General features: G+C 42.0%; 1 protein-coding gene across 2 annotated transcripts; it reads left to right on the top strand.

Moving 5' to 3' along the window:
- Positions 1–24,673: 24,673 nt before the first annotated feature.
- FXYD2 (FXYD domain containing ion transport regulator 2) lies at positions 24,674–50,967 on the top strand. Of its 2 annotated transcripts, XM_043997797.1 has the most exons (7): positions 24,674–24,727; positions 37,941–37,976; positions 42,222–42,260; positions 42,555–42,629; positions 45,709–45,745; positions 46,051–46,081; positions 50,761–50,967. In XM_043997797.1, exons 1-6 carry the CDS (start codon positions 24,679–24,681, stop codon positions 46,073–46,075), a joined length of 261 nt encoding a protein of 86 aa, XP_043853732.1. In that variant the 5' UTR covers positions 24,674–24,678; the 3' UTR covers positions 46,076–46,081; positions 50,761–50,967. The 2 variants fall into 2 exon arrangements, with proteins under 2 accessions (XP_043853732.1, XP_043853733.1); XM_043997798.1 differs by lacking the exons at positions 24,674–24,727; positions 37,941–37,976 and adding an exon at positions 39,762–39,870.
- Positions 50,968–72,089: the final 21,122 nt, after the last annotated feature.

Below are 72,089 nucleotides of genomic sequence, written 5' to 3'. Positions count from 1 at the left end.
TGGACACAACAGTTGCTCTGAAAGTGCTCACCAAATTGAATGTCATAGCTGGAGTTGAAATTTTCTCAGGTCCCTCCAAAAGGCAAAACAAACAAACAAAAAAACCCCCAAAACCCAGAGTGCCAGGCATTCCTAGAACAATCCTGACCTCCAGTGGCTGCTGGAGGAACTGGAGCATGGCTGCTACCTCTGGATGCACTAAGGACTTTGCAAAGTTTCTGGATATTGGATAACCTCTCCAAAGCTGGCTTGGGGATGTTCCAGGGCCTTCTGGCCATTAGACAGGAAGAGCACTTAGGTCCTCAGGTCACTACCAGCCTCAATCCACTTTGAAAACTGTATAGGATTCCCCACAGGTCCCTGAGTGACAAGAAGTGTCACCATCTTGGGGTAAAGGAAAAAAGAATTCTGCTCTTTTTTTGTGTGTTCTCCTTTCTTGTTCCTTTTTACTTTCCCAATAAAGCTTCTTTTTGAGCCAGGGGATTGTGCAGAGAGTCCTATGGTTCCAGAGTTAAGGTCCCTTTGGAGGTTATCCACTCTAACCTACTTCTGGACTCTGATTTTTAAATTTTTTTTTTTTGTGAGGCAATTGGGGTTAAGTGTCTTAAGTGACTTGTCCAGGGTCACACAGATGGACTCTATGATTTTTGAATCATCTCAGAGAAATGAGATGATTTCCCTCAGTAGATTTCCATCAAGCATCAATCTTTTTTGAAAAAAAAATGTTCAGGCATGGAGAGTCTGTATCTTTACTGGGGATCCTGCTCTTGACAGTGAGGAATTTGTTGCATAGGTTGCTCTCTTAAAAAGAAATAGAGGGAGGGGCAGCTAGGTGGCACAGTGGGTAGAGCACCGGCCTTGGATTCAGGAGGACCTGAGTTCAAATCCGGCCTCAGACACTTAGCACTTACTAGCTGTGTGACCCTGGGCAAGTCACTTAACCCCAACTGCCTCACTAAAAAAAAAAAAAAAGAAATAGAGGGGCAGCTAGGTGGTGCAGTGGATAGAGCACCAGCCCTGGAGTCAGGAGGACCTGAGTTCAGATGTAGCCTCAGACACTTGACACTAGCTGTGTGACCCTGGACAAGTCACTTAACACCAATTGCCTCACCAAAATAATAATAATAATAATAATAAAAAATTGGTGAAGTTCTGGGAAATTTATAAGAAAAAAAGTATAGTGGAGAAACAGTTGAAATTCTCTTCATCCTTTAATATTAAACTCAAACAGCACCTCAATGCTTTCACTTCCCTCACCAATCAAAAGTGAGCTTTCTTCTCAGTCTTCACATAACTAACTTGTCTATCTGTGCTTTAAACTGTAATTAACAGGCAGGCAAGCAAGCACAAAACAGTGGAATTCCCCTTTCCTTTATCACAAGATGGTGGCACTTCTTGTCACTCAGGGACCTGTGGAGAGGCTTATACAGTTTTCAAAGTGGATTGAGTCTGGTAATGACCTGAGGACCTAAGTGCTCTTCCTGTCTAATGGCCAGAAGGCCCTGGAACATCCCAAAGTCAGCTTTGGAGAGGTTATCCAATATCCAGAAACTTTGCAAAGTCCTTGGTGCATCCCGAGGCAGCAGCCACTGGAGGTCAGGATTGTTCTAGGAATGCCTGGCACTCTGGATTTTTTGTGATTGCAGTTTGGAGGGACCTGAGAAATTATCCAATCCAGAAAGGAAGGGAGGGAGAGAGGGAAGGAAGAAAGAAAACAAGCAAGTATTAAGCTCAAGCGCATGTGTGTGTGACTGCATTGGTGATATAGTTGCTTTCTAGATTGGAAGCTCTCTGAGAGAGGGTCTTGTGTGTTCTTCATCTTTCTATGTCCCTCAGCACCTAGGACCGTGCTTCAAACAGCAGGTGTTTGGTATGAGTTGGTGAAATTTTATTTAGTTCAAACCTCACAGCTTCATGTAAAGCATGTAAAACAGGAGGATTCTGACCTGTGAATATCATCAGAACACTTGAGTCCTATAATGGTCCAATCAACAAGCATTTATTAAGTGCCTAGTATTGTTCTATTCCCTGGCTTATTATAAGGCAAAGACCCCTTCTTTGAGAACTGACTACACTAATGTCAAATGCCTCTTAGAGAAGTATGCTATCAAAGAAAGTGTGTTAGACTCTGGGTCAAGAGAGACTGAAGTTTCTTCCTACAGACCCTTACTAGCTTTGTGACCATAGGCAAGTCATTTGACCGTCTAAGCCTCAGTATTTCTCATCTGTAAAAATTTGGTATAATAATGTTCCTATGACCTATTTCACAGGGCTGGTGGGATCAAATGAAATGACATTTGTCAAGCACTTTGCAGCCCTTAAAATGCTATAAAAGTTTCAGCTATTATTATGCTATCTAGCATTTATATAGCCCTTTAAGATTTGCAAAGAGCTTTTTATATATTATCTCACTTGATCATTACTACAACCCTGAGATAGGTACTATTATTATCCCCATATTACAGATGAGTTTGAGAGACATTAAGTGACTTGCCCAGGGCCACATAGCTAGCTGGTGTCTTAGTTAATTCTTCCGGACTCTAAGTCTAGTACTCTGTGCCACTGAACTGCTTATTATCATTATCATCATTATTACTATTTTCCCCACCTCTCAATGCTGACTTCTCCCATGGTTCACACCTTCCATTCTTCTCTTTGTTGAAATTCTACTGATCTTCCAAGACCCAGCTCAAATTTGATTCACTCTTGTGAAGCCTTTCCCAATCATGCCAGCCCACAGGGTTTTCTCCCTCTTCTGAACTCCTAGTTTTAAGTGTCTAGGTCTTTTTGACATTTTTTTTTAAGTCATGTATTCCTCAAGTGAAAATAATTGCTGTACATTGAAAAAACACAAAATGGCAAAAAGTTGTTATGAATTCAGTAACATTTTAAAGTGAAATCAATCATATTAACCAACTAAATTAATTGAATTAATTAAGTAATTAATCATTATTTAATGTATCAACCATAGCAGCATCTGGATATATATGAAAAATAGAATGCCTATATGTATGATATAGTTAGTTTCCAAAGTATATATTTCTTTATTCATTTATTTTGGATTGAGAAGCAGCTTGGCGTAATAGAGAGTTGACCTCCAAGCCAGAAAAAAATGGATACAAATCTTGACTTTGATATTTGATATTAGCTGTGTAGTCCTGAGCAAGTCATTTAACTTGTCACTGTTCCAAGACAGAGAAATCTGGAAGTATGACCTGGGGACCCTTTTGGACCCCAATACCCTTCCCAGGGTTCCTAGAGAACAGAATTTCTTTCATAAAAATACTAAAGCCTTATTTGTGTTTTTTCACTCTCATTCTCTCACAAACATATATTGGAGTTTTCCAGAGGCTACAAAGATGTTACTAATTAAAGATATTTTATTCTATAAAATTTTTTCAAATCGCATTATGGTACCAGTTAATTTATGGCATTATTCTGAGACAACTCATTCAGAATTTAAAGAAAAAGGAATTGATAATTTTATTTCTCAACTACATTTTTTTTTTCTTTCCAGGGGGAGGCAGTTGGGGTTAAGTGATTTGTCTGGGGTCAAATCTGAACTCAGGTCCTTCTGACTCCAGAGCAGGTCCTCTATTCACTGTGCCACCTAGCTGCCCTAGACTTGAATATTTTATTTGTTTTGTGGGGGGTTTTTTGGGGGGCAGGGCAATGAGAGTTAAGTGATTTGCCCAAGGTCACACAGCTAGTAAGTGTCAAGTGTCTGAGACTGGATTTGAACTCAGGTCCTCCTGAATCCAGGGCCAGTGCTTTATCCACTGCACTACCTAGCTGCCCATACTTGAATATTTTAAACACTGACATGATGGGCTTTTTAAAAGCCAAAAATTGTTCATTGCAGCTTCTTAAACTAGAAATGAAAAAGTCATTGAAGTATCTTACAAGGTTATTTTTATTGCATTAGTTGGAGAAATGCATACAATAGCTGAAAGACTAATAAAGCTTTGAACAGTTGAAGTTGCTGAATACCTGCTGGATGAAAGGCCTGTAAAAGAAATCGTGTCAGTGCCACTTTCCAGTTAGACAGAAATTCATCGAATTAAAGATTTAGCTCAAGTACAAAGGCAGGTTAATTTCATCTTCTGAATTGTACTTTTTTTTTTTTTTTTGCAGGGCAATGAGGGTTAAGTGATTTGCCCAGGGTCACACAGCTAGTTAAGTGTCAAGTGTCTGAGGCTGGATTTGAACTCAGGTTCTCCTGAATCCAAGGCCAGTGCTTTATCCACTGTGCCACCTAGCTGCCCCCTGAATTGTACTTTTGCTCGACAAATGAATAGATTTACAGACATGACTGGAGTTGCTGTTTTGCTTTGTCTAGTATCAGCACCAACAAAGCATTGAAGAAAGTCTTTTATGTTCCTGGCATATAGTAGGCACTTAATAAATGTAAATTGATATAGATCTGTTGATTATGCAAATGCTTGGCAACAAACACAAGAGGTGCTGAAATATTCAACGTGTTAAATACCCTTTTTGAATCTCAGGGTTTATCCTGGTGCAACTGCCTTGGTATTTGTGTGAATGATATAAAAATCATAGTGGGAAAGGCTGCTGCTGCTTTAGTGAGAAGCAAGACAGTAGAATCAAATCGTACTAGTCATCACTGGATTCTTCGCTGCCAGGCACTCACTGTAAAAAATTAAAATGAAATGAAAATAAAATGCCAGTTTCACTTAAGAATGTCCTTGGTGAAGCAATAAAAGTGATTAATTTTAATACAGCTTGGCCTTTGAGTATACTTTTTAAAATATTCAGTGTGACAAAGTGGGAAGTGTGTGCACATAGGACTCCAGCTCCCAATGTAGGATGGTTGTCTCAAAGAAAAACCCTTGGTTTTGTTGTTGTTTATTTTTCTTTTTGCTCTTAAATGAAAATAGAATGAAAAGTTTGGAAATAAAATACTATTATAAATGACCAGTTATGGCAACCTACATGCAGGGGTCAGAGTTTGCTTTTTTTTTTCTTCGAACAGTAAGTTTTAAAAAATTGAGTATAATTTAGACATTGGCCCTTTTATAGAAAACTGTGGAAATGTGGTTTTTTTTTTCAAGTAGCCTAACCTTTTTCTTTCCTTTTATGTGATTTCTTTTTTTGGTAAATAATATTTTATTTATTCCAATTATATGTAAAGATAATTTTCAACATTCATTTTTTAAATAAGATTTTGAGTTCTAAATTTTTCTCCCTCCACCATCCCCAAGACAGCAAGCAATCTGATATACATCATACACATGCAATTGTGTTAAATATATGAAGGAAAAGCCATTGCACAGTAGTTTAACTCATGAGCTGAACTAGCACTTTCTTCATGCAATGACATTTTTACTTGAAAGAATGACTGGCAAACTATGGTTACTCAGACTTGAATATCTGGCAGACGTTTTCTAGAAAATGAACAAAGTGAGCCTGTCACTTCAAGGAAAAATGACTGACAGTATTTTTGCTAATGGTAAAATATGAGCTTTCAAGTGAAAATTAGAATTTTAGAAAACTTATAGCTGTGATCTTGACATCTTCCCAATACTGACTTTTCTAATGAGATTGGTAGTAATAGTGATGAATGTGATTTTTTCTTATACTGTACAACGGAATGTGCCAACTGTTTTAAAGATCTGTATAACTCAGTGAAGTAATATTTTTGAAATGACCAATGCATGAAAAATCCATAGGAAAAATATGCATTCACAGTGTACGATCAACCAGTAGATTTTAATGTAACAGAGTATGGAAAGTGTGTTGATATGATCTCAGATTCTATGCTGCAACTAACCTTTAAGAACTTACCACTTGTGGAGTTTTGGTATGGTATCAAAGAACAGTATTCACAATTATTTAAAAAGATTAATTTTATTTAGTCAACTATATATCTGTGAAGTTGAATTGCCTTCATATATTTCAACCAAAACAACATATTACAACATATTTGATGTGGAAGCAGATATGAGAAGCCATATCTACTCCCATCTTTTATTAAGTTGGACATTAAAAATATTTGCAGGGGGCAGCTAGGTGGCGCAGTAGACAAAGCACCAGCCTTGTATTCAGGAAGACCCGAGTTCAAATCCGGCCTCAGACACTTGACACTTACTAGCTGTGTGACCCTGGGCAAGTTACTTAACCCCCATTGCCCTGCAAAAACCCAAAAACCAACCAAACAAAAAACCAAAAAAATAAATATTTGCAAAAGATGTAAAATAATGCTACTTTCCTTGCTAAATTGTTTTTGGAAAATATGGTCATTTTTCATAAAAATTTGTTATCTATGTTCACTTTATAATGGGTCTATTGTTATATTTAAATGAGTTTTGTTTCAATTTTTAATATGGTAAATATCCATGGATACAACCCACATAAACAAAAGTTCTTTGAGGTCCTCAATAATTTTTTTTTTTTTGGTGAGGCAATTGGGGTTAAGTGACTTGCCTAAGGTCACACAGCTAGTAAATGTAAAGTGTCTGAGGCCGGATTTGAACTCAGGTCCTCCTGAATCCAGGGCTGGTGCTCTATCCACTGAGCCACCTAACTTCCTTGGTCCTCAATACTTTTTAAGAGTGTAAAAGGAAAATGATAGAAGGGAAAAATGACAACTGTTGGAAGGGATGTAGAAAAACTAGGGACACTAATGCATTGTTGATGGAACTGTGAACCAATTGAACCATTTTGGATAGCAACCTGGAAGTATGCCCAAAGATTTATAAAACTGTGTTTATCCTTTGACCTAGCAATGCCACTCTTAGGTCTGTTTCCCAAGGTGATCAGAAAAAAATAGAAAAGAACTTATATGTTCTAAAATTTTTATAGCAGCTTTCTTTGTGATGGCAAAGAACAGGAAATTCAGAGGATGCCTATCAATTGGGAAATGGCTAAACAAGTTGTAGTATATGATTGTGATGAGCAGTTTGACTTTAGAAAAACATGGAAAGTCTTGCATGAAATAACAAAGAGTGAAATGAGCAGAACCAAGAGAATGATGTATACAGTAACCACAATGTGATTTGAAGAATAACTGTGAACAACTAAGCTATTTTGAGTATCATAAATATTCAAAACAACTACAAAGGACTAATGAAAGAAGATACTATCTACCTCCAGAGACAGAACTAATAAATATAAGTATGCAAAAAAGAAGTATTCGTAGTATGGTCTTATATTTGTATGTGTAATGTATATGTGTATGTGTATACACATGTATATATACACACATGCATATATACATACGTTTATATGTACATGCATATACATAAGTACATATACATATATATCTCAAGTGGCAGCCTTCTGTAGTGTAGGATGGAGAGGGAGGGAGGGAAACAGTTAAGGGCAGCTAGGTGGTGCAGTGAATAAAGCACTGGCCCTGGATTCAGGAGGACCTGAGTTCAAGTTCAGCCTCAGATACTTGACACTCTAGCTGTGTGACTTAACCCTCATTGCCCTGAAAAAAAAAAAACAACCTTTAAACGTAACCAAAATAATTAAATTAAAAAAAATGTTTTAAGTGTGGAAAGTCTGCCCTCAGACACTAAAACGAGAAATTTGAGAACCAATACAATGAGCTGGAGAGGAAATGGCAAACCACTTCTGTATCTTTGCCAAGAAAATCTCAAAATAGCATCACAAAGAGTCGGACATGATTGAAAACAAATGTACAACAAAATATTAATAATTCTCAAATGTGTCTATCCCGGCCCAAACTTTCTGCTGACCTCCAATCTCACGCCTCCAATTGCCTTTCAGACATCTCAAACTGGATGTCCAGGAGACATCTTAAACTCAATATGTCCAAAACGAAACTCTTTATTTTCCCCCCTAAACTCTCTCCCCTCCTATTTTCCCTATGATTGCCGAGGGCAACACCATCGTTCCGATCCCTCAGACTCTCAACAAAGGAGTTACCCTGGATTCCTCACCATCTCTCACCCGCCATATCCAAGCCATTGACAAGTTCTATAGATTTCACCTTCGCAACATCTTCTCTCCTCTGACACTGCCATCACTCTGGTTCATTCCTTTATCACTTCACACCTGGACTGTTTCGATAGACTACTGGCAGGTTTGCCAGCCTCAGATCTCTCCCCATACGAATCTATATTCCATTCAGCCAAAGTGATTTTCCTAAGGAATACCTTCAACATTTCGCCCTGCCCCTACCCCCACTCATTAAGTTCCAGTGGATCACTATTACCTCCAGGATCAGAGACAAAATACTCTGTTTTGGATTGAAAGCACTTCATAACCTAGCTCCCTCCTACCTTTGTAGACATTTTACACCTAGGGGCAGCTACTTGGCGTAGTGGATAAAGCACCAGCCCTGGATTCAGGAGGACCTGGGCAAGTCACTTAACCCTCATTGCTCCACAAAAAACAAACAAACAAACAAACAAAAACCAGACATTTTACACTTTACTCCCTGACACTTACTCTTCAAGCCAATGATAGCTGTTCCATGAACAAGACACTCCATTTCTCAGCTCTGGGCACTTTCTCTGGCTGTCTCCTGTGCCTAGAACACTCTCCCTCCTCTGTTCCAACTACTTACCTCCCTGGCTTCCTTTAAGTCACAACTGAAATCTCACTTTCTACAGGAATCCTTTTTAATTTTATAGAATTGAAACGATCTATTTTATATCTTCCCTAAGCCTTCTTAATTCCAATGCTTTCCCTCATTAATTATTTCTTATTTATTTTTTTTTATAGCTTGCTTTCTATATATTTGTTTGCATGTTGTCTCCCTCATTAAATCATAAGTTCCTTGAAGGCAGAGACTGTCTTTCGTCTCTTTTTGTATTCCCAGTGCTTAGCACGGGGCCTCGCACATTTATTGTTCAGTCATATCTGACTCTTCTTGATCCCACTTGGGGTTTTCTTGGCAAAGATACTGGAGAGGTTTGCCATTTCCTTCTCCAGCTCATTTTACAGATGAGGGAACTGAGGCAAACAGGGTTAAGTGATTTGCACAGGGTCACACAGAAAGTGTCTGAGGTCAGATTTGAACTTAGGAAGTTGAGTCTTCCTGACTCTAGGCCCTGCACTCTGTCCTCTGAGCCACCTAGCTGCCCTACCATAATTGGTACTAAATAAATGCTTATTTACTAACTGATCTGGAAGGTTTTTGGTTGAAGGTTTTCTCAGGGTGAGTATATTTCCATAAAAGAGTGCTTGTTTTCCCCTCTCTTCTTTGATCCCAGAGGCTGTGGGAGGCCTAAATCCATCTATTAGAGCTGTCCAAAAGTACTATGGGGGCATCTAGATGGCACAGTGGATAGAGCACCGGCCCTGGATTCAGGAGTACTTGAGTTCAAATCCGACCTCAGACACTTAACACTTACTAGCTGTGTGACCCTGGGCAAGTCACTTAACCCCAATTGCCTCACCAAAAAAAAATTAAAAAAAAAAAATTGCGTCAGGCCCAAAGTACTACGGGCAGCCTTGTGAGGGAGAGGTGTCTGTGTCCGAGCCACAGTCAGATGAGCATTTTGTGGGGACGTGGCAGAAGGAATCCCCATCCATCTCTGCTTTGCATGGCTTCTGAGGCTGCAAGCTGGGGCTACTGTCTCTGACTATTTTTAGCTAGTGTCACATGAAAGAAGGAGAAGAGAAGTCTTTCTGTCCAAGGAAGGCAGATTTCAGCTCCAGCTAAGGCAGGAGGAGTGAGGGACAGCTAACAAATGAATGGGTTGTAGCTTGTGCTTCTCACTGCAGTGCTCAAAGAGACACCAGATGACCATCTGTCATGGATGTTGTGGCATGAATCCTATCAGGACAGGAAGGAATTCAAACTCGATGATCTGAATCCTGTGTAACTCTAACGATTCTCTCCCCCGCCCCCCACCCCCCACCCCTCAACTAGACCTTCCCAGGGAATTCCCAGACAGGAATTCTCTCCACCAAGGCAGATTGGCACTTTCTTTTCTACTTAAAGCTCCTAGAGAGCTACCTGGGGCACCTAAGAGGTTAAGTGACTTGTCCCTGGATCACACAGCAGTACCTGTCAGAAGCAGGATGTGAACCCAAATCTTTCTGACTCTGAAGCCAGTCCCTTATTTATTTACACCACACTGCCTTTAGAATTCTAGATACTCTAAAAGCCTACTGAGAAAACATCATTGCTGTCTAGTTTGCCAGCCTCAATCCCTAGACCAAGGCAGGGATGCAAGCTCAAGGCAGCTCCCTGACTCTCCAAACTGGCTTCCCTTTCTCCAGGGTCCTTCCCCCTAATTAGAAGCCTTCCCGAAGACTCAGAGATAGGAGGGACTTCACAGGTCACTTACTCTTTTGCAAGTGTCCAGTCTGTCTTAATTTCCTAACCTGTCCAGGAGATCCTGACCTTTAAATCAGTGCTTAAGTTCTTTCTCCCTCTCTGACTCATCCTGACATTTCTTTCCTTGACATTTTTGCTCCCTGATCCCATTCCTACCCCCCACCCCCAAACACGAATGCACTCATGCACGCACACACACCTAATCTCCATAGCAACTTGCCCTCGTTCTCCTTTCTGTCACACATTAACAGTTAGTTACAAGCACCCAGAACTTATTAAACATGCAATACCACAGAATGTCAGAGCTGGGAAGGACCTTAGAAGTCACCCAGGTGAGCCCCCTCTTTTTTTTTTTTTTTTTAGGTGACAAAACTGGAGAGCAGATCTGAAGGAGGCAGGGGCTTGGTCAAGATGACAGAGAAGACTCTTGACCACAGAAAGATGGGAGTCAGAAGCCTAAGTTCTAGTGTCAGCTTGGCTACTTAATGTGTGACCTTTGGCAAGTTGTTTTCCTTCTCCAAAGTTCAGTTTCCTCACTTATAAAATGAGGGGTTTCAATTCTATGAAATTCGACTTCTCTTACAGTAGTATCATGAGGAGGATCAACTGGGAAAGGCTGAGCTACTCTGATCAATACAATGATCCAGGAGGGCAACAAGACTCAGGATGAACGCATGCTATCCAACTTCAGAGAGAGAACTGATGGACTCTGAGTGCAAATTGAAGTCTATATTTTTTTGTTTTTTTTGTTTTGTTTTTTGTTTTGTGGGGCAATGGGGGTTATTATATTTTTTCATTTTCTTTATTTTTCTTGCTTTCTTGCAATATGGGTGATATGAAAATATATTTTGCATGATTTCATATGTAAAATTTATCTATCTATCTTGCTTTCTCAATGGCTGGGGGAGGGGCTAGAGGAAGAGAATTTGGAACTCCAAATTTTATTAAAAAAAGAATGTTAAAAAACAAATGGAGGGGGCAGCTAGGTGGTGCAGTGGATAAAGCACCGGCCCTGGATTCAGGAGGACCTGAGTTCAAATCCGGCCTCAGACACTTGACACTTACTGGCTGTGTGACCCTGGGCAAGTCACTTAACCCTCATTGTCCCACCCCGCAAAAAAAAGGGAAAAAAAAGGAATGAATAATAAATTTGTAAAAATTAAGAAAAAACAACTACCTGACCTCTGAGGGCCATTTCACTAATCTTAGATTCAGAACTAGAAAGGACCTTAGAAACTATCCAGAGAGGAAACCAAGTCCCCTGGAGGTTAAGTGACTTTTCTTTTTTTCTTTTTTTGTTTTGTTTTGTTTTGTTTTGTTTTGTTTTTGCAGGGCAATGGGGGTTAAGTGACTTGCCCAGGGTCACACAGCTAGTAAATGTCAAGTGTCTGAGGCCGGATTTGAACTCAGGTACTCCTGAATCCAGGGCCGGTGCTTTATCCACTGCACCACCTAGCCGCCCCCTTTTTTTTTTTTTTAGTGAGGCAATTGGGGTTAAGTGACTTGCCCAGGGTCACACAGCTAGTAAGTGTTAAGTGTCTGAGGCCGGATTTGAACTCAGGTACTCCTGACTCCAGGGCTGGTGCTCTATCCACTGTGCCATCTAGCTGCCCCTAAGTGACTTTTCCAAGTTCATAACAGGTAGCAGGCGTAGGAGTCAAAGCCAGGTAGTGCATTTACAAAGGAAGTGAGAATATCCATTAAACAACCTCACAGCGAAGGAAAAGGAACTTAGTTGGCTCTCTCTGGACCATCCTCTACAGATTTCTCCCTCCTAAGTCATAGTAAAAAAGGTCCAAGTACAGCTGTAAGATTCAGGGGCTTGGGGAGCTGAGGCATGTATCCAGGAGGCTGTGGCCAAAGATTTCCCTTTCTTGTCTCTGTAACCTGAGATATTCATGGATGGTTGCACCTAATTCTTCCACACAGGTCAAAAGGGAGGCAAATTTTCATTCTTAATCTTTTTTAATCTTCATTGTTCTTCTTCTCGATGGCCTGATGGTTGTGACTGTGTTAAGAATCTGGAAATGGGGCAGCTAGGTGGTACAGTGGATAGAGCACCGGCCCTGGAGTCAGGAGTACCTGAGTTCAAATCCGGCCTCAGACACTTAGACTTACTAGCTGTGTGACCCTGGGCAAGTCACTTAACCCCAATTGCCTCACTAAAAAAAAAAAAAAGAATCTGGAAATGAAAATGTTTGGGGTGTTTTTGGGGGGTAGCAGTGAGAGTTAAGTGACTTGTCCAGGGTCACAGAGCTAGTAAGTGTCAAGTATCTGAGGCTGGATTTGAACTCAGGTTCTCCTGAATTCAGGGCCGGTGCTTTTTGCACTGTGCCACCTAGCTGCCCCTGAAAATGTATTCTTGTAGCATATTGCTACAAGCCCAATCTCGAGCTGGGGCTTTGAGCTCCAGATGACCTAGACTGACATAGGATCACATAGACCATTATTCCAGAGTTGAGGAGGGGACCTAGCTTTTATGTTCTTCCAGCTGTCCTCCTGAAAATCTCTCTCTCTCTCTCTCTCTCTCTTTCTCTTTCTCTGTCTCTCTCCATCTTTCTGTCTCTCTCCAAACGTGTGATCCTGTGGTCTAATCTAAGGGAACAGTTATTATTATTCCTATTTCACAGATGAAGAAACTGAGGTTCAGATGCCTAAGGTCACTTAATGATAGGTCTGAATTTGAACCCAAGGCTTCTGTCCTCAAAATTCACATACCAGCAATAGGAAGAGTAGCAGAGGGTAAGGCCTAGGATAACACATATCTCCAAGGTCGGCAGGATCACTGCTCTCCCTTATCCTAGGGTAGGAGGAAGGGAAAGCATTCATCCCAGGACCATGAGATGGCACCGCTGTTTTCTCTAAAGCAAGTCAGAGGAGCTCATGTGACAGCTGGCAGAGGAGGGGAGAGGATTCATTGAGGTGTGCTCTAGATCTGTCTGGCTCGGCCCACCCTGTGTCAGCGTCCTCTGAGCCCAGATCTGGGCTGGGGCTGGGGCTGGGGCCAGAAAGAAAAGGTCAAGCTTCATTGAGAACGAATAGGGGAGGAACTGTAGAAATATTTGTCTCCAGGCCACACGTAGGTGCTAGGGCCTCTTTTCACCATTAGCCTGATTTATTGCTGCCTGGGCAGAGCTCCAGGGGAGTAGAATAAGCCAGATCGAGCCAAATGTCTGTTGGTTTTCTAGACCCAGCCTCTCGGCTTGCTACACAATGACAGGACTTGTGCCAAGGTGGGGGAGGGGGGAACAAAGCTGTGCAAATGGAGCAGGTGATGAGGGCCCCAATATTCTTTATTTTATTTTATTTTTTGTTTGTTTGTTTTGTGTTGGCAGGGCAATGAGGGTTAAATGACTTGCCCAGGGTCACACAGCTAGTTAAGTGTCAAGTGTCTGAGGCTGGATTTGAACCCAGGTCCTCCTGAATCCAAGGCCAGTACTTTATCCACTGCACCACCTAGCTGCCCTAGAAGAGAAAGTATGAAAGAGAAACAGGTCTAATAGAAATATAAGGGGAAAGAGAAAAGAGGGAAAGACTAAGACCCAGGTCTCTCAACTCCCGTGGAGAAAACAAATCACAGACACGAATCTTGAATGGTCCATGGCAGCCAGAGACAGTATAAAATAGTTAATAGAGGATGCTGGCTTACTCTCTGCATCGCCCCAAGCAAGTCACATAATCTTTCTGTGCCTCAGTTTCCTCATTTGTAAATTGAGGAGATTGGTCTCTAAGGTCTCTTCTATCTCTAATTCCATGATCCTATGGCTGAGCTAGAAGTGTGGTTACTGGAGAAAATACTAGCTTGGAAGGCAGAAGATTTGAATTCTAGTCTCAACTCAGCTGCTAGCTGAGAGACCTTGGGTAAATCATTTATCTTTATGGGTCTCAGTTTCCTCATGCATGGTCTCAAGTTGATCGCTAAGCTGTCTTCCAGCTTTGGCTCTATAGCTCTATGTTCTTAAGAGGTGGACTTTTTGTACCTTGTCTTGCAAGGATAACAGGTTTCTCGAGGCATCCGCCACTGGTTAATGTTGGGAGTGTGTGCTAGGAAAAGTGTATAGATGAAGATGGGAGATGGCTATAGCAAGTGAAGGTGAACCCATTTAGGAGATGTAGATCAAGATAGAAGAGCATGGCAATTGTTTCAGTTACTCTTATTCCTTTAGTTGGGCCCAGGTGTGGCTGCCATCTTTGGGAGCCACATTGCTGGTTAGCCTCTTCTGGATTTCCTCTTTAATGTTTCTCTTTTCCACAAAAAGTGGAGAACTGAACTGTAGCTATCAGGTAAGAAGGTGAGCTACTGAACTGCTCCACCATCCCTACCAGTTCTCCATCCCATCCAGGGCTATGGTGGGTTTAAGGCAAGTCTTGTCAGCCAGGAAGGAAGTTCTGTTACCTCTACCACCCCCTCCCACTAGGGAGAGTATAGACTTATCCTATTAGCTGGGAATGAATACAGAGTGTCTACTCTAAGAGAGACTCAAGTCTCTGCAAGATGGAAGCAGACCCATAAAAATATTAAGACGGGCAAACGCCATAAGCTTTTCTAAGAAAATGAAAGGCAGAAATCATGGCATCATGGATTCATAGCTAGAAGGGACCTTTGAGAATATCTTAAAGGCCAACCCCCTCATTTTACAAACAAGGAAACCGAGGTCCAAAGAGGGAAATGTAGTAACAGAAGAATGACCGCTTGTAAGAAGCAGAGCTGAGTCTTCCAGGTGATACAACATTCTTGTCAATAGAGAATTGCCAGGCAGCTAGGTGGTGCAGTAGATAAAGCACCGACCCTGGATTCAGGAGGATCTGAGTTCAAATGTGGCTTCAGACACTTGACACTTACTAGTTGTATGACCCTGGGCAAGTCACTTAACCCTAATTGCCTCACCAAGATGATGATTATGATGATCCCAAAGGACTCATCATGAAAAATGCTGCCTCCAGAGAAAGAACTGACAGCTTCTTAATACAGATTGAAGCATACTATTTTTCACTCTTCTTCTTCTCCTTCTCCTCCTCCTCCTCTTCTTCTTTTTTTTTTTTTGGTGAGGCATTTGGCGTTAAGTGACTTGCCCAGGGTCACACAGCTAGTAAGTGTCAAGTATCTGAGGTTGGATTTGAACTCAGGTCCTCCTGAATCCAGGGTCAGTGTTCTATCCACTGTGCCACCTAGCTGCCCCCCTCCTCTTCTTCTTCCTCCACAAAGTGACTAACATGGAAATATGTTTTACATGATTGCACATGTATAACCAATATCAGATTGCTTACTGTCTGGGGTGCAGGGGAGGGAGGAAAGTATAGAATTTGAAACTCAAAAGTTAAAAAAAAGAATGTTAAAAATTGTTGTTACATGTAATTGGGGAAGAAATAAAATATTATTTAAAAATAAAATAAAGTCTAAATATACTGGTTTCTTGGTCATTGATGAAGAAAATAATAAATATAACAATAAAATCTATAAAGATCTCATTTGGATTTTTTTCCATCTATTTGTTTGTTGTCCTCCTTAAATGTCACAGGGATGGTTTCATTAACATTATTTAAAAACATTTAAAAAGGGACTTATCCCACTCAGGGCCACTACTTCCAGAAAGTCCCTTCATACTAAAACAATCCATTCTTTACTGTATCAGCACAAGAATAGTAGAGTAGAAAGACCCCAGAAGCCTACAAATAAGGAGCTTCACACCTTGTCAGACTTCACACCTTGTCAAGAAGACCAAAAGGGAAGAGGAGTCCTTTTCCCAGGGTCCCCAGGAGCATGCCCAGGCAGCCTGCTATGGTGCTAATAAAAACTGGTTTATTCACCGCTGCCAATTAAAAGTCTCCAGTGACCAGCTCTGTAAGCATAAGTTATGCAACTGTATTTTCTGTACTCTAGGCAAAAAAACCAAACTGTTACCTGGGATTGTTTTTTTCAAAGTAACCTCAAAGGGTCAGGACAAATGCCATACCCCCTTCTGCATTTATAGTATGGGTACAATGAAAAGTGAAATGATTGGTTTTGGTGATAGCATTGATTGACATTGGTATTTGTAATTACATTCATATAGACCTTTCAGCAGTTTTACAGACGAGGCAAGAAGTTAGATGACCCGTCCTCTTTTTCTTACACTACACTATAGTTGCCTCCCTGGTGACCCTGAAGGTCCCTGCTGGATTCTTAAATGTCTTCTGAATCATCAAAGATTTTTTTTTCTTCAGTAGAGCATGGAGGGAAATGCATTGTTGGGGATTCACGAGTGATGCCAGGAGAAAACCACCTGCAATGCCTTCAATCACCCCTAGCACCCTGAGAGAACAAGTCGTAGCCACCTTCTGAGGACCCAACCTGTCAATCTGAGTCAAGATCTGGGACAAGAAGTCCAGAGCTTATACTAGAGTTATGAGCATGCACATGTACGTGCGCGTGCACACACATGATTATTTACAGAAAATATACAAAATTAATTTTGTTCTAGAGTTGTTTTTTAGTCATGTAAGACTCTTTGTGACTCCATTTGGGGTTTTCTTGGAAAAGACACTGGAATGGTTTACTATTTCTTCCTCTAGCTCATTTTACAGATGATAAAACTGAGAGAAACAGGGTTAAGTGACTTTCCCAGGATCACATAGCTAGTAAGTATCCGAGGCCACATTTGAACTCAGAACGAGTGTTCCTGATTCTAGGTCCAGCACTCCATCTACTCTACCGCTTAGCTGTCTTAATTACTAGGAAATTAAATACAAAATAGTTAAGGAGGGGGCAACTAGTTGGTGCAGTGGATAAAGCACTGGCCCTGGATTCAGGAAGACCTGAGTTCAAATCCGGCCTCAGACACTTGACACTAGCTGTGTGACCCTGGGTAAGTCACTTAACCCTGATTGCCCCGCAAAACCAAAACAAAACAAAAAAAGTAGTTAAGGAAGGAGAGAAGGCACTAGATGTTGGTGAGACCAGGAGAATCTTCTCATTGAAAGTAGCATTTAGGCTGTCTTTAAGGTGAAGGTAGGAGGGAGTAAGTACATTTAGATCTTGAGGACAATCTGAACACAGTTAGGTAGATGAGAAATGGAGTGTCAGAAGGCTGATTTGGCTAGACTGAAGAATGCAGGATGGGGAGCAATGTATGAGGCAGAAAGGTTGGGGTGAATGGCTTTAAAAATGAAAACAAAGGAGCTTATATTTTATCCTACAGTCAACAGGGAACCACTGAAGTTGACTGAATAGGGGAGTGACATGGTCAGACTGTCACTTGAAGAACATCATTTTGGCAACTGTATGGAGAGTTGATTAGAGCAGGGAGAGACCTGAGGCAGGTAGACCTCCGAATTAGGGTTAGAAGAAGATTGAATCACTCTAGGGAAGAGATAATAAGGACCTGAAATAAGGTGGAAGTTCCATGAGCAGTAGGAGAGATTTTGCAAAGATAGGAATAGCAACTTTGACAACTATCTGGATATGTGGTGTAGGAGAGAGTGAGAAATCAAGGATAATGCTGAAGTTATGGACTTGGGAGACTCTAAGGACAGTAGTACCCTTGGAAGGAATAGGGCAGTTTAGTGGAAGTGTGGGTTTGGGGAGAAATATGAGGAGATGATGAGTTCTCTTTTAGATGTATTGAATTTGAGATTTCTAAGATTGAAAGTGATTCAGGACTGCCAGGTATGGCCATGTTACCAAAGAGACTGAGTAAATCATTTGAGTTTAGGAGTTCTGAGCTACAGGGGGCTAAGTTGATGAGGTGTCTATATTAAGTCTTGACATCAATGTGGTGAGCCCCTGGAAATGGAGAGCCACCAGGTTGCCTAAGGAGGGATGAACTGGCCCAGGTAAGAAACAGCAGGTCAAAGCTTCCATGCCCATCAGTAGTGGGACGGGACTTTTGAGTAACCCTTGTACTTCTAACCTCCTCTCCAAAACCCCTCCACCTCTTATTATTATTATTATTATCATTTTTTTTTGTGAGGCAATTGGGGTTAAGTGACTTGCCCAGGATCACACAGCTAGTGTTAAGTGTCTGAGGCCAGATTTTGAACTCAGGTTCTCCTGAATCCAGGGCTGGTGCTCTATCCACTGCGCGCGCCACCTAGCTGCCCCCGCCCCTCCACCTCTTAAAAAAAAAAAAGATGACACAGGACTTGAGTTCAGGAGAGAGAATGAGATGAGATATATAGATCTGGGAGCCTACTACATAGAGTTGATAGTTAAACCCATGGGAATTTGGGCTTCATCTACATAGAGCCAATAGTTTAACCCATGAGAACTTGGGCATTATTTACATAGAGCTGATAGTTAAATCCATGGAAACTTGGAAGTCATCTACATAGAGCTGAAGGTTAAACCCATGAGAACCTAGACATCTACATAGAGCTAATAGTTAAACCCTTGGGAACTTGGGAGTCATTTACCTAGAACTGATAGTTAAATCTATGGGAATCGATAAGATGAGAGAGAGAGAGAGAGAGAGAGAGAGAGAGAGAGAACAAACGTAAAGAGAGAAGAGAAAAGGGTCATGACAGAGACTCAGGGTATACTTACAGTTAGGGGGTGCAATAGGATGATGATTCAGCAAAGGTGATTGAGACTGATTGGTCAGAGAGATAGAAGGGTTGTGGAGAGAGTAATGTCATGATGAAAATGCAAAGAAATGAGAGTATGGAGGAGAACACAGTCAACAATATCAAACCCTGATGGCATAATAATAATAATAACAACAATAATAGTCACAACAAGCATTCGTGTAGCCCTTTAAGGTTTGCACAAAAGTTTATATATGTCATCTCATTTGGTCTTCACAACAACCCTTTGAAGGAGGCAAGTCAACAGGTCTTTATTAAGCACCTGCTAGATATCAGACACTATGCTAAGTTTTGGGGATGAAAAAGAAGGCTGTCAAGGATCACACAGATTAATGGGGGAGATGGCACACAAACAACTATTTTTTTTTGGTGGGGCAATGAGGGTTAAGTGACTTGCCCAGGGTCACACAGCTAGTAAGTGTCAAGTGTCTGAGGCCAGATTTGAACTCAGGTCCTTCTGAATCCAGGGCCGGGGCTCCATCCAGTACAAACATCTATTTACAAGCGAGGTATAAACAGGAGAAATTTGTGATCGTCTCAGGAGGGCACTAAGATTAAGGGAAGGGCTTCATGCAGAAAGTAGGACTTTAGTTGAGACTTGAAGGAAGCCAGGGTGGCCTGGAGGTAGAGATGAAGAGGGAGGGAGTTACAGACATGGGGAACAACCAGTGAAAAAGCTCAGTGCAGGCAGTGGATTGTCATATTTAAGAAACAGCCTGGAGGCCCATGCCATTTAATGTTCAGTTATTTTAGTCATATCTGACTCTTTGTGACCCCATTTGGGGTTTTCTTGGCAAAGATACTAGAGTGGTTTGTTATTTCCTTCTCCAGTTCATTTTATAGATGAGGAAACTGAGGCAGACATAGTGAAGTGACTTGCCCAGGGTCACACAGCTAAGTATCTGAGGCCAAATTTGAATTCAGGTCTTTCTGACTCAGTGCATTATCCACTATGCGACCTGGCTGCCCCATTATACTAAGGGTTATTATTATTTAAGGTACAGACTGTGTAAGTGACTTGGCCAGGGTAATAAGGCAAGTATTTAAAGCAGGATTTGAATTTGGCTCTTCCTGATCCCAAATTCAGTGTTTGTCCACTATCTACCTTGCTGCTTTTCTAGGTCAAGAAGGATGAGCAGAGAGAAAAGATAATTAGATTTTTTTTTTTTTTTGCAGGCAATGGGGGTTAAGTGACTTGCCCAGGGTTACACAGCTAGTAAGGGTCAAGTGTCTGAGGTTGGATTTGAACTCAGGTACTCCTGAATCCAGGGCCGGTGCTTTAACCACTGCGCCATCTAGCTGCCCTCAAGATCATTAGATTTTACAATTAAGAGATAATTGGTAATTTTGGAGATAGCATCTTCAATTGAGTTATCTTTCCCCCAAACCCATCTTTCCATCAAAATTTCCTTTTCTTTCAAGAGGACCTCCATTCTAACAGTCTTCCAAGTTCATAACCTTGGCATTAAATTGTAATCGACCTGAATTTTTTGGGTCACTGAAATCAGAGATACACAGAAGTACTGAAGAAATTGCAGTCATAAGAATCCCATGTGGGAAACGGGGTATCTATATTATGAACTTGAGGGGTGAATTGTGTATCTCATTTCCTTTTTCTGAGCTATAGGACAATGGGAATAGTATCTTTTATGAGTTTGTTGTCTGCCAAAATCCCTTGTTTTTGTCCAAGAGAAGTTAGAAAGTGGTCAAATAGGATTATTGTAGATCTCAAACACTGCCAACAATTTGGAAGCTTCCTGAATGCCAAACAGGGATTAAAACCAATGAATAAACTCAGTCAAGAGCTCCCCCAGGAGAAGCATTTGGGGGTGCATATAGTCTAAGAGTGCTCTAAAACAAAATATGCTTTTCTCAATTGTATATTCTGGTCTGTCACCACTAACACCACCATCACCATGTATTAAGCACCTGTTGTGTACAGAGCCACGTGCTAGGCACTGGAAATATGGCCTTTAGTTAAGACAAGGTCCCTGTCCTTACATGGAATCAATAGATGAATTAAATGTAAGCACAGATACCTAATATACTGTATTACATTAAAAGTTCATTTTTAAAAATTAAGAAATATAAGAGGTCTAAAGGGAAAGATCATTACTAACCCAAGGAAGCAGGTAAGGCTTCATGGAGAAAATTTTCTACTTTCTAGAATAAAGGAAATCACTTTTTTTTTTCCAGGGCAATGAGGGTTAAGTGACTTGCCCAGGGTCACATAGCTAGTAAGTGTCAAGTGTCTGAGACCGGATTTGAACTCAGGTCCTCCTGAATCTAGGGCTGGTGCTCTATACACTGTGCCATCTAGCTGCCCCCTTAATTTTGGAGGAGAAGGGGCAGGGCAGTGGGGGTTAAGTGACTTGCCCAGGGTCACACAGCTAGTAAGTGTTAAGTGTCTGAGGCCAGATTTGAACTCAGGTACTCCTGACTCCAGGGTCGGTGCTCTATCCACTGTACCAACTAGCTGCCCCCCCTTCATTTGTTTTTTTTTTTTTTGGTTTTGTGAGGCAATTGGGGTTAAGTGACTTGACCAGGGTCACACAGCTAGTAAGTGTCTGAGGCCAGATTTGAACTCAGGTCCTCCTGAATCCAGGGCCAGTGCTCTATCCACTGCGCCACCTAGCTGCCCCCTTCATTTGTTTTTAACATTCTTTTTTTATAAAATTTGGAGTTCCAAATTTTCTTCCTCTAGCCCCTCCTGCACTCATTGAGAAAGCAAGCAATATATATCAATTATACATATGAAATCATGCAAAACATACTTTCATATTACCCATATTGCAAAAAAAGCAAGAAAAATAAAGAAAATGAAAAAAAAATAGACTTTATCCACTGTGCCACCAACTGCCCCCAGGAAATCACTTCTTTCCAAAATTCCCTAATTTTCAAAACCCAATGCAAGACTCCCCAAAGTGAGTAGATTCAGAGATCTGCCACACCTAAATCCCTAATTAACCCTTTCTTCTGCTAGTACTTCAGAAGGTGGATACCTGATTTTGGCATTTATTCCCTCTTTACCTACTCACTGTACATTGCACACCTTCCCTCTCTACCTCCTCTCCCATCCCCATCCCCCACATCCTGAGTCCACACCACAAGATTCCACTTAGAATGATTTACCAAGGAAAAGAGAATTCATCAATCAACTAATGAATATTTGTTAAGTGCCCCGCATTGGTCTGGGGAGGCTACAAATTTAAAAAATGAAATAATTCCTGCTTGAAAATAGCTTATATTATAATGGAAAAAACAACAAATACACACAGGGTGGGCCAAAAAGTCATGATGTTTTAATAACTTAAAAAAAAATAAGCTTTTGAAAATTGTTTTTTCTTTATCTTTTGTCATTAATGAGTATTTTTCACACATAATGTAAATTCATTTCCTATATATACCACATATGATGCTATGGTATTATAAATTAAAAACAAAAAATAAAGGAGTTATTAAATATTAAAACCCCTTCATGACTTTTGGCCAAACCTGTATATAAATTATGTGTGTGTGTGTGTGTATATATATATATCACAGTAATGATAACAATATATATAGTAATATATGGTATATATATACATACTATTAGTATATACAGTAACGACAACAATATATATAGTAATATATAGTATATATACATACTATTAGTATATACAGTAATGATAACAATATATAGAGCTTTAAGTTTGTAAAGCTATTTACAAATATGTTCTCATTTTATAAACATAAATTAACAAAATACAAATATATGCATAAACATAAAATTAATAAATACAAATATATACGAAGTAGTCAAATACAAGGTAGTCTGGGACATACGATGCGAGCAGTTGAGGGGAATCCTGAGAGGCTTCACGCAAAAGAAGTCACTTGAGCTGGATCTTAAAGGAAGAGGACTCTAAGAGGGAGCATTAAGGAGTGAATGCATTCCAAAGGTGAGAGAGGGATTGTCAATTGAGGAAAGGGAGAAAAAGCCAGTTTGGCTGGGCCATAAAATATGGGAGATGGAATAATGTCTAATGAGGTTAGAGAGATAGATTGGGACCTCACAGCAGAGAGGGAGATGTGTTAGGGCTTCAAAAGCTAAACAGCAGGAGGAATTCAGAGAAACCTGGAAGCTCTTGCATGGACTGATGATGAGTGAGATGAGCAGAACCGGAAGAATGTTGTACACAGTATCATCAACATTGTGTGTTGATCTATTGTGATGGACTAGATTCTTCTCACCAATGCAATGGTACAGAAGGGTTCCAGGGAACTCATGATGGAAGAGGATCTCCAAATCCAGGGGAAAAAAAAAAAAGAACTGTGGAGTATAGATGCTGATTGTTTTTTGTTTTTGTTGTTGTTGTTGTAGTTGCTATTGGGTTTTTTTTGCTTTTTTGTGCAGGGCAATGAAGGTTAAGTGACTTGCCCAGGATCACACAGCTAGTAAGTGTCAAGTGTCTGAGGTCGGATTTGAACTCAGGTCCTTCTGAATCCAGGGCTGATGCCTTATTCACTGTGCCACCTAGTTGCCCCCTATAGATGCTGATTGAACCATACTATTTCTTTTGTTTTTGGTGCTGTTGTTTTTCTATTTTGAGGTTTTTCCTCATTGCTCTGATTTTTCTCTTGTAACATGACTAATGCAGAAATATGTTTAATATTTTATACATATATATATATATTAAATCTATATCAGATTACCTGCTGTCTAGGGGAAAGGGGAGGGAGGGGAAGGAGGGAGAAAAATCTGAAATTGGAAAGCTTGTATAAACAAAAGTTGAGAACTATCTTTACATGTAACTGGAAAAATAACTTTATTAAAAAAAAAAGCTAAACAGGAATTTATAGTTGGTCTTATAGACAATAGGAAGCCCCTTCAGTTACTTGAATAGGGGAGTCATATGGTCATATCTGCATTTAAGGAAAATTATTTGGGCAGCATTGTGTAGAATGGACTGGAGTGGAGAGAGTGGTGAGGGAGGGAGACCAATCCAGGGGCTGTTGCAGTAATGTAGGTGAGAGGTGATAAGAGCTGAACCAGGGTTGTTGCTGTGAGAATGGGGAGAAGAGGTTCGATTAGAGAAATATAAAGGTAAAAATGGTCATGTTTGGCAATGGATTCAATATGGAGAGAGAGAGAGAGAGAGAGAGAGAGAGAGAGAGAGAGAGAGAGAGAGAGAGAGAGAGAGTGAGAGAGAGAGAGAGAGAGAGAGAGAGAGAAAGAGGCAGAGACAGAAAGAGACAGAGGCAGAGAGAAACGGAAGGAGAAGACAGCCTAGGACAAAATTTGAGGGAACACTCACAGTTAGGGGGCAGACACAGTAGGTAAGTTGGGTCAGCACAGGAGTTTGATGAGTGGTCAACAACCATGGTTCCAGAGGATTGATGATGAAGACCATTACCCCATATCCTGACAGAGTGGTGATAGATTAAAGATGCAGAATGAGACACCTATTTTTAAATTTGTTTTGCTCGATTGCACATTTGTTAGATGGATTTGGTTTTTTTTTTTGGGGGGGAGAAAGTAGAAGGGTGGAGAAAAGCATGCTATTTTTCACTTTCATTCTTTTTTTTTTTTAACAGAAAAAGACTTTTAAATTAATTTTTTAAAGCGTAGGAAGGGTCACACAGGTAGGAGGAGAACCAGAAAAGAGGACTGTCATAAAAATCTAAAAAGGAAAGATCTTCCAAAAGGAGAGAATGTTCCAAGTCAGAAAAACAGTAATTAGAGGTTTGTTTAAAAAGGAACTTTACCGCTGAAGACTAGAACTTCTGCTTGTTAAACAATTTTATATTTACCTGCATTCCAGCCTGGCCATTATCATCTCTTGTCCTAGAACCCTATGTTGGCCCCAAAAGTGAGCTGCACTGATTTAGGATACAGAACAGAGGGTAAATTAAATTCTTAATTCTTTATTAATATTCTTAATTATTATAAGGTCAGTGAAAAATTAATTAATCTATCCACTAACCCCAAAATGAATTAACTGATTTATTGCTTAATTTAATTAATTTGGTAATGATTATAATTCAAATAAATACATATATTATTTTAATTAATTCAAATGGAATTGCCTAGCTTTGCTGCTAACTAGGCCTATGATCTTAAAGCAATACACCTTTTGTGTGTGTGTGTGTGTGTGTGTGTGTGTGTGTGTGTGTGTGTGTGTGTGTGTGAGAGGCAATTGGGGTTAAGTGACTTGCCCAGGGTCACACAGCTAGTAAGTGTCAAGTGTCTGAGGCTAGATTTGAACTCAGGTCCTCCTGAATCCAGGGTCAGTGCTTTATCCACTTCACCACCTAGCTGCCCCCAAGCAATACACTTTTTAAAAAAAGCTCTTTAGGGAACAGCTGGTGGCACTTGTGAGTACTCAACCTTGTGAGATATCACAAGCACTATGTAAAAGTGAATTAGAGGGGGCAGCTAGGTGGCACAGTGGATAAAGCACCAGCCCTGGATTCAGGAGGACCTGAGTTCAAATCTAGCCTCAGACACTTGACAGTTACTAGCTGTGTGACCCTGGGCAAGTCACTTAATCCCTATTGCCCCACAAAACAAACATTCCCCCCCCCCAAAAAAAAAAAAAAAGTGAGTTAGGAAGCTAGATAGAGGGCAGGGCTTGGAGTCAAGACTCATCTTCCTGAGTTCAAATCTGGCCTCAGATACTAGCTATGTGACCCTGGGCATGTCACTTCACCCTATTTGCCTCAGTTTCCTTATCTATAAAATGAACTGGAGAAGGAAATGGCAAACCACTCCAGTATATTTGCCAAGAAAACCCCAAAAGGGGTGATAGAGAGTCAGACATGACTGAAAACAACTAAAAAACAAATTAGATTTATCATTATTATAAATAAATGAAAATTGCTTCCAGCATCCATGCTTTCCATGGTATAAGAATCCCTTCTATTGATACAGATGGCAACCACTCCCTGCCCTAGTAGACAGAATTCATAAATTGAAATGGTCTCTAAATGATCACTTAGTGGCCAGCCTCCTGGTGACGGGCATCTCCTGATGTAGGCAGATCCTCAGACGGCAGGCATTGTCTGTGACCAGGCCTGTACTCAAAGCCTTTCTAGCTGAGAGAGATCTGTCAGAGCTTATGTTACAAAGAAAAAACCTTAGAGAGTCCAAGGTCACCTCCACATCAAGGTGAAACATGGAAGGAAGAAATCACTGGAGGAAGTATAAATGAAAAGAGTACAAATTGTCTACAGCCTTGGTGAAAGTCACGAAGCAACAATTCAGCACCAAAGGCTTATTGGAGGAAGATTATCAAGGTGAATTTTAATGAAGGAAAAGTCCGTGGCTTGGAATGGTCTAGGCACAGCCATAAGTACTGAGAACAAGAATGAATTTCACTGCAGGGTATTTCACTGTGGGAAAGACAAATCCAATGGCTTTGCCCTTGTCGCCCTAACTGGAAATGTCTGCCTCCCTGCCAGACCAGGACTCGGGAAAGGGTTGGCAGCCTTACCCCACCATGGGGCCTGCCTCCTGGACTTTCTTGGAGCTTTCCACACCCCATTGGCCTCAGCAACCCTGTAAACCTTGTAAACACTTAAGAAAACAATCCCCTCTGGGCATACCTCCTTCCTAATCTCATATTATAAGACACCAGCCACATCATCTTTCAAGGCCATAGCAGGAGACAGGACCCAGAAGAAAGATGGTCTTACTTCTGAGCAGCAGGGGAATGAGAACAGCTGGGTCAGGGAGAATCAGGACTACAGTTGACATCTCTGAAGCTGTCTTGCCCTTCTGCCACCTGGTTGCCACTTACCTTGTCTTTGTACCTGGAAGACTCACAGGAGCTGGGGATGACTTTTTGGTGCAAACTTCCATAGCCCAGGTACCAACTTCTGGGACTGACTGCTGATGTAGCTACCTGCTTACAAAGCTGGAATGTAAAGCCAAGTGTATTAACCAAGGTTTTTCACAAATCCTGGGACAGGCATGAGACAGTCAAGAGCAGACTTGTTGAGTAGTCTCAGTCATGTTCAACTCTCCATGACCCCTTTTGGGATTTTCTTGGCAAAGGATACTAGAGTGGTTTTGGCATTTCTTTCTCCAGCTCATTTTACCAATGAGGAAATTGAGGCAAACAGGGTTAAGTGACTTGCCCAGGGTCACAGAGCTAGTAAATGTCTGAGGCCAGATTTGAACTCAGGAGGATGAGTCTTTCTGGTTTCCAACCCAGTGTTCTATCCACTGAGCCACCTAGCCAAGAGCAGACTAAGGAAAAGGAAAAGTGACTGACATAGGGGGAAAATCTCAATAGATTTTTGCCAAAACTTACCTTAGAGCTCTGGGGGAGAATTCAATTCAATTCAATTCAATTTAAATGTTCTTTGGAGCTTTACAACACCATCATGGCTGGATGTTCCCCTTTCTTTCCCCATCCCTCCCTCCCCACCATCTCTTTTTCCAAAGCCTCAGTAACCAAGGGAGAGGCTTTGGAGTTAGGCCAATGACAGTGCCTTTCATGACTCAGTTCTTGAGGTGGATATGGGTAAACAGATATGAAGATCATATTTATCCTGGCCTGACCCATGCTGAAGAGAAACCTGAAAGTGCTTAGCTTTGGCCCTATGTGGGGTTCCCGAGCTGTACCTCCCTTTCCTCTTCCCTGTCTCCAATTAAATATAGGTGCCAGGGAGCATGGTTTCAATTTTTGCCTTGAATGTTCAAGGCAGGCCATAACCTTCCCAGGACAGAGGGTACAATATTCTTACCCAGCCTAACCCATGGAAGAAGCCAGGACTGCCCTCTTAAATGGGAGAAATTTGAGGACTCCTCTGAGGGGGACAGCAAAAAATGATGACCAGATGGCAGGAGGAGATGGCCAGTGGGATTGATCATTGCACACGATGAAGAAGGCAAGGACAAGAACACCTCAGAGAATCCAGCCCAGATGAATTTCCTGACCTCCATGGATGTGGTTACCTGAGATCAGACTGGCCCAGGGGGAGGTGACATGTTCCAGACATCTCTTTGGCAGGGGACTGGGTACAGGGCCCATCTGTGGGATCCCAAGGAGTGAACCCCTTAGACCACTCTCACCTGGGACATGACTTTTCTCAATCAGGACCTAAGGACACAGAGGAGGGGTTAAGAGTGGTCAGGGCTAGATAAAGCAAGGACTGATGGATTTAAATCCTACCTCAGTTCTTACCTTTCTGACCTCCCCTGAAGGTGCCTTATCATTCCTCAGGTAGGAAGGGGACTTCTAAAGGCTTATCTTTCAAACAAAATAGCTTCTGAGCCTTGATCAGGAGATGCTCTGGGAGGGAAGAGGGGAAACTGCTATGGGATAGAATTCTTTGATTGCTATAAAGAAATGTCAGCTCCTTTTTTTCTTTCCTGGTTGAAAACAAGGGACATATATTAAGCCCTTTTTGTATTTAGAGTACTTCTTTCATCATTGGAGAAGATACAGAGCATAGTTAGAATACCTCCCTGCCTTCATAAAGCTACTTACAGACTGGAAGGGGGTGATATACACACTATAAACCACCATATTGAATGATGAACACATTAGAGAGACACAAAACAAAATGTCATGTGAGGTATGAGATGGAAGTTCTTTACACAGCTGGGGAGGATGGTAGATTCAAAGCTGGCCTTATAGTCAAGAAGACCAGACTTGGAATCCTTACTCAGACACAAGCTTTGGACCAACCCTTAACCATCGGTTTCCTCATCTCAAAGATAGGGGTAATATTAGCACCTACCCCATAGGGTTATAATGAGGATCAAATAAGATAATGTATGTAAAGGGTTTTATAAACCTTAAGGGGTTATATAAGTATTAGTTATTATTATTGCTATTGTTATGATTATGAATATTCTTATTACTGTTGGCTGGGGAACAGGGCAGGCTTTGGAGATGATGATACTTGGGCTGGCTTTTAAAATATGAATAGAAATTTGATACGCCAAGAGGGAGACAGGCACTCTAGGCATAGGGAAAAGGCATGAGCCAAAGTAATGGAGATAGAAAAACGGTGTGTGTATGCATTCTAGATTGAGCGTAAATTATATGGAATCAAATGATAGTAAATAAAGCTGGGAAGGTAGGGAGGTCCTTGAATGTTAAGCTAAGTTTGAATTCTACTTATTGAGTAATAGGGAGCCAATGAAAATTTTTGATTGTGGAGTGATATGGACAGGTCTATGTATAAGAAAGATTAATTTAGCAACAGTGTAAAGCATGGTTTAGATAGGGAGAGGAAAATGGAAATGGGTAGACCTGTAGAGAGACCATTGCAATAGTCCAGATGGGTAGTATTAAGGGCTTGTGCTGGGGTGGTGGCAGTGGGAATGGAAGAGGGGACACATGAGAAAGATTCTAGAGACAGAATCAAGTAGGTCTTAGAAAATGTTTACAAGGTTAGCAAGAAGTATTAAAGATAACTGCGAGGTTACAAACACAGGCAGTTGGGTGAATGGTGTGTCAGTGAACAAGCTATTAATCAATAGGCATTTATTAAATGTCAGACACTCTGGTAGGTACTGGGACCACAGGTACAAAGAATGAAACAATCTCTACTCAAATGAAGTGTCCATATTTATGGAAGAAAACAAGTAAATTCCATATATATGTATATATGCTTATATATACACACGTATGTATATGTATATGTGTGTATAGTGTATATACATACATACTGCACAAATAAGTACAAATATGTATAAAGAAATTAAACATCAAGAATTTTTTTTTTTTTTTTACGGGGCAGTGGGGTTAAGTGACTTGGCAGGGTCACACAGCTAGTAAGTGTCAAGGGTCTGAGGCCGGATTTGAACTCAGGAACTCCTGAATCCAGGGCCGGTGCTTTATCAACTGCGCCACCTAGCCGCCCTAAATATCAAGAATTTAACTCGCATTTGGAGGGATAAGAAAAACCTTTATGCAGAAAGTGGTGCTTGAGATGCATTTTTTAAAAAAAGAGGGACTCAATGAGGTGGAAGTATGGAGGCAGTTCATTCAGGCATGGAGTCCACACCAGTGCAAAGGTATGGAGGTGGGAAACGGAGTATTCTGTATAAGGAACAGAGAGAAGACCAGGCTGTTTCTGAGAGTGCAGGAGCGAATATAACCTCCAATGAGGCTGAAAAGACAAGGAAGGACCAAGTTGTAGTGGGCTTCAAAAACTAAACAGAGGAATTTATCTTTGACTTGAGAGGCCCCACAAACAGGAAGCTCAAATGAGATAATATCTATAAATTTCTTACCGGAGTGTTTGGCACCTGGTAGATGATCTTCATAAATGTTTGTTCCCTTTCTTTGTCCCCAGTGTTGTTTCTTGACTAGAGGTGTCACATGGTCACATTTAGGCTTAAGGAAAATTACTCTGACATCAGTGGTTAGAATAGACTAGACCCAGGAGATTTGAGGCAGGGAGAGACCAATCAGGAGACCATGGCACTAATGTAGGTGAGAGGTGAGGAAGGCTTAGCTGTGTGAGTGGAGACTAGGGTTTAGAGGGGAGAGATGTTGTGAAGGTAGAAATCACAAGATTTGGCAACTGTTTGAGTTTGGGCAGAAACAATGAAGTCAGAAGGAGAAACAGACAAATAATTCAGCTTGGGACATGAACTCAGGGTGTCTCTGTCATATCCAGGTAGATCAGAGATTTAGAGTTGGAAGGAACCTTAAAGGTCACTTGGTCCAATCATCTCATTTTACAGACAAGGAAATTGAGTTTTAAGAAAGCTAAATAATTTGCCCGAGGTCACACAGGTAGAAAATGATTTGTTCCCAGGTCATCTGACTCCAAATCCAGTATTCATCCTACCACCCCATACAGCCTCCCTAAATGTTCCATAGGCAATGGGAGAGATAGGTCCTGAGCTTGGTAGAAAGGTCATGACTAGAGATAGAGGTATGGGAGGCAGCCAGATGAGGGGTAAATGAGATTGCTGAGGGAGCGATCGTAGGGAGAGAAGAAATCTGAGGGCAGATTGTTTTTTGGTTTTTTTTGAAATTTTATTTCTTTTATTTTTAGTGATTTGAAGCATTCTTTCATGGGGTTGTAAATATTTTGCAATTATGTTGAGAAAGTTTTGTTCATATTTTTGACCTTATTAATTGGGAAAGGGCATATATTTATATATACATAGACATGTACACATATATGGGTGTGTATGCATATGTTATATCCACATATATTTATATATAGTCCATATAGTAGATACCAAAACTTTATCAGAAAAATTTGATACAAAGTTTTCCCCCATGTGGATGCTTCCATTTTTATCATTAATTTTATCTGTGCTGATGTTTTTCAGTTTCATGAAATAAAAATGATCAATTTTATCTTTTGTAACTGCCTATCTCAATTTTTTTTTTTTTTTTTTGCGGGGCAATGGGGGTTAAGTGACTTGCCCAGGGTCACACAGCTAGTAAGTGTCTGAGGCTGGATTTGAACTCAGGTACTCCTGAATCCAGGGCCGGTGCTTTATCCACTGCTCCACCTAGCCGCTCCCCTATCTCATTAAAAAAAAAAATAAAAGTAGGGGCGGCTAGGTGGTACAGTGGATAGAGTACCAGCCCTGGAGTCAGGAGTACCTGAGTTCAAATCCGGCCTCAGACACTTAACACTTACTAGCTGTGTGACCCTGGGCAAGTCACTTAACCCCAATTGCCTCACTAAAAAAAAAAAAAAAGTATTTCATTATCTGAGGGCAGATTGTTAGACAACACATATTTTAATTGCCTAGAAAAAGCTAACAATTCATAGCCAGGGATAAGGAAGAAACAATATAAGAAAGGTAGGAAAGCCTAGAAATTGTGGTATCTCTGAAGACAAGGGAGGAAAGACTAGTGGTTAAGAACATCAAATTTTTTTGTTTTGTTTTTGTTTTGTTTTTTTTTTTAAGAACATCAATTTTTAAAAATTTTATTATTTTTGATAGTATTTTTCTTTTATTTTCCAGTTACATGTAAAAATAGTTTTCAATATCCATTTTTGTAAGATTTTGAGTTCCAAATTTTTCTCCCTCCTCTCCTTTTCTCCCTGCTTCTTAAGCCAGCAAGCAATCTGATAGAAGTTATATACATTACAATCATGTTAAACATATTTCCACATCAGTCATGTTGTGAGAGAAGAACCAGAACAAAAGAGAAAAAACACAAGAAAGAAGAAACAACAACAACAAAAGTGAAAATAGCACGCTTTGATCTGCATTCAGACTCCATAGTTCTCTTTCTGGATGTGGAGAGCATTTTCCATCATGAATCTTTTGGAGTTGTCTTGGATCATTGTATTGCTGCGAAGAGCTAAATCTATCACAGTGGATCATCATACAATGTTGCTGCTACTGTGTACAATGTTCTCCTGGTTGTGCTCACTTACACTCACTTGTGTAAGTCTAAGAACATCAGTTTTGAGAGGTCAAAGTGGACAAGAACTGAAAAAGTACATTGGGCTTCATGAATAGGAGATAACTGGCAACCCTGAAGGGAACAGTTTTAGTAAAGTAGCATTTGACAAGGGAAGTGAAATGGGAAACCCAATAATAATGGGTTAGGTTAGAGAGTTGGTATTGAGGAAGTGGAGGCATTGGGTACAAATAACATTTTTTCCCAATAAAAAGCTTAGCAAAATCACAAGTTCTTTTTGTAGATTAGAATTATAGAAGGGAACAATTATCATAGACTGGTTGTCAGGAGACCCAGATTCCTGGCCCAGGTGCACTGCTAACTTTAGCTATATGACCTTGTGCTAAGTTACTTTCTTGCTCTGAGCCTCAGTTTCCTTAATATTAAAAACAAAGGGTTACTAGCTGTGTGACCCTGGGCAAGTCACTTAACCCCAATTGCCTTACCAAAAAAACCAAAACAAAACAAAAAAAAAGAAAGGGGAGGCTAGGTGGCGCAGTGGATAAAGCACTGGCCCTGGATTCAGGAGTACCTGAGTTCAAATCCAGCCTCAGACACTTGACACTTACTAGTTGTGTGATCCTGGGCAAGTCACTTAACCCCCATTGCCCCGCCAAAAAACCCCAAAAAACAAAAGGGAAATGGGTTAGGCTATATTATATCCGACATCCCTTCTAGCACCAGGATTCTATGATTCAGGGTCTGTGTGGGAGTGACCCCCTTTCTTCAAAAGCGTAAGATGAGGTTGGCTATCATTTTAGACTAAGTAGCATTGGGCTGAGATGACTGTAGTCCTAGCTTGAGGGTGAACTTAACAATGCAATTAATTTGGGGAATTGTCCACCTGACAGCAAGTTCAAGAATATGAGCCTGGAGAACTCCAATATCCAGACCATGTTGGCTGATTGGTAATTAAGGTGAAGACTTGCCTGGTGGCAGGGAAACAAGCATTGTTCTTGAGGTCAGCTCATGTATCATAAAGCCTAATTCTCAGTCTATCCTTAGAATGTCATTGCTGGAAGTTACCTTAGAATAAAGAATGTTAGAACCAGGGATAGAGAATGCAGACCTGAAAGACCACTTAAGAAAGAAAGGGGAAAAGCATTTATTAACTTGTTGTTGTTTGTTCTTCATTCTCAAAGAGGACTATGACATCGGGGTGACGTCATGACTTTCAGTGAATTGGACTGAAGTAAGGCAAGGCTGTGCAAAGTCACCAGCCTCACTCTCTCCTCCAGAGCCATCTGAATCTGGTGGCAAGATATGGATCAGGATGACTGGAGATGGCCCTGGATCTATAAGGCAATTGGGGTTGTGACCTGCCCAGGGTTACACAGCCAGTAAGTGTCTGAGGTAAGATTTAAATTCAGGTCCTTCCAACTTCAGGGCCCAGGACTCTATCCACTGAGCCACCTACCTGACCCTATTGAATACCTACTATATTTCAGACACTGTGTTAAATGCTTCACAAATATCTCATTTGATCCTCACAACCATCCTGGGAGGCAGGTGCTATTATTATCCCCAAAGAAACTAAGGCAGCATGTTAATTTACTTGCCTAGGGTTACACAACTAATGGGGCAGCTAGATGGTGAAGTGGTAGGGGTAGCTAGGTGGTGCAGTAGATAGAGCACCGGCTCTGGAGTCAGGAGGACCTGAGTTCAAATCTGACCTCAGACACTTAACACTTACTAGCTGTGTGACTCTGGGCAAGTCACTTAACCCCAATTGCCTCACCAAAAATAAATAAATAAGTAAGTAAATAGATGGCAAAGTGGATAGAGTGTTGGGGTTGGAATCAAAAAGACTTACCTTTGTTAGTCCAAATTTGGCCACGGACACTTACTTGCTGTGTGACCCTGGGCACATCACTTCACCCTATTTACCTCTGGAAAGTGAACTGGAGAAGGAAATGTCAAACCACTCCACTCTCTTTGCCAGGAAAACCTCACAAAGAGTAATATACGACTGAACAATAAGCTAACAAGTGTCTGAGGCTAGATTTGAATTCAGGTTTTCCCAAGTCCAGGCTCACTGTTCCAGCCACTGTGCCTTAGAACATAGAATATTAGAAGAAAAAAAAAAAGACTTGGAATGAAGAGCTGGAAAGGACTTCAGAGACCACCTAGGAAGCAGGCCCAGAGAAGGTGTGTGATTTATTCAAAATCCCACTGCTCATGGCTTTGCGGTAACTTGAGTCCAAGCTTCTAAGGAGGTACACTTTCTTTGCAAATTAAAAAAAAAATTTAAATGAAAAAATTAATTATTTCTTAAACTTTTAAAGTTTTTTTTAGCTTAAAATTTGTTTATTGCCGGTGCTCTCTTCAATGAACATGTCTCTCCTATGTCACAGGGTGACTAATACGTTAATAATATGTCATATGCTGTTGGTCACATGTTTTAGCATTTTTAGAACAGTTTCCATCTCTGTGCTTCTTTTCCATTGTCTTCATTAGCTATTCCCTTCAGTTGTATCCTCAGGGGTAAAAGTCACTACTCTACACAGGAGGAAGAACACAGAAGTTACATGACTCAGGTTTCCATATAGTTAACTTCATCAATTCAGTCTCATAGTTTTCTGCATTTTCTGTCCCCACCTTCAGAGGGCTTAGAGTTGCAAAGGACCTTAGAGGTCACCTAGAACAAATGCCTCATGACTAGAATAGTTCACTTTTGTACAGTGCTTGATGGTATACAAAGCACTCTACAGACCTCACTTGATACTCACAACAACTCCATGAAGTAGATGATGTTTCATTACCTTCATTTTATTGGTGGGGGCACAGAGAGTGACTTGCCCTGGGTTACATGTCTAGTACATGTCTGAGGCTGTATTTGAATTCAGGTCTTTCTGATTCCAAATCTAGAAACTTTAATGGGACCATCTCAAGATCACAGAGGTGATAATTGACGGAGCTGGGATTTGAACCAAGTTACTTTGTTGCAGCAGCATTGTGAACAGTTTTCTGAACTGGTAAACATTGGTCAGGAAATTTGGAGGAAGCTGGCTTAATAGGCTCCTTATCTTTTTGATAGTATCTCTCTCTGTCTCTGTTTCCTCCTTCCTTTCTGTCTTGTCTTTCCTTCCTCTGTCTCTCTATGTGTCTATTTCTCCTCCTTCCTTTCTGTTTCTCTGTCTTTTCTCTCTTTCTCTCCCTTCTTCCTCTGTCTCTCTCGCCCCTCTTTTCTGTCTTCTCTCTCTCTCTCTCTCTCTCTCTCTCTCTCTCTCTCTCTCTCTCTCTCTCTCTCTCCCCTTACCCTCTCTCTCCTTCCTTTTTGTCTTTGTCTTTCTCTCCTTCCTTCCTCTTTCCTGTCTTCTTTCTCTCCCTTCTTCCTCTGTCTCTCTCTCACCCCTCTTTTCTATCTGTCTTCTCTCTCTCTCTCTCTCTCTCTCTCTCTCTCTCTCTCTCTCTCTCTCTCTCTCTCCCCTTACCCTCTCTCCTTCCTTTTTGTCTTTGTCTTTCTCTCCTTCCTTCCTCTTTCCTGTCTTCTTTCTCTTCCTTCTTCCTCTGTCTTGTTTCTCTCCCTCTTTCCTCTGTCTCCATGTCTCTCACTCCCTCCTTCCTCTGTCTTTTTCTCCCTCCTTCCTCCATCTCTCTGTCTTTTTCTCCCTCCTTCCTCTGTCTCTCTTTCTGTCTCTTCCTCCCTCTTCCCTACTCCCACATCCCCCATATGTTCAGTTCTGAGCACCAGCTTTTAGGAAGGACATTGATATGCTGCAGAGAGTCCAGAGCAGGTCAGGCTAGATGGTGAGAGCCCTTGAGGTCATGCTATATGAGAATCAATGGAAAGAACTGGAAATGGTTAGCTTCGTGAGGCTCAGACTTGCAGCATAGTAACTGTCTTAAGATATTTGTAGAATCATCGTGTGGAAAAGAGATTAATGTTATTCTGTTTGACCTCAGAGGGCAGAACTGGGAGGTATGGATGGATAGAAGTTGTGACGAGGTTAATAGATACTCTGCGTAAGGAAAATATTTCCTAACAATTAGAACTATCCCACAGTAGATCAGTTAGCAAAACCAGAAGCAGTGGGCTCCCCCTCACTCAAAGTCTTCAGGCAGAGACTGGATGACTTGTCAAGGAAGCTACAGAAAGGATTTTTGTTCAGGGGTGTGCTGGGCTGGATGGCACTCCGGACTAAGCACAGGTGAAGCAGAGATGCGCTGCCTTTTTAGTCACTTCCTGTCTGACATTAGCCAGCATCCCAAAGGGACCTCATTATGCTGCCACACTTCTGGCACCGGCCTGGAGGATGGAGCTGTAGAGGAAGCCTCCCTCTGCCGTCACTAGCTCCTGAGGGGACACTGAGGACCCAGTGAGGTCCAGGGGAGTGTCTGTTCCATTGGAGGAAGGGGGGTGCTGTCACAAGAATGATCTCCGGGCATGAGTTCAGCCCCATGGCCCCATCTCTCCACAAGCCTGCCTGACTAACGTTTGTCTGGATACACAATCTTTGGGAGAACAGCTCAGGTAGGTTATGGCCTTGGGCTTGAGTCTACTTCAATGGCTGTACTCTCTGACTGTAAGGGACTGTTCTGCTAATAACAGACTCTGAGGTCCCAAGATGGGCAGTCCTCACCTTGATAGCCCTCACTTTGAGAGCGGAAAAGATCCTGGAGTAAAACAGACCCAGTCAGGCTACATTGCAGACATCCCCCTGGGACAGTCCGGGGAAAGGTCTTCAAAGACAAGAATGTTATTAGAATTTCTTAGGACAGAGAAGACCCTCAAGATTCCTCCTAGACTCATCAAACTCCCTACATAGCAGTAAGACTGTGGTAGGCTAGGCTAGACTAAGCTAGAATCATGTGGAATTAGAGAAAGGGAAGGAACCTGAGAGTACATATAGTCTTATCCCTTCATTTTATGGATAGGAAACTGAAACTCTGCCTTTTGAGCCATTAACCCTCACCTGCAAGATCAGACTTTCTGGCTAATTTCTTTTGATTTGGTTAAAAATCCCCTCCCCCCGGGGCAGCTAGGTGGCGCAGTGGATAAAGCACTGGCCCTGGATTCAGGAGTACCTGAGTTCAAATCTGACCTCAGACACTTGACACTTACTAGCTGTGTGACCCTGGGCAAGTCACTTAACCCCCATTGCCCCACACACACAAAAAAATCCCCTCCCCCTCCCACCACCACCAGTAGCAAGATCACAGGATTTAAAACTGGAAGGGACCTTAGTGACCATTTCGTCTGACCCCTCAATTTACAGATGAAGAAACTGATGCCCAGTGTCTAGCCCAGGATCACACAGGTTCAGGGAACCTCAGTTTTCTTGCCCCAAATGCAATGCTCTTTCCCCTGTCTCCTAGCTCTGGTGCCCCGAGGGGAGACCCTGGGTTTCTTAGATGTAGGCTGCGACTCTGTATCCTGTAACCTGAGCTCAGAAGGGCCGTGGGGGCCATGGTTTGCTCTTCCAGCTTCCTCCTCCACCTGGGGCCAGGTAGTATGCAGACAACTTTACCTCTCTCACATGTATCTTCTCTCCACCCCATAAGGCATTAGGTGAGGATAGTACTGCCAGCCACTCCTCCTTCTTGGTTTTTTTTTGTCCTCTCTCCCCTCCTTCTCCCCTCCTCCCTTCCCCTCCCCCCACATCTGTGGGCTCTGATGAGGTGTGGGGAGGGTGGAAACTGCCACTGCTCTCATCATCCCTGGAGATCCTCTCCTCACACACCTCTCTCTTCTCTCTGACCTCTACACACAGGCAGCAGCCCCGAGGACATGGATAGACTCTACTTTGGTAAGTCAAACACTGCCTGCTGTTACCCTCTTTTATCTTCTTGGGATATCCCCTTAACCCTTGGTGAGACCGCATGGGTGGGAGATCTCTAGGACTTTGGGTGACAGACTGAAGAACAAGAAAGGCGTGAGAAGGCATGTATTTCATATCATCTAGCTCTCTAGATGAAAAAGGGAGACTGGGATTAGGAGTCCAAAGATCTGGATTCTAATTCTGTTTCCATGACTGGCTGTCAATGACTTGCGACAGTCACTAATTCTTTCAGCCTCCATTTTCTTATATGTAAAATGGGAATTATAAGATTTAGAGCTAGAAGGATTGCCTACTTCAACTCCCTCATTTTGTAGTTGAAGAAACTGAGGCCCAGAGACTTACACTGACTGGCCTCTGGTTACACAGGTAGAAATTGGCAACAGAACCAGGATTTAACCCCAAATCCAGCGGCCTTTTTCTCCTACATGCCTCACTTATGGCACTGGATTATTGGGAGAATCCCACAACATCATGCAAGTGAAATTACTTTGAGAATGATAGAGTACAAGATCTACTTAAGGAATCGTTGTTACTGAATAGTGCAGTGCAGAGAATCTGCAGTCTGGAGGCCGAGGAGCTGGATTCCAATCTGGACTTTGCTACTGTGTGATAGTAGCAAGCTACCCTTCTCTGAAACTCAGTTTCCCCCTTCTGTAAAAAAAAAATGGAGAGAAGGGGGTGCTGAATTAAAAAGTTTTAAGGGTTCTTCCAGCTTGAAATGTGTGATTTCATGACATGCATCATGCCATCGAAAGGCAGTATGGTATGTCAGAAAGAACCCTGAACTTGGATTTGGAAGACCACAGTTCAAGCCTTATTTCTAAGGTCTTATCAGGGTGACCTTGGGAAAGTGAATTCACTTTTCTCCTGTTTCCTCATCTGTAATGTTGTGGGGATCAAGCAAGATAATGTGCTAAGCCAGCCATATAAATGTAAACTATTACTATTTTGCCTTTTCTATCATTCCCAGCCCAGCCCTCAACTTTTTTTTTCTTCTTTTTTTTTAACAAAGGGGGAAAAAGGGAAAATGGAAAGGGGGAGAAAGAGGAGAAGGCATGTTATATTACGTTATGTTACAGCTAATGTTGAACACCTGGCTAATGTCCACCAATGTAAATGAAACCTAAGAACATGGCTCTTATCCTGCCCTGTCCCCCTTGTCCTCCAAAATGTGATTCCTGGCATTTAAGAGGTCTCTGGGAACAGAAGTCCAAGGTGGTCTGGTACTCACTGACTTCTGAGCCCCTGAACATGAGAAGGGACATCCACCTAAACTGTGGCTCAGGGTACAGGTGATTGACTTGGGGAGGGAGAAATGTTAACTCCCCACCCCATCCCGCCATGAGTCCCCAAAAGTTCCCTGGTGTTTCTTAGCGCTGATCCAAAATTCTAGCTGTGGCTTGTCAGGGTGGAGAGAATGACACCATGACTAAGGCTGGTACCTCTGAGCTTTAGAAATTTCCTTTGAGAAGAAATAGTACAACACACCCCATCCAATCTCTTCCTTCTCATCCCATATGTGTATACACATACACAAGCATGCACATACACACAACGCACACACACCATGGTTCTGTTCCCTCGCTTCCTACATCTGGACTGTGTCACAAATCCTATTAATTTGTCCTCATTCCCTTCCAAAGCCTTAGATGCGCTCCCCGACCCCACCCCAAGTTTGCCCAAAGCTCTCCTTGTGACCAGGGTAAATATTACCCTGGCATTGTTAATGTTTAATGCCCCCCTTCCAGTCCCACACTCTTACCCTCCCACCCACCAACCCCCACCTTAGACACTCTCAGTAAAGCCGGCAACCACAAAGAAGACATAGCGAGCACAATGCCAGAGATGATGATGGCTAAAAGTAAGTGTGTTTGTATTGTGTATATCTGTCTGTATGTGTGCATGTGTACATGCGTGTATGTGTGTGTGTGTGTGTGTGTGTGCGCGCACAAGCACGTGTGTGTTTCTTCCCCCTTGGAGCTCATGGAGGGGTGGTAGTGGTTCAGGGGTGAGTTGACCCCACTGCTTCCTGGGAAGAGAGGAGAGCAAGCTTTGGGAAAAGTTGGGAGGGAAATGCAGCTTGGGCCCTCTGTTCTTCCACTTGCACGTTTGGCTCCCCGCTTCCCCTTCATGGTGCTTTGCCCACCTCATGCTGAAGGGAGAAAGAGTCTTTTTTTGCTGTCCAGTGCTAAGGCGAAAGGAGAAAGACTGGGCTCAGGCAGAAGACTGGATGAATGTCCAGGTTGCATAGTTCTCCCAGACCTATCTCTCCAGGGCCCAGCTGTGGGGAATCAGGGACACTAGTTTCAGGAAAGATATGTGGCCTGAAGGGAGTCTCATCCCTCCCCAGTCCCAACTCCCAGTCTTATTCAGGACCCTCTCTGAGGCTTGACTTGAAAGGGATGGGACTAGGAACCAGGGCTCTGGGTTTTTTCCTTGATTCCTAAAGAGTAAATCCCACTGACCTCCCCTTACTTTAGACTCCTCTCAGAAACAGAAAACTCATCTCCTTTCAATTCCTGCCCAGTCAAAGGACTAGGGCCAGCCCTGCTCAGGAGCCTCTGAGCTCAAGCCAGACCCTGAAGGAGCACACTTCATACCACACAGCTGCTGACGGATGCAGTTTTATACCTGTAAACACTGCTCTTCTGGTGCCCAGTGAGCCAGGCTATGTCCATATACAAGGAGACCCAACAGGATAAGCAAGAGGGTCAAACACTACTGTCATTGTTGGACAACTGTAGGCTGCCTCTGTGTCCTAGGGCCTGGCTTGTATTACCCAACAGGGGGTGCAGTGGATAGAGCACTAGACCTGGAGTCAGAAAGACCCAAGTTCAAATCCTACCACACACACTTACTATGTGACCCTGGGCAAGTCATTTAACTGTTATGTCACAGTTTCCTCATTTGTAAAATGGAGATAATAATAGCACCTACCTCACAGGGTTGTGGGGTAGCTAGGTGGTGAAGTAGACAGAGTGTCAGACCTGGAGTCAGGAGGACTCACCTTCCTGAGTTCAAATGTGACCCCAGACATTTACTAGCTGTGTGACCCTGGGCGAGTCACTTCAATCTGTTTGCCTCAGTTTCCTCATACGCAAAGTGAGCTGGAGAAGGAAATGGCAAACCACTCCAGTAACTTTGCCAAGAAAACTCCAAATGGTTTCACAGAGTTGGACATAACTGGAATGACTAAACAACAACAACGCAGGGTTGTCCTGAGAATCAAATGAGATCATTATGTAAAGTGCTGTACAAACTTAAAGGGCAGATGTAATACTCACTGAGAGCCATGAATGTGCTTGGGCCTAGTGAAGAGGCCATCTTTCACGGAGGCAGAGGACGAGACAAGGTGACTCGATCCTACAGGCAAGGACGCCAACACGACATTATGGAAAGGGCGCTGACTTTGGGGTCCGAGGCCCTGGGTTCCAAAGCCAGCTTTGCTGCCTGACTAGCTGTGTGACCTTGAATGAATCCCTCGGGTTGCCTCCCCACATCTCAGTGGCTGGTTCCTTGTTTACTCTGGGTTCAGACCCTTACAATGATTCCAGTGTTGGCCCCTCTGTAGCTGCCGCTCCTCACCCATCCCTTCTAGCCACAATGTGTCCTGTGTTCTCCAAACCAAATGAATTTCCTCATTTGTAAATGGAGGGTGTCCCAGGCCAATTCCCTTCTGGCTCTAGGCTCCTATTAGGAGAACCTTTGCCCAGTCTTTTTTAAAATCATTTTGGGAGGGAGGGAGGGAGAAGAGAGGGATTTGAAGCTTTCTCGAACAGTCATCAGGCAGAGACACAGCATGTTCTGTGTCTTTCAGTGTCTCGTCCCGTTTTTCCCTGCTGGGTTTCTAATGGCTTCACGTTTGAGCCCTCCCAATGTCCATCCTCCCCTGAGCCGCTCACCGCTCCCTATACCCCACTTTGTAGTACCAAGGAGCCTGCTGGTTTCCAAGCTAAAACCTTGAAGAAGTGCATTGGGATGATGAGACTTTGGAAGATGAAGAGCACACACAAGGTCACACACACCCAGCTCAGCACCTGCTTATCAAATCTTTCAGCCTCCTCTTCCTTGGGTGGACCTTCTTAACGCCATCAGTGACCACCGTGGCCTACCTGTGGCTCCGAGGAGAGGAGGCCTAGGAGTTCTGGCTGGGGCTGTTTTGGCCCAGCTGGTCCTCAAAGGTTTCTTCCTCCCCTCTTTCTCCTCTCTTAGGTGGAGGTCCCAAGGGGGATGAGGACAGATTCTACTATGGTAAGCCCGTTACTCTGCATGGTAGCACTTCCTGACATCTCCCCTAGATGGATGCCTGAATTACCCTCACCTCATCCCCTCATATTATCCTGCCTTTTCCCAGAGGAAGGCTGCAATGCTAACTGGAGAGGTGGGTGAGGGGTGGCTGGATGCTGGTGACCACTGGCACAAAGAGATGCGAGAGAGTTGGCTTGTCAAACTCCTCTACTGTGGGAGCTGTCCAGTTCCCCCCTCAGGCTGCCCCAAGGCTTCATGCCCTTCCCTCAGGCCACTCTCACCTTCTTTTTCCCTGAGATTATGACACCGTCCGAAACGGAGGCCTGATTTTTGCTGGCTTGGCATTCATCGTGGGGCTGCTCATCATCCTAGGTAAGTGGGGTTTGGCCAGATTGGGGCCGGACGGGAAGTGCTGAGTGGAGACTGTAAGATGACCTCCCGTAGAGGTTATACAATGGCTCCTTGGGAGAGGTGTCCTTAAGCACAAAGGAGAGAGGCATTATCAGTGAGCAGGGGCAGGGGCCCTAACAGCTATTGGAGCCAGGAAGAGAAGGCTTCCTAGATGCTAGTAGTGACAGCAGTGCCATCGACTGCCACACAGCCTCTGCATCAGAGTCTTGGGCAACAAAAGAACCCTAAATCTAGTATCAGAGGGCCTCGTTCAAACCTCAACCAACTCTATCACTTGTATTACCTATGTGACCTTGGGTGACTTCTCCTCTATGTGTATCAGTTTCCAAGGGGCAGCTAGGCGGTACAGTGGATAGAGCACTGGCCCTGAAGTTGGAGGAACCTGAGTTCAAATCTCACCTTAGACACTTACTAGCTGTCTGACTTTGGGCAAGTCACTTAACCCCAATTGCCTTATACATCCAGGGCCATCTCCAGTTGCCCTGATCTATATCTTGCTGCTGGACCCAGATGGCTCTGGAGGAGAGAGTGAGGTTGGTGACCTTGCACAGCCCTGCCTCACTTAAATCCAATTCAGTGCAAGTTATGACATTAACCTGATGTCATGGTCCTCTTTGAGGGCAAAGGACAAACAACAACAACAGTATCAGTTTCCTCACCAGTGATATGAAAAAGTTAAAGCAGATTCAGAGGATCTGGGTTCAAATCCTGACTCTGCTACTTAGAACCCATGTTACCTTGGGCAGGTCATTTAACTTTGCTGGACCTCAGTTTCCTAATTCACAAAATGAGGCAGGTGGACTAGATCAAAGCTTCTTAAACTGTGGGTCATGGCTGCATTTGGGGTCACATAACTAAATAGGGGGGTTGTGAAAAATTTGGCAGCAAAGGTTTGATTTGTATACCTATTTTATGTACCTGTGTCTGGGATCATGTAAAAATTTCTCAGGTGAAAAGGGGTCATGAGTGGAAAAAGTTTAAGAAGCCCTGGACTAAAGGACTCAAGTCTCACAGTTTTTTTGTTTGTTTGTTTTTTTTTTTGTGGGGCAATGGGGGTTAAGTGACTTGCCCAGGGTCACACAGCTAGTAAGTGTAAAGTGTCTGAGGCCGGATTTGAACTCAGGTACTCCTGAATCCAGGGCCGGTGCTTTATCCACTGCGCCACCTAGCTGCCCAGTCTCACAGTTTTAAATCCTGAGATAAGATGGATCCTAAGGTTTCTTTCATTACAAAATCCTGTGATCCTAAGTTGGGTACGGGGAGCTAGAGGCAACTATCTTCTACCTGAGCAGTAAATCTATGTTTCAGAGGCATGAGAAGTGAGGTTGGTAAGGGGGGGGGGCAGCTCCCTTGCTGTTATACATTGCCCAGGAAATGGAATCAGGAAAGGCCGGGTTCAGGAGAGATATACAGCCCAACAGAACCAAAAGAATGAGAGGAATGATCCGGTGAGGCAGGATCAGGTGCACCCTCATCTTCATCCCTCCAGTTACTGGATTTGGGAGAATTAGGGGAATCAAAGGAGAGGAGGACAAGGGCTTGAACTTGGCTTGGCATCAAAGGTCTCTCATAACCTCACTTTACCTATCCAACCACAACTGCCACCCTTCCTCAGTGGGCAAGGGACACTTTGGTGTCCCCTCATTGCCTCATGAACGTGTAGAATTCTAGATTTAGAATGAGAGGTGATGCTAGAGGCCATCTAGCTGAGCTTCTTCATTTTATTAATTAGGAAATTAAAGCCAAGAGCATTTGAGTGGCTTGCCCAAGGTGACACAAGCAGCAATAGACGGCAGAGCTGGGATCTGAAGCACATTCTTGGATGCCAACTTCAGCGATCTTTGTGCTTCGCCATATTGTTTCTCTCTTCCACTCCCATTTTCAACACCATGTTTTTCATTCACATTTTTTTCTCCCCCTGTCTCATCTGAATCTTTCTAGGCCCAGTTTAGTTCTTAACTCCTCTGTGAATCTTTCCCTTACAATCTCCCCCTAAAAGGTCTTTCTCTTCCCTGAACTCCCATAGGTTTCATAGTCAGTAGAGCATAACATTTCATTATCCTTCAATTGTCTCAGGCCTGTTCATCCTGTCTCCCCCTTACACTATAAGTTCCTTGAAGACAGGCACCCTGTCATATGCATTTACTATGTCTTCTAGCATATCTAGCACAGAACTGGGCTGATTGCATGATGTTAGGAGCTAGAACTGGGAAGAGACCTTAGAAAGATCATCTTGTCTGAGCTGATCATTTTACACATAGCAATCAATAGTGTAGGGCATAAGGGAAGAGACTAAGAATTTATGTAGTGCTTATTATGTGCACTGTGCGAAGCACTTTTTTTAAACAAACATTATCTCATTTGATACTCATTACAACACTACAAGGTCACTGCTGTCTTTATTCCCTTTTTGTTGTTGTGTGGTCATTTTTCAGTCATGTCCAATTCTTCATGACCCTCTTTGGGGTTTTCCTGGCAGAGATAATGGAGTAGTTTGCCATTTCCTTTTCCAGCTCAATTTACAGATTAGGAAACTGAGGTAAACAAGGTTAAGTGACTTGCCCAAGGTTATATAGATTTTTTTTTTTGTGAGGCAATTGGGGTTAAGTGACTTGCCCAGGGTCACACAGCCAGTAAGTGTTAAGTGTCTGAGGCCGGATTTGAACTCAGGTCCTCCTGACTCCAGGGCCAGTGCTCTATCCACTGCGCCACCTACCTGCCCCGGTTATATAGATTTTTAAAAAACAGTCCCAGAGAAGGGAAATATCTTACCCAAGATAACAAAGGTAGCTTGTGGCAAAACCCAAAATTTGAACCCAGATCCTGGGACTACAAATCCAGTGAGATTTACCTCTGTGCTATTTGGGGATCAGCTGAGGATCCTGAGGGAGCCAAAGTTGGCACCAAATACAGAGATGGTTTAAGGGGAAAGGAAGGAGAAGGAAAGAGGAGAGTGGGAGAGCTGGGGTTACGGGAAGGAAGCAGGTTTTTCTTGAGGGCAGAAGTTAATGAAAATAAATGTTCTTATCTGTCTTCAAAGGCAAAAAGCTTCGTTGTGGAGGCAAGAAGAAACGCCGGTGAGTTACTGGATAATTTGAGGATGAGGAGAAGGGGAGAAGAGAAAGCGGCCCATCAGAGGACCCGACAGAGTTGCAGAGTCTTAGAATCAGAATCCTACAGCTGTGCAGGGCCTTAGATATAAATCCAGTCCAACCTCCTCATTTCACAGAGAAGGAAACAGATGTTGGCCCTGGAGCTGGAGGGCAAGATCTCCCAAGCTTGTGCTCCCTATCCCAGCCCAGCCCTCCCTTTTTCTCCTCTCTCTTCCCCATTCCACCTAGCAGGGCTCAAAAAGGGCTTTTCTTTACTCTCTCCTTCACAGGCAAATCAATGAAGATGAACTCTGAGTCCAGGTATGTGCCAGCAGGGCAGAGTTTGAGGGTGGGGTGGAATGGAGAATGCAGGAGTGGTCCTCCACACCTGATAAAGAACCAAACAAAAGATAAGGTGGAAAAACTTGAGGCCAGACTGCAAAATGGTCAGAGTCACGAATCAACTAATCAGATTTTTAAGTGTCTATTATGTGCCCAGTCCTGGGCCAAGCCCATTAGTATGGAACTCTCCTTATTGGCTGAGATGCTTCATCTCCATCAATAAGGAGAGAGTTCCCAATCCTCATCTCCATCCATAGGGAGAGTCCTATGTCAATGACCCTTGGGACAGGAGATTACACCCTAGAATGAGCTAGAAAGGGAAACTACAGGACCTGCTAAAAGTTCTCCCAGAAGAAGGAATACCCTTGTTTTATATGTTCCCTGCTGTTACCCTAATCTAGGGCTTCATTGCCACTTATTGAAAGAGCCTCCTAACTGGTCTACTTGCCTCCAATCTTAGTTGTTGAATGAATGGACTTTGATAACAAGAATTATTGACATGATTAATAATCATCATTCACAAGTATATAACACTTTTAAGTTTGTTCAGTTGTCTTTCAGTCATGTCCGACTCTTCATGATACCACTTGGAGATACTGGTGTGGTTTGCCATTTCCTTCTCCAGCTCATTTTACAGATGAGAAAACAGGCAAACAGAGTTAAGTGACTTTCCCAGGGCCACATAGCTAATAAGAGTTAAGTGACTTTCCCAGAGTCACATAGTTAAATGTCTGAGGGTGGATTTGAACTCAAGAAGAGGAGTCTTCCTGACTCCAGGCCCAGTACTTTATCCACCGCACCACCTAGCTGCCCTGCTTTAAAGTTTACAAAGTGCTTTCTGAGTGTAGCAGAAAGTATTGGCCCTGGAGTTGAGGTACCTGGATTTGAGAGCCACCTCAGACACTTGGGCTGGTCACTTTCAGTTTCCTCATCTATGAAATGAGGATAGTAATGTTTGCCCTATCTACCTCATGGAGTTTATTCTGAGGAAAGAGTTGTATAATCGGTTATTGTAACAAGAATGTGAGGTTCATAGTGAAAGTGTTTTTGTCCCTATTTTAAAGATGAAGAGACAAATACAGGTCCTTTGTCGAGGACCACACAGCTTGTGAAGAACAAATGAAAACGAACTTCAGATCAGAGCCTAGAGAGTTTAGAGCAGAGATGCCATTCTGGGTTTGGGATGTTTGGGAGGAGGGAGCTAATTCAAAGATGGTTGCAACATTAAAAAAACCAAAACATCATCTGATTTAAATGTCTTGATGAAGAAGAACAGCTTGTATACATCTAATACTCAATAAAGAGTTTCCTTCGCAATAGAACTGTGAGGTGGGTAGGACAAGTATTATTATCCACATTTTTACAGATGAGGAAACTGTGGCACCAAGAGGTTTAAATGATGCATGCACTCAGTCCTTCTGCTGGTAGGTGGAGTCTCCTGACTGCAAGTTCAGAGCTGCCAGGTCTTTTTCTTTTTATTCAATAAATAGCTGCTAGGAAGGGGCAGCTAAGTGGCACAGTGGATAAAGCACTGGCCCTGAAGTTGGGAGGAGTTGAATTCAAATATCACTTCAGAACATACTAGCTATGTGACCCTGGGCAAGTCACTTAACACCAATTGCCTTAAACATCCAGGGCCATCTCTAGTCATCCTGAGATAGATAGATAGATAGATAGATAGATAGATAGATAGATAGATAGATAGATAGATAAATAGATAGATAGAGAGATAGAGAGATGATTGATAGATAGATGATAGAAAGATGGACTGATAGATGTAGAGATATAGAGATAAATCTTGACACTGGACCCAGATGGCTCTAGAGGAAAGAGTGAGGTTGATGACCTTGCACAGTCCTCCCTCACTTAAATCCAGTTTTCTACAAGTCATGACATCACCCCGATGTCATGGTCCTCTTTGAGAATGAAGGACCAACAGGTTCCTAGGTGCCTAGCTGGATTCTGAATGTATTAAGTACTATACTAGGAGAATGGCAGTAATCACTTACTATGTATAGGCACCATCCTAAGCACTTTACAAATATTATCTCATTTGATCCTCACAAAACCCTCTTAGGTACCTGTTGTTATTATCCTTATTTTACAGTTGAGGAAACTGAGGAAGCCAGAGGTTAGATGACTTGCCCAGGATCACGACTCATAAGTGTCTGAAGCTGAATTTGAACTCAGGTCTTCCTTACTCTAGGCCTAGGGCTCTATTTGCTAAACCACTTAACTCTAGGTAGGGGAGGAACTATGAAGATAAGTAAATCACGGTCCCTGCCCACAGGGAGTATATAATCTGTTGAGGAGGGTAAAATAATTATAGCCAAATAACCACAGTTCAGAGTATAATGTGATAAGTATACCTTAGAGGTGTACACAAGACTCCCTGCCCCATATATATATATATATATATATATATATATATATATATATATATATATATATATATATATATGTCTTATCTGTCTCTCCATTGAGTCATTGATTGATTTACTGATGATTAACTGATCTGTCTATCTATCTGTTTCTAGCTAGCTAGCTAGCTGGCTATCTGTCTGTCCATCCATCCATCCATCTATTTATCTGTTTCTATTTGTCCATCTATTTCTCTATCTCTATCTTTCTATGCATATATACATGTAACCACCACTAACACCTTCTTCTGATGTTGTCTCATGGCCCGAGGGTGACCCTGAGATCTTGCAGGCTATAGCAGTAGAGCACAAGCTCTGACATTTCTTATTAAACTGAAAAAGCTTTACCTGAATGGCCAACAATGACCAGTATAGTCATGGTCCGGTGATTAAAAGGCTCACTCCCAGAGGACTGACTACCAGGGGATAATTGGTTTTTGGCCACAGTAACTCAAGAAGCTCCACGTGTCATAAAGCATGGAAGAACTGGAGTCTGTATCAAGACAGATCTGTTAAGTATTTAAATATATACACATGTATTTGTGCATGCACATACATGTGTATATACATGTGTACCTGTGTGTACATGTAACACCTACTTAGAGATATACTAAGTGTATCTACGTGAAAAAAAAGATCACACCCTCAAACTCTCTTAGAGTGGCTTGGCCATTTCACTTCTTTGCCCTTCCCTTCCCATTCCTTATTTTGTATAATACTTTTCTGACTACTCGTGCATCTTCAACTAGACTGAGAGCTCCCTGAAAGCAGGTTCTATAACTTTTATCTTTGTATCTTCACCTGGTACCTAGCATAGATGTATGTAATAGATTTAAATACTTATTGAATTGAATTGGATTGAATAAACCTGGCTAATAACCTGAAAATAGCTCTGGTGGGGCTTGGTGGGTGGACAGGGACGAGCAATGAGCTTAGTAATACTAAGAACACTGACTGATAGCATCTCTGAGTAATAAGGCCACGCTCCCTGCGGTCTAAAAGAGAATGTCCTGTGCTCTCCATCCATTCGTTTTGAGTGTGACCATGGCAATGCGTGAACTGGATGTGATGACCAGAGCGCTGATTACACAGAGTACATCTCTGGGGCACTTGTGTTTTATCAAAGCCCCGTCATGTACATGATGTACCATTTAATTACATTCACATTTCTATAGTTCTTTGAGGCTGACAAGCCATTCGCCTCATGAAACAACCTTGAGAGGCTCTGAGGGGTTGATTTACTCATGAGCATGAGGCTACTAAGTGTTTAAGATAGGATTCAAGTAAGTTATCCTGACCTCAAATCCAGAACTTTGTCCCCATGATGTCTCTCAATTTGATCCTCACAATGTTCCTGTACAGTGAGTATTCTTATTTCCACTTTACAGATGAGAAAACTAAGACATAGTTAAATGACTTACCCAAGGTCACAAATATACTTAATGGCAAAACCTACATGTTTAGGTCAGGGCTCTCCCCATACTGCTTCAGGATGTAACTCTGAATCTTGGGGGAACTTGGATTCTCATCAAAAGGGTTCTTTGGAAAAGTGGAGACACTACAAATAGGTGATCTGAATAATAATAATAATTTCCATTTACTAAACCCCATTGAAGAGGCAGCTGGGTGGCTCAGTGGATACAGTACTGGGCTTGGAGTCGGGAAGACCTGAGTTCAAATGTGACCTCAAATACTTACTAGCTGTGTTACCCTAGTCAAGTCATTTAACCTCTGTTTACCTTAATCCACTGGAGAAAGAAATGGCAAACCACTCCATTATCTTTGCCAAGAAAACCCCAAGGCCAGTATTGGCCTTTAAATATCTATTACATGTTATAGTCCATGGGGTCATGAAGAGTCAGACATGTCTGAACAAGAACAAGAACAAAGCCCATTTAAATTTACAGACTGCTTACCACATAACAAATGTATGAGGCGGGTAGCACAGATATTCCCATTTTGCAGATGAGAAAAACTGAGGTTCAAAGAAGTGAAGCCAATTTGCCCTGACTAGTAATTGTCTGAATCAGAATTTGAATCCAAGTCTAAAGATTCCAAGTCCAAGGCATGAAACAAGGATTCTTGGGTCCCTACTACACTCCACCCCAGCCCTTAATTCCATAATGCCCTGGGCAAAGTTTGCTGGAGAAGTTACTCTTGGGGGTCCCAGAACAGGAGGGCTGTTTTCCCAGGGGTCTTTGATAAATTATACTGTACATCCTGTCTTGATCTTTTCAGAGCCAGTCACATCCACGCCTGCAGCTCCCGCAGTTTGTTTCCCTTGAGAAGGATGAGCTGTGCCTCTTTTGGAGACCTCCTCAGTGCCCTGCTGTCATATATGCCTTTGCTGCTAGAACTTCCTCCCAAGGGTCTGCATCACCTGCCTCCCCCCCCAGACCCCTAGGCCTCTTTGTGTTAATAATAAAGCTGGCTCCTAAGAGGGCACCTGCTCTGTACTGTTCTGCATTGGGGTAAAGGGATTCTAGTGCATCCAATCAATTGTAGCACCTGGACAAGCAGGACTTTCCCTGGGGTCTGTGATCTTTAAAAAATATTCTCATCATTGTTCTAATGCAATTGTTTTCCTTTGTAACCCTAAGTCTTTTATATTGTATGTGTTGGAAAACATTCTTCTGGGGAGTCGTGAGGCTTCTCCACAGTGCCAAAGGGATCCATCTCACACACACACACACACACACAACTGAAGAAACCCTTGTGAAAAGCTAGGAGGGATGCTTGAGATCATCTGATATAAATCCTTCATGTCACAGATGAGGAAAGATGCCCAGAGAGGTCCTGACTTGCCAAAGGTCACACAGGTGGTATATAGCAGACCAAGGGATCGCTCCTTCAGGCCAGATAGGCAGGGTTAGTCAGAGGCTTTAAATAATTCACCTTCATCATCCGTAAAGTTTATAGAGTGGCTACTATGGGCCAGACACTTTATATAATTATTTTCTCATTTGGTCCTCACAACAACCCTGGGAGATAGTGCTATTATTAATCCCATTTTTTTTTTCAGGGCCGTGGGAGCTAAATGACTTGCCCAGGGTCACACAGCTAATATGTGTCAAGTGTCTAAGGTCAAATTTGAACTCAGGTCCTCCTGAATCCAGGGCCGGTGCTTTATCCACTGCGCCACCTAGCTGCCCTATTAATCCCATTTTACAGATGAAGAAACAGAGGCAAACGGAGGTTAAGTGACTTGCCCAGGGTCACACCACAGCTGGTAAGGGTCTGAGGCTGGATTTGAACTCAGGTATTCCTGATTCCAGACCTGGTGCTCAATTCACTGTACTACGAAGTTGCCTTTATTCATTTTAATTCTATTCACTGATATGCTGATCTTAGAAGGCACCTAATCCAATCCCCTCATTTTACAGATGAGCCTCTCCAAGGCTGAGAAAGATCAAGGCACTTGCCCAAGGTCACACAGCTAGTGTGGTCTGGCCAGGTGTCAAAACAGATCTTTTACATCCAAATTTCATGCTTTTCCCACTGACCATACCAAGCTACAATCCAAGTCAACATATATTTACAAAGAACCTGAATATATGCTAAATACTGTGTTAACTCTGGAGATGCAAAGATGAAAAACACAGTTCTTATATCATGATACAGAAGAAAGAGTGGAGGAGTGAAGAGTCAGGAGAAGTTGGCTCATATCCCAGATCCCACTTCTTGTTGGCTGTTAGCCTTGGACGAATCACTTAAACTCTCTGGGCCTCGGTTTCCTTATATGTAAGATGAAGGGTTTGTATTAAGTCTTCTAAGACCTCTTCTAGCTCTTCAGCTATAACCCTACCATGCTCAAGGAACTTATAGACTGATAGAAGAGCCTAGGGAACATAGATAAATTAAGACTTCCAGGTACCATGGGAGAGAGTTTAGGAGGGTCAGGAAAAGCGTGATAAGAAGTCCTCCCTGTAGGAACAGCCAACCAACCCTAGAGCATAAGGGAGATCCTTGGAGTCACAGAGTATGTGAGCTCAGCATGTGCCTGCCGTGCCACCCCAGTGTTTGGGCAAAGCCCATGGGAGTCTGTGGGGCTTCATTTCTGAATACCATACAGAAGTACTCAGGGAGCATCTGTTAGGAGACGGGAACATTGTTGGGGTAGCTTTAAGATAATGAGTATATTCATAATTGGTCTCCATCTTTCCCCTTCTCAGTTTTCCCAGAGTCCCATTGAGTCTACCAGATCCAGAAGTTGATGGTGAATGGCTTTGACAAAGGCACCATCTAGTGGCTATCGGGTTCATGACTCAGCTCCTATTGAGGATGCTGCTTCCTGTCATGGGGATGCCCCCCCTCCTCCGTCTCTCATCTCTTTCTGCTTTCTCTAGTCTTCCCCTGTCCCGGTCCCTCCCCACTGAACTTCAAAGTAAACCAGTTGGTCCAAGGGAGTGATGTAAACAAGATGATATTTGTAACGCACTTTGTAAACCTTCAAATGGTAGATAAATGCTAATTATCATCATTAACATCCTCTTCTTTCTCCTCCTAGTTACTACCATTGTTATTATTGTTGTTGTTGTCACTGAGGTGCCTAACTATGAATGAGACAGAGACAAAGAAGAAAAATCAGTCCCTGAAGTTCAGGGAGGGAAATTGTGTGTGTGTGTGTGTGTGTGTGTGTGTGTGTGCGCGCGCGCGTGTGTTTTGAAGGGCAATGAGGGTTAAGTGACTTGCCCAGGGTCACACAGCTAGTGTCAAGTATCTGAGGCCACCTTTGAACTCAGGTCTTCCTGAATCCAAGGACAGTGCTTTATCCACTGCACCACCTAGCTGTCCCTAGAGAGGGAAATTGTAAAGAAAGATAGGAAGGTGGGGGAGGTAGATGGAGGTAATCAGGAAAGAAGGGGGCTGAGGGAAGGTTGTGGGTGGCTTCCATCAAATGTATCTCATCTCAGCAAATCTTTACTGGTCATTTAAAGTACCTGCTCTGTATCCCATGAAGGATATGGAAATGTCCTTCCTATTGTCAAGGAGTTTACAATCTACCTGGATTGACAAGGACTTTTACACATAAAAGAAAAGGACAAGGCAGTCTGTGATCAGTCCCCTAGCAAATGGAATGTCCTATAAGTGCTGTAAGCATTTAGGAGAAGGAAGGAGAGATTGTTTCTTTTACCATGCATTTATGTAGCCAGTGATAGAGAAATGTCATTCACATCATTTTATTTCATCCTACAACATGTTACTGAGGCAGCAGAGGCATTGCTATCCCTGTTTAGAGAGGCTAGGCGACTTGTCCAAGCTCACACAGGTAATTGGTAGTGTCTGAACAGGCACTACAGCCAGGTGTCCTTCTTCCATGTAGATTTTGTTCGTGATCATGAGAATATTTTTGTCTAAACCTTTATTAAGCACCTACATATAGACACCAATAATAGCTCAATAGAATTTGACCTAACCATCTACCCAGGAAAACCTAATGGATGAAGAATGCCTGTTGGTCAAACTATAATAAGCAAGTGAATGGATAGCTTCTATAATTTATCAATTACAATATATGTATATTGAACAGACCCTGAAATAGATGATGAATTGGGCCCAGAATCAAACAGGAGTAGAATAGGTTAGATTGACCTTGGAAAGTTCTTTTAATAACCCCAAACTTCTCCCTGAAACAATATCCTTCTGATATTACCAATGTCCTTCTGGTATTGATTCTTGTGTGGATGTAAGTCATGGAACATTAGTCACTGAAAAATTTAAAATTAAAAAAGGGGGGGGGCAGCTAGGTATTGCAGTGGATAAAGCACTGGCCCTGGATTAAGGAGGACCTGAGTTCAAATTTGACCTCAGACACTTGACACTTACCAGTGTTAAGGGCTAAAATTCTAGCTAAACTGTCTAAAATATCTAATGAGTGGTCGCCAATCAATTATAAGCTTTAGCAAGAGTTAGACTTTTAAGCATTTATTAAGGAGAATAAGAATTTGGTAAAGAGAGAGAGAAAGGCCTAGATTCCTATCTATTAAAGGGAGAGCACATTTCCAGCTCCCTTCTCCGCCAGCGTCCTCAGGAAAGAGCCCCAGAGTCAGCGCCAGTCTCTTCCTTCCTCCTCCCACTAGTCCGCGTCACTTCCTCCTGCCAAAGAAAAGACTCCTGGTCTTGCCCTCAAAGACCTTCGCTTCATGGGCAGAACTCTTCTACAGTAAGTATCCAGCAGGTGGCGTCATTCCAATTGTTACAGTCCCCCCTGTTGTTCCTCAAGAAACAAAATGTTTCCTTGACGGAACAGTAAAAACAATATAATAACTATTGCTAACTAATAATATGTGAACAACAATATAGAAAAGGAAGAGAGGAAAGTTTTGTCCAGAGGGGCGATTTTTTTTTTGTCCTCATGAACCGACGCTTTGACATTAGTCTTGCAAAGGGAGGGCCTCTGCAGAGTACATGTTACAGATGGTGTATATTATAACAGAAAGAGAAAAAACAACAAAAACAACAAATCAAAACTGTTCATTTAAAGTCGTGGAATGGAAGTCTTTTCAGGGGTTGATGTGTGGATGCTGGTAATCAGCCAGGAAAACTTCCTACAAAATTGAGCTTAACACAACTTTAAAATAGCTTTGTCAATAATCAAATCAAACAATGAAAGTTCTCAAAAACATGTCTAAGGGAATTCAGAATCTTAGTTGTTACACATGAAGCATATAATAAAACAAAAATTGAAACATTCTTTAAAATTATAATATTACTATAGTCCCCCCTTATGGAGAGTAATTGAGAAGACAATTGCTGCAATATTAATTAATAAAAATAATTTTTATCTTTGTTTTATCACTTTTTGCATCATCTGCCTAATTATCCTCATGCCATTATGAGAAATTTAAAATCTAATATAATTAGTAACAGATGTCAAGGCCAAATTCAACACTGTTATTTATCATGACACCTGAGATAATTATGGGGGTTACCATAAAAGAACAGAGAAATGATGGGATATGAGCATTCCCACACTTGAGCAATATGTACTGTCCATGCAGTATGCCAGGCTTAAAATAGGTGGATGGAATATATGTCCATGCCACCGAACATATTGGAGGAAACTGAGTCAGACTTAATCAGATGCATGGGATTGAGATGTCCATGGCATCAGGCATATAGGAGGGAGCATAGAAGCCAGGTGTAGAAGTGAGATGGGTGGGATGAATACTTCTAGCCATCTGTACAATATTGTGGGGAAAAATAAAATAAAATATTAAACCAAGAGAATCCAACCTCAACATTAGTCAAAAGCCGTTCCCTCAGCCATACCTTGACTTCATGCATGTCTCCCCTCATGTGACAGTTCAGTGTCTGCTCTTGCATGTATTCCTCTTGTGATTGGATGGCATCTTGGCCAACTGGCATCTGATAACTCAGAATAACGGCAATTAATGTCTTAAATGATAAATTCCCATAATTTAAAATCTCATATGGATTTAAAAATTGAGGATAATAAATGATTGCAAAAAATGTGAATACATCTTGACTCAGAACACAATATATAATTATGCAACAATTTCAAATAATACCCCTCTTTTTTACTTAGTATACAATTACTTTTGTGAAAAATCAGAACATATTTGAATACAAGTTAAAGCACAACACAATCTCAAAGATAACTTTTACAAATGTTCCTTTCTCTTTTTTTTTTTTTGGAATATGCTTATCAAAAATAATACTTCTAGAATCAATTTACACTTGCCATGGCAAACAATTTGCCAGGGAAATGCTTTAAAGAGTTTGATCAAATAATCAGTTGAGAAAAAATAGCAAAAACAAATAACTCAGAATATGGGAGCACAATACTCCTAGAATTAACATTGTATTATGAAATCAAAACCATGTTTCAAAATTAGATAGATGAATGAATAGAAGAAAATACACATGGAATAATAAAAGACAATGAAATTCAAACTAGGGAAATCTAAATGAATATGAACTTAATATTAATAAGAGTATTACAAAATATAAACTTGATCGCATGACTATAAAAAGCTTTTACAAATATTCTCCTTGTTTTAGAAACTAAGTATAAGACACAATCTCAAAAGCATTAAAATCTCTATGAAAATAAACCTATACCATTAATTCCAAAATGTATATGTAATAGCATAGAAATCCTATGTAACCTCTGAACTGACATTAATAATCTGAGTGAATTCAGAACACTCTTGATTCCGATATCTAAAATCCCCAATACTCATATCAATACCTTGCTGCTTACTTCTACATTTCTGTAAAATATATACCCTTCCATGGCAAAAGAAGCAGAGTCTTGAACTATGTTGATTGTCATTCTTATTCAGCTTAAGTTTTTCTTCTTTAACCCCTCTATATTGTCTGTCGGGCTTTTCACCATACAAATGCTTTATAAGATTACTAATTAAAGACAAAAGCAGGTTAGCAAAATTATGAACAAAACGAGCATATCTGGAATTTAAAGAGTTTTCTAAGATTGTCTCAAAAGCACAGCCAGGCCAGGGAAGGGCTGAGCCTGAAGCTGCAAATGCAGGTAGAAAAAGTTGAGCATGCGCATCAGATCTCTGGACTTCCCAGGCAGGGGAAGCTATGGGCTTGGCCATAGGAGGAGTAGAGGGTGGGGTCTGGAGAGGAGGGGAGGGATCAGAGCAATTTGAATCAGACTTGATTTTGAACTCAGGCCTGGATTCCTCTTCCCCCACTTTGCCTCCAGGTGCTAGGGGATTAAAAGCTTCTAGAGGGTGGGTCATTGCCTCCAGGCATGCAAAATTAAAGCAACAATTACTGTTAGAACTGGGAAAAGCAGCGGGAATCTCTTCAGGTTTCTCTGAAAAAGCAAGGTTGGGAGAGGGAGAGATATTTCCTTGTGTGAGTAAGTTGCTGGCTCTTTTAACAAAAATAAAAAGAAAAATAGAAAATCCACAAAAACAAAGCATTAACATGATCTTATCTCCCATTTGTCCGGTTAAACAGACTAAAAAAAAAATAAGGTAATTAGGGAGTTTAAAAGGTCCATTTGAAAAAATTTAAAGGGAAAACACAGCCAGTATGCCAGTACTTAGCAGTTAAAGGGAGAGGGAGGGGAAATTTCTTACCCAACCAGAAGATCAGAAGACTGAGGTTTAGCTTTCCTCTTCGTGGTCAGCCATCTGTTAAGGGTTAAAATTCTAGCTAAACTGTCTAAAATATCTAATGAGTGGTCGCCAATCAATTATAAGCTTTAGCAAGAGTTAGACTTTTAAGCATTTATTAAGGAGAATAAGAATTTGGTAAAGAGAGAGAGAAAGGCCTAGATTCCTATCTATTAAAGGGAGAGCACATTTCCAGCTCCCTTCTCCGCCAGCGTCCTCAGGAAAGAGCCCCAGAGTCAGCGCCAGTCTCTTCCTTCCTCCTCCCACTAGTCCGCGTCACTTCCTCCTGCCAAAGAAAAGACTCCTGGTCTTGCCCTCAAAGACCTTCGCTTCATGGGCAGAACTCTTCTACAGTAAGTATCCAGCAGGTGGTGTCATTCCAATCGTTACACCAGCTATGTGACCCTGAGCAAGTCATTTAACCCTCATTGCCCCACAAAAAAAAAAGTTGAAAAAAAATGAAAAATTGAAAATTGTGGATCACCCAAAGAACAATGGGGAGGCTCATGCAACACATTACAATTAAGGAATACTCAAGGGACAGAATGAAACATGTATTTTTGGACAGACAATTTACGAGTATGTTTTGCTTGATAATGCATATTTGTTACAAGGGTTTGGGTTTTGTTTTTTATTTTTTATTGGAGATGGGGAAGGTAAGAAGGAGAAAAATAATTGTTAAATAAAAAATTAATTTGATTTTAAAAAATTAATTTGATTTTAAAAAATAAAATGAAGAAGCTGGACTTTAGTTCTAAAGTCCCTTTGAACTAATAAGAGCTGATGAACAGCCCATGTGATCCATTGGTATCCTTAGGATATCAAGAGAAATCAAGAAAAGCCCCTAGAATATTGGATTAACCCTTTGTGGTAAGCTTATGAAAGGATATAATGAGCAGGTATGGAAGAGTTGGGATCTGTATTGCTGGAGGCAATACCCACAACAATGGGATCACAGATCCATTGGAGAACTAGAGAATATATGATATTATATATTGGTACATGACATAGGCCCTTATCCTGGGAGTTGCAGTTTAAGTAAAGTATACTTGTTGATTACAACTACTACTACTACTACTACTACTACTACTACTACTACTTGTTGATTAGGGATTCCCAACTCTTCATTCCAAAGTAGACAAATTATTCTACGTTTTCCTTAGCCTCCCTGCCCAGGACTTAGTTCTCATTCCCAGAGATGCAAATTGGGATTTGACTGTGAGGGTAGTGTCAACAAATACCCCCAAGAGGAAAAGAGAATAGATGTTTCCAAGGCACCAACCAGACCATTAGATTTTATTGTTTAAGTCAGTAGTTCTCAAAGCATGGTTCAGGGAACTCTGGGGGTCCTCAAAACCTTGACTAGTGCATTTTAATTTCGAATATGGCAAATATCAATAGCTATAACTCACATAAACAAAAGCTCTTAGGGGTGCTCAGTAATCTTTAAGAGCGTAAAGGGGTCCTGAGATCCAAAAGTCTCCTCTAAGAGACCTCCTCCAGCACCAGTTTGTTTTTTTTTGGGGGGTGGGGCAACGAGAGTTAAGTGACTTGCCCAAGGTCACACAGCTAGAAAGTGTCAAGTGTCTGAGGCCGGATTTGAACTCAGATCCTCCTGAATCCAGGTCCAGTGCTTTATCCACTGTACCACCTAGCTTTCCCTAGCACTACTTCTAAAGGCAGAATCTGCCTTTCTGTTACAGCAGCCACCAACTAACTACACTCTACCTAACCTGAACACCCTGAGCAAGTCATTTAACCCTGGCTTCTGTCCTGATCAGGTCATTTCCTTTCAGCTTTCCTGGTCTTGTAAAGAGTAAAAGTTTTTATGTGACTCAACAGGGTGGTGTTAAAACAACAATGACCTAAAGTTTCACCAGTTAAGTAAAGGAAGTAGCAATGAATACCCCCCACCCCCCCCAAAAAAGAAAAGAAAAGTAGAAATATAAATTGACAAGTCTATAAAAATTTAAATCATCAGATCCCACTTCTGCTACTTGCCACCTATGTGACATTGGATGAATTTCTTAAACTCTCCTGGCCTCAATTTCTTCATCTGTAAAATGAGGGTATTGTCAATTCCAGAGGACACATGGTGAAGCATGCTGCCCATCTCATGATGCAAAGTCTGTGAATTCAAGGGACTGAGTGACACATGTATTTTTAGACACGGCCAATGTAGGAATTTGTTTTGACTGACTGTGCACATTTGTTATAAAGGTTTTGTTTTTTATTTCTTCATTTTCAATGGAGGAGGCAGAAAGTAGGGAGAAGAAAAATATAAATTTTCATTAATTAAAAATTTGATTTAATTTTTAAAAATAAAAGGAAGGGATTTGATTTGACTTCTTTTTTTGGGCAGGGGGGGTGAGGCAATTGGGATTAAGTGACTTGCCCACAGTCACACAGCTAGTAAGTGTCAAGTGTCTGAGGCCAGATTTGAACTCAAGTCCTCCTGAATCCAGGGCTGGTGCTTTATCCACTGCGCCACCTAGCTGCCCCTCAATTTGACTTCTAAGGCTCCTTTGAACTCTAAATTAATGGCCTTAATTAATATGTTAACTCTAACCATCTCTAACCAGGCAGAACTCAAATCCTATTTCATCTCTTCTCTCTGCCTCCAATTTTACCCATTTTTCTATCTTCTTCTTCTTCTTCTTCTTCTTCTTCTTCTTCTTCTTCTTCTTCTTCTTCTTCTTCTTCCTCTCTGATCCCATTTTTATGGATCTACAGGATGCATGGACTGGTCAGGTGACCTGGCCTTTCCACCATTCCCTTACCTGGCTACAGCTGGAAACTTCCCCCCGCCCCCCATCATTAGAATCGTCATTGCCAAGTGATGTTGGCATATCGTATTAGGATAAATCACTTCTTTACCAATGGAGAGAACTTAGGGACAGGAACAAAGGGAGGGAGACGGAGGTGCACGAGGAGGCTTTGGGAATATCTATAACTGGAGCTCTGGAAGAAATCTGACTTTCTGTGATTTATCAGGGTGGTCTTCATGACCACACAGTAATTCAGGGAGTCCTGGTGTGGAGGCCATACGAATGACAGAATAGAATGTAAAGGAACAACGTGAAATAAACACCAAGTGTCCTTTTTTTTTTTTTACAAGGTTAAATACATTGTAAATTGGTGAGTGAAAGGGGAACTAGGAAAAACAGATTATATATAGACCACAGATCACATCTATAAGGCAAATTGATTCAACATGGCCTATGTTTGTAATAATTCTGCACTTAGAAGCATCTTTACAAAATGGTTCATAGTGATTAGAAAAAAAATTGTTAAGTTAAATTAAATTAAATTCAAAAATAATTTAAAAATAAAATAAAATAAATATATTTATATAAATATATATATATAATAAAATAAATATAATATAAAATAAAATAGTTCATGCCTCTGCCTTCAAGGAGCAAAACTCTCTCTAACAATGGGCTGGACTTCCCTCCCTATACTAGGAAAGACTCCTTCCTCTCTCCCATCATACCCTCACGATGAAAAACAAAAGGACATCCAGCAACACGTGAACAGGTTCAGTGACAGGTCATTAGGAAAAATAATATTAAATCAGGCAAATGTATTCTTTAACAGAATAAATTTTTTAAAATGCAATTAAGTGGAAGTAAGGTTGACCCATTTGTTTCTCTCAGCTGGCTCGTTTCTCTTGGCACTCCGGCTATCAAGGCAGCTCCTAAGATAAGAACACAGTCACCTCCATTTAAAAGCCATCTCTCATGGTCTAAAAAAGGGAATCACAGATTCGGCAGATGTCGGCTGCTGCCACAGTCAACATTACTTCGATGGGACAGCTGTCACTTCCCTCTTTTCTACTCATTTCTACTGTCATGAAAAACTCCAACCCATGGCCGAGGGCTGATCTTGTATTAGTTTTCCTCTCTTCTTAAACCCGAGAGAGCTATAAATCCCAGCGGGGTTTTGTGGCTAGCCAACCCCTTGCCAGAGGGTGTCACACATTGAGGAAAGCTCTCAGGGGAGATGGTATCTTAGGTGCTGCTTAAAGGATGAAGAGGGAAGTGAGAGTTCAGGGCAAAGTTTTCAGATCTATGGTGCTTTTCAGGGAAAGTGGTAGTGGTGGTGGGGAGCCACAGAAAGTTATTTTGAGAAGTTTTTCTTCACTCTCCCGTCCAGTGGGATTATCACACTCAGAGGGGAATTCCTAAGCTATCTGGGAGGGCAAAATGATTCTGGTTCTCATGCTTTAAGCAATTTCCCTTTTTCATCACAATAACTTCCCTCTTGGATCATTACAATAGGGGAATTTTGCCTCCAACTTTCACTACAAACGTATTTCCAGCAATCTGAAGTTGATTGTAGTCACTGTGATAGGCAATGTGGTAGATGGTAAAGGGTGCTGTACTTGGAGTTAGAAAATACACATTCAGGGGCAGCTAGGTGGCGCAGTGGATAAAGCACTGGCCCTGGATTCAGGACGATCTGAGTTCAAATCTGGCCTCAGACACTTGACACTTACTGACTGTGTGACCCTGGGCAAGTCACTTAACCCCAATTGCCTCACCCCCCCAAAAAAAAAGAAAGAAAGAAAATACGGATTCAAATCCTTATGACACAGCTGCATGACCTTGGGCAAATCAGGCCTCAATTTCCTTATATTAAATTCCAAATATTTATTAAATTGAAGGGGGGGGGGAAGTAATGATATCTATACTACCAAACTCACAGGGTTGTTGAGAGGAAAATATTTTGTAAATCTTAAAAGAGGTTATACAAAGGAGGATTGTTACAATTATGTGAGAACGTTGGCCTTTAAAAACACGCTGTGTTGTTTTCTCTATGACCACTAGAGGGAGAATGCGATTCATTCTGAGTCTATCCTGAATGTAAGCTCTCTCCCTATGCTTGTCTAGGGGCAGGTAGGAGAAACCTAATCCTCTCTTCTTGGCAGAATTACCAAAGAGGGCAGATAATGGGGCATTTGCCCACTGGCCTGTGAAAGGCAGCATCTCCATTTCACCTGCACATCCCTCCAACCTAATACACCTTTTAAAAATTTATTGAATTTCTAATTTATGGAATAAAACAATACACTTTGCAGGGGAGAAGAAAAGCAGTAAAAAGTAGTGACCTTGGAAGGAGAGGACCTGTCAAGTTTCGGCTCTGTTATTTATGGAGGTCACAGAATACAGTACAAAGAGTCCTGTGGAGTCCACAAAGAGACCCTGGAGTTAGAGGATTTGGGTTCGAATCTCACTTCCGACATTTACGACCCCTCTGACCTTACCCTATCACTTCATCTCTTTGGGCTTCAGTTCCCTTATCAGTAGAATGGGGGAATTGGACAAGATGACTTCTGATGTCCCTTCAAGCTGTAAATCTGTAATTCTATGACACTATCTAATACCCTGGACCTGGTGAGTGGGGAAGGCGTTTGACCTACTCCAAGGAATCCAGGCTTTTCATAGTAGATAAAGAGCTGGACTCTATATGTATGTGTGCACTGTCATTTTTTCCCCATGTTATTCTCTGGCATTCACTTCTAGCTGAATTCTCCGTATTTTCTCTTAGCAGCCTCCAAAGCTTCTGGTTAAAATCAGTAATAGTAGTACAAATTTCTTAGCCCTTAGGCATTTGGGATCATACCTTCAGGGTCTGTTAAGTACCTCCTGTACACTCAAGTTTGGACTAGGCTCAATGTCTCCAGGACAAACCTAAGGAATAAAATCAGCCACATCTTTGTATGCCTGTAATCAAGTGCCCAGATAATGATGGTGATGGTGATGAAGGTGATAGCTGACAATTTAAACAGCAATGAACATATATTACCTCATTTGATCTTTATAAAATAATTTGAAGTATCCCCATTTTACAGATAAGGAAACTGAGGCCCAGAGATGTTTAATGATTAAAAATAGTTTAGGGATCAATGATTATGTCAGTGAGAGGAACTTCCAGCTTAGGGACTCCTTCTACCGATGCAGATGGTAAGCAAGAAATCAAAAAGCATTTATTAAGCACCTGCTCTATGTCCTAAGTCCTTCCTTCAAGGAGCTTACATTCTGTGGGGGGAGATAACATGTCTCTATGCATACATATAGGCACCTAGGTGGTGTAATGGATGGATAAAGTGCCAGGTCTGGAGTTGGGAAGAACTGAGTTCAAATCCAGCCTCAGACACTTACTAGCTGTGTGACTCTAGGCAAGTCACTTGACCTTGTTTGCCTCAGTTTCTTCATCTGTAAAAAATGAGCTGGAGAAGGAAATGACAAACCACTCCAGTATGTTTGCCAAGAAAACCCCAAATGGGGTCATGAAGAGTCAGACACAATTGAACAACAACATGCACATATATGCAAACTACATTAAGAAAAAATAAATACAAGGTAATTTGTTTAGGGGGAGGCACCAGCAGCTGGGGAGATGAGGAAAAGGCCTTGTACAGGAAGTTGCACTTGAACAGAGCTTTGAAGGAAATGTCTCCTAAGAGGTGGAAATGAGGAGGGTGAGAATTCCAAGCATAGAGGACAATCTACGAAGAGGCTGGAAAGTGAGAGATATGGAGAATTGTGGGCCAAGAACAATGGGAAAACCAGTTTGTCTGGTCACTGAGTGTGGGAAGAGGAGCCATGCAAACTAAACCTGGAAAAGTGGCTGTGAGCCCTGTCATCTTGTGTAACTTAGCAGATGAATCCTAGGGCACTAAGGCACTCAGTCCTCTTGATGTAGGTACCTGATGCCATGCTGTCTCCTAATTCTAAAATACTCAAAGAAACCTGTCATCTCGCCCATGGGGATGCTTCCTCCAAAGATGTAGGCCATCACCCATCCATGCCTCTTTACATCCATGACTCTTGTTCATATCTTCCCACAAGGAGGTGCACTAAACATGCTTAAAGCTTTCTCTTTCACCAAGAAGCCAGTGAGGATAACATTATACAGATTAGGGTATTTATTTACCTTGGTTTGGCATGTAGGTAGGACTACTTCTCTCCTCCTAGATTAAAGGCTCTAGGTTCAAGTCCCACTCACTTGTGGCTCTCTAATAACTAATAAATTCCAAGAACAAATATAAAACATTTGGCATTTGAAATTTTTCATAACCTTTTCCCAGCCAGTGTGAAAGCACAGATTGGGGAGAATGAGTGGAAAGGCTCCATCTACACTGGCCTTTTGCTGTTCCCCTCATTCTCCCCAATCTGTGCTTTCACACTGACTGTCTATCCTCCATGCCTGGAATGCTCAGCCCCATTCACCTTCATCTCTTAATTTCTTTCAAGACTCAGCTCAAATTCCATCTTCTGGGGCAGCTAGGTGGCACAGTAGATAGAGCACCGGCCCTGGATTCAGAAGGACCTGAGTTCAAATCCGGCCTCAGACACACTTACTAGCTGTGTGACCCTAGGCAAGTCACTTAACCCCAATTGCCTCACCAAATGCAGTGGAGCCCCTTGTCTTAGCTACTGCTGGGCTGGGTCACACAGGTTGCTGGGTATATCACTCCTTACCTTCTGGCTTCTGGCAAGTCTTAGCATGGACCCTCTTCTCATACCTCTAATGGCTCACCATTTTGACCTTTCAAAGATCATAAGGTCCCATGTTACTCCCATACTCCTTCCTCCCCTAAAACCAGGAAGAATAGAAACAAAGAGACAAAGAACAAGAGGCCCATATTTGTGGGTTTTGGGAAGGCCTCAGATGGGGAAGGCCTGAGGCTTCTCCTCTTATAGCATTGTCTGTCTCCTTAAAAAGCATCCAGGAAGGAAAGAGCCAGAAAAAGAGGAAGGGACTAGTTTGGGCTGCTTAGTGCCTTTTGAATGTATCACAGTTCCAACTCCACAGCCAATCAAAGAAGTCTTGTCTTCACCACCTGGTTAGCAGAACCAGTTACAGAAAATCTGTGTGTGCTCCAAAATCCACAGGGGGATTTGTGTCGGATGAGCAATGCTCTTAAGGACCGGACATACTGGCCAGTCCTCCTGTTAGGATTCTACAATCCATTTGCTTTCTCAGTAACTTCCCCATAGTGCCCTGTGCTCCCATGCTTCCCCACTCCTGCCTTTGAACTGAGAAAAGAGATTCCAAATAGGAGGGTCAAGGACCAAACCCAGTGCTCCTTGGGGTTTTCTTCTTTCTCTTTACTTTCCACACTAGGCATCCTCTACTGGTTGGCATTCCCGAGCTTTGGGAGTGAATCCCGTTCTGTATCTCCACTGTTTCTACCAAACAATGCTCACCCAATGCACCCAAGATAGAGAATGGATTGCTTCAAACAACCTGAAAAGTGTTTAAAATCACTTAACCTCTGTCTCGGTTTCCTAGAATGTAAAATGAAAATGATGACAGCACCTACCTCTCAGGGTTGTTGTAAGGATCAAAGGAGATAATAATTGTAAGGTTCTTAACAGTGCCCAGTGCATAGTAGGTGCTATGTAAATATTAGCTATTATTTATTTTTATTTAAGAGACAAAAGGATGGAGCACAGCATTGGAGAACAATAAAACACAGACAGCTGAACCTAAGACACCCCTGATCGAGACATAGAGGTGATATCAACTAATTAACCCTGCTCTCCATCCAAGGCCAGCTGACATGCCGACCTACAACATGACTGGATCTTATTTCTAGATTAAACCCAAATTATAGGAACAGCTTGCCAGGCAGCATTTGTCAGATTTTCAAGACTGTACCCACTTTCTCAGGTTTAGCTGGATTCCATGCATCACATTATCTTTCCAAGAAAGTACTTACCCAAACACTACCCATATACAGTACATATCAGGTCATAACTACATTCATTTCCTACCAACAGCTGTTAATTCACACAGAACCCCCTTGAAACTGACCTGTCCTATTTCCATTCTCTCAGGTTCTGCTCATTACTAGGCAGTAGCTGGCTAATCTGCCCATCAAAACCATTCATAAAGGCTATTCCTGACATTTAACATATTTATTTTAATAGGAACCTAATAAATGATTACTGGGTTAAACTGATATGAAGTAGGTTGGTATGACAGACCTGGGTACTGAGTTACCGTGTCAGTGGCAAAAGAGCAGGGAGGAAAGTAAATTGGGATTGGGTATAACAGATCTGTGAATCCAGACTCAGGGCTCAGGGACCAGGATGATATATAGACTTGGTATATGCTATGGGTCTAGCATACCCCAGAAGTTTTCTGGGGTAAATCAAAAGAACCTTCTCCTTAAGAAACTAAATCAAAGGACAGACATACCTAAAGAGATAAGCAGTCCCTGATCGGGGACTGAGTTGGATGGGGGACTGAATTAACTCCAGGACCACCACTCTTCATTCCAGGCTCCCCCACCCCTGGGGAGATAAGAATAGGTGTGGCTGCTGCCTTTGTGTCCTGAGGAGATGGCTTGAGAGATCTGCAGCCACCCCTCACTCAACTCCTCCAGCCACCATCAGTGGGGGGTGGTTCTCCCCCAATAGGGGAACTTTCCAGTCAGATGATCACTCCCATTAGTCCTCTATAAAAGGATTTCCCTGTCTTCTGCTCTAGGAGAAAGGTATCTCATAGGGCCACACCTCTGTGCCATGCCTTCTCCCCATGAGAAAAAGTACAAGGACTTCTCTCTTGGTTTCCTTTCCCTAGCTCCTAAATAAATTATTCTTTTATTCTAATTGGATTTGTGTGCAAGAGGGTATAATTCTTTTTTTTTTTTTTTTTTTTGCAGGGCAATGAGGATTAAGTGACTTGCCTAGGGTCACACAAGCTAGTGTCAAGTGTCTGAGGTTGGATTTGAACTCAGGTCCTTCTGAATCCAGGGCCAGTGCTTTATCCATTGCGCCAGCTAGCTGCCCCAAGGGTATAATTCTTTTTGTTGTTGTTGTTTTTTGTTGTTTTGGGTTGTTTTGGGGTTTTTTTGCAGGGCAATGAGGGTTAAGTGACTTGCCCAGGGTCACACAGCTAGTAAGTGTCAAGCGTCTGAGGTCAAATTTGAACTCAGGTCCTCCTGAATCCAAGGCTGGTGCTTTATCCACTGTGCCACCTAGCTGCCCCGTATTAATTCTTTAAAGAGGAATTCCTAAGAACCCCTACCGCAACCCTCCCCCCCATCTATTTCCCCCATAACAGCAGAACTATGAGTTAAGGTTTAATGATCAGTAAGGATTGAGAAAGTAGTTAAAAGCAAAAGAACTGGAGTCAAGGGAAAGGCCTCCGGAATACATTTTTGTTGCTTTATTTTTTTAATTAAGTCATTTAATTATTCCTCTCCCACCCCTAACCCCACTGGAAAAAAAAAAAGGAAAAGAATTCCTTGTTAACAAATATGAAGAGTCAAGCAAAATAAATTCCCTCATTAGCTGTGTTCAAAAAATAGATTTCATTCTGCACCCTGAATCCATCATCTCTGTGTTAGGAAGTGAATAGCATGCTTTATCACTGGTCCTTTGGAATCATGGATGGTCATTGTATTGATTATAGTTCTTACAAATCGCAAAGGTGTTTGTCTTTAGAATGTTTTTGTTTGTCCTGGTTTTATTCATTTCATTCTGCACAGTTTATAGAAGTCTTCAAAGGTTTTTGTTTTATAAATTAGTCTTCTGGCTCTGCTTACTTCTTTCTAAATCAGTTCATAAATGTTTCCCCATGTCTCCTTGAAATAATCTATTTCCTCATTTCTTTTTATTTTAATAGTATTTTCCCAATTACATGTAAAGATAGTTTTCAACATTCATTTTTTATAAGATTTTGAGTTCCAAATTTTTCTCCTCCCCTGCCCCCCAAGACTACACACAATCTGATATAGGTTATACATATGCAATCAGGTTAAACATATTTCCACATTAGTCATGTTGTGTATTTCCTCATTTCTTACAGCAAATTAGTATTCTAGCACTAGCATATGGAGAGGGGAAGAGAAGGGGGAAGGGGAAGAGAAAAGAGAAGGAAGGAAAGGAGAAGGAAGGACAAAAAGTAAGCATTTTATGTGGCACCTACTATGTGTCCGGCAAATATTAGAAATTACAAATATTATCTTGTTAGTAGGTTTCTCTTTCTTTGGAAGTTTTCAAGCAAGGGCTGAATAACCACTCATAAAGTGGATTCTGGGTAGAAAGCTTCTGAGATCCCTTCTCATTCAGATTCTGTAAATTCCTGGGAAACTGAGATCAGCAACTTTAGACAGCTCATCAATGTAGGTCTCTCAAGGATTACAAAGCACGGTGGCTAAGATTCCCAGGGCAAGTGTTAAGATTTGTCTTTGACTTGTTCATAGTGTTATGGGCCCAGGCCACCCCAGAAGTCTTCTGGGGTGCATCAAAGAAGCTTCTCCTTGAGAAACTAAGCCAAAGGACAGACACACCTAAAGAGATAAGTGGAACTGGATGGGACTGAGCTAGCTTTGGGACCTTCACCCTTCATTCTAGTCTCCCTCACCCCCCCCCCCCCCAGATAAGATTAGGTGTGGCAGCTGCCTTTGTGGAGGGAGGAAGAGAGAGATGGCATGAGAGATCTGCAGCCACCCATCACCCAATTCCCCCAGCCACCACCAGTGGGGGATGGTCCTCCCTCAATAAAGGAATTTTCTATATTCAGATGATCACCCCCATCAGTCCTTTCCTGCTCCAGGAGATTGGTATCTCAGAGCCACACTCTGTGCCATGCCTTCTCCCCATGAGAAGAAGTCCCAGGATTTCTCTCTTGGTTTCCCTTCCCCAGTCCCTAAATAAACTATTATCTTATTCTATTGGATTTGTGTGCAAGAGGGTGTAATTCTTTTTTTTTTTTTTAGTGAGGCAATTGGGGTTAAATGACTTGCCCAGGGTCACACAGCTAATAAGTGTTAAGTGTCTGAGGCTGGATTTGAACTCAGGTACTCCTGACTCCAGGGCCAGTGCTCTATCCACTGCACCACCTAGCTGCCCCAAAACTAGTATGATTTTTTTTTTTAGGGCAATGAGGGTTAAGTGACTTGCCCAGGGTCACACAACTAGTGTCAAGTGTCTGAGGCTGGATTTGAACTTAGGTCTTCCTGAATCCAGGGCCGGTGCTTTATCCACTGCACCACCTAGCTACTCCCACAAGAGGGTGTAATTCTTTAAAGAGGAATTCCTAAGAACCCTAAACCCCTACCCCAACCCCTATCCCTTTCCCAACCGCCCCCCCCCCCACCTATTTTCCCCATAACATAACTAGTGCCCAACGTGGGGCAAATAGGAGAGTATAGTCACATTACTGGTTACCTATCAGAGCCAGGATACAAACCTAGATTTCATAACACCAGGTCAAGGGCTCTTCCACAGCTCTTGGTAGGGACTTTTACCTCCACGTAAAAGCCCAGAGCTTGATGCTCACACTGAGGTTTTGCTCTAGGAAAATGAAATTCCCCAAGGTCCAGGATAGTGTCACTTCCTCACTAACCCCCTAGCCAAGGAGCTAGAGACTATGCCTTGTTTTTTGTTTGTTTGTTTTTTGTGGGGCAATGGGGGTTAAGTAACTTGTCCAGGGTCACACAGCCAGCTAGTAAGTGTCAAGTGTCTGAGGTCGGATTTGAACTCAGGTACTCCTGAATCCAGGGCCGGTGCTTTATCCACTGTGCCACCTAGCTGCCCCCAGAGACTATGCCTTTTATCTGTGGAACTTCTGCCTTGGGGCCCCACTCTCTCAATAGTTAACTGTCACAACTAGCCTTTTACTTCAAACAGGATCCAGCTCTACTACAACCACTTTAGAGCCAATTGCAAACCCAATCCCTGCCCCCCCCCCCCCATACTTACACCTCTGCTCCATACCTCCAAACTCCAATTCTGGAAGAGCGATCAAATCAAGGGGCATGTCAGTCTACTCCCCATATTACCATTCACCCTTCCTGTAATTTTCAGAACCAAAGTGCCTCTCCCTGGTTATAATTCTACCTGTGTACTGTCTCTCAAATTAGAATTTAAGCTCATAGAGAGAGAGAGGACTGTCTTTGTTTTTGTATTTCTATCCTCAGTGCTTAGCATAGGGTTTAACACCTTATAAGCACTTAAGGAATGCTTTTTCATTCATTCATTCATTCATTCATTCATTCATTCATTCATTCATTCATTCATTCACTCATTCATTCATTCATTCACACATTCATTCATTCACACATTCATTCATTCATTCACTCATTCACTCACTCATTCATTCACTCACTCACTCACTCATTCATTCACTCATTCATTCATTCATTCAAAGCAATTGAATCAGGAACTTTATAATTAGCAAAAAGAAAAAAGCCTCCTTAGTGGCCACACCCCTGGGAAGGTCTTCCCCAGGACAATCCCATCCTTCTTCCTCTCCAGGTGTAGGGGAGGGGGGGCAGATTGGAAGAGAGGATTGTCTCTACCTTTGGGACCTTAGGTCCCAAGGTCTAAAGTCTCTCCTCCCATGTGAGATTTTTGATACTTGCCTTATTTTTCCAGAAGAGCATCGGTCAGAACCTTGGCTTTTCACCTTTGAAAATTGTTCACCCAGTTCTAGGCAGCTAAGTGGTACAGTGAATAGAGTGCTGGGCCTGGAATCAGGAAGACTTTCAAATCTTGTCTCAGACACTTACTAGCTGGGTGACCCTGGGCAAGTTGCTTAACTCTGTTTGCCTCAGTTTCTTCATCTGTAAAATGAGCTGGAGAAGAAAATGGAAAATGACTCCAGTATCTGTGACAAGAAAACCCCAAATGGGGTCATCCAGAGTCACATGACTGAAAAGACTCAGCAATAACAAATAGTACCTAGTGAATGGAGTGCTGGGGGGTCAGGAAGAAGAGTTCAAATTTAGTGTCAGATACTTTCCAGCTGTGTGATCCTAGGCAAGTCATTTAATCTGCTGCCTCAGTTTTCTCACCTATAAAACTCAGTTGATAATAACACCTACTATTGAGGGAACTTGCAACCTGGCTCAGGAGGGCTAGCACACCCAAAGAATTGGAGGCCCATTGCAAATCTTGTGAAAGAAAAACATTTATTAGGAGAGAGGGATATATGGACAGGAGACAGAGTCACTTTGGAGACTGTCTCCTTGAGTGAGAAAAGAGCTGGTCTCTTTATATGTTTACAAACAAAGAAAGCTGTCAAAGCAACAGGAAGAGGATTGAAACAACTGGGAGGGAATTCTTAGAGTTTGAATAATGGGCAATCAACACCCATCCATATCTTGTATATCATTTTTGTTCCTTGCAGACCAGGGTCTTTTGTGCTCATTACCTCCCAAGATTATTGTGAGGATTGAATGAGATAACATTTTTGAAAGTATTTAGAACAGTGCCTGGCACATGGCAGGCATTTAGTAAGTCTTTCTTTCCCTCCTTCCTTCCTTCCTTCCTTCCTTCCTTCCTTCCTTCCTTCCTTCCTTCCTTCCTTCCTTCCTTCCTTCCTTCCTTCTTTCCTTTCTCCCCTTCTTCCTTCTTTCTTTCCTGTCCTGAAATAAATCAAAGTCATTAGTTGAGGAATAAAGCATCTTTAATTGAAATAACAGGG

Source organism: Dromiciops gliroides, chromosome 3 (genome assembly GCF_019393635.1).
Source record: "Dromiciops gliroides isolate mDroGli1 chromosome 3, mDroGli1.pri, whole genome shotgun sequence".
Lineage (NCBI taxonomy): Eukaryota > Metazoa > Chordata > Mammalia > Microbiotheria > Microbiotheriidae > Dromiciops > Dromiciops gliroides.
Note: the sequence above shows the minus strand (reverse complement) of the source record. Positions and strands in the feature narration are given on the sequence as shown.

Excerpts from the sequence above, each read along its gene's own strand:
- FXYD2 (XM_043997797.1), top strand. The coding sequence starts at position 24,679 with ATGTTGGCCCCAAAAGTGAGCTGCACTGATTTAGGATACAGAACAGAG. Across the intron at positions 42,630-45,708 it reads GGGGCTGCTCATCATCCTAG|GCAAAAAGCTTCGTTGTGGA; the intron begins GTAAGTGGGGTT and ends CTGTCTTCAAAG. Across the intron at positions 45,746-46,050 it reads GGAGGCAAGAAGAAACGCCG|GCAAATCAATGAAGATGAAC; the intron begins GTGAGTTACTGG and ends TCTCCTTCACAG.